This window comes from Pongo abelii, chromosome Y, assembly GCF_028885655.2.
Source record: "Pongo abelii isolate AG06213 chromosome Y, NHGRI_mPonAbe1-v2.0_pri, whole genome shotgun sequence".
NCBI lineage: Eukaryota > Metazoa > Chordata > Mammalia > Primates > Hominidae > Pongo > Pongo abelii.
The window spans coordinates 11,454,331-11,526,419 of NC_072009.2; the positions used below are offsets into that span (position 1 = coordinate 11,454,331).

The window sequence follows — 72,089 nt, forward strand, 5'->3', positions numbered from 1 at the left end:
CATAATTATCTTAAAAGCCAGCATAATTTTAATTTCATTGTAGTCATCAGTTTCAGACATTGTTTATTTTGGAGAAGTGATTACAGAAACTAGAAAAATCAAGGCCTGATGAGAATATTTAAATTAACCACACTCCAGAAGCCCAAAGCTGAAAAGCTGAGGTGTTTCTGATATAATAGCCCAAATTCTGCATCTCCTCTCTCTATTGGGCAGTGTAATATTGCACATATGAAAAAAAATGCAGTGTTAAATAAAAAGTAATGGAATTAAGAGGAGTCATTGCTTAGCGAATTAAAACAACACACAAATTGAGAAGAAAAGACAATGATAGAAAATATATTGTCTATTGATTTAATTCAGAATAATTTTCATTTTTGTCTATTAGCATTAAATAGTACCATTAACATGATATCATTTTGTATGTTATCTTCTAACATGTAAGTGGTTTTTATTTTTTATATTTGGAAACCTGATCAAAGATTCTTTATATGTTTTATTTTTTCCCAAAATTGCTACCTAATAGCTACCTACTGCTAGTTGCCTGAATACTTCTCACTAAGTAATTTGTCTTTTCCTATTACTTTTAATATGAACTTGGTGTGTATTTTGTTGGCATCTTTACTAAATCTACAGGTGTTGAAGTTGTTCAGATCTCAGTCATGGATTCTCTTGGGTTTTCTAAAGGCTAAAACACCCTTTCTATGCTGACCATTAAGAAATTCCCAACTTCAGGCCAGATCTTTGTTCTGACGTTCAGACTTGGCATATCCAACTGCATACCTTATATCTACACATACCAAAACCAGACCTTCATTTCATCCCCAAAACATGTTTCCTCCTAAGTATTCCACTATTTCAGAAATTCCAGCACCAAATACCCTGTATTTCAAGCTAGAAATGCAGAGGACGATCCTTGAGGCAGCCTTTTCTCAATGACTCTTCATCATTTACATCCAACTCTTCACAGCTTGTGTGTCCCCTCCGAGAATTACATAGTCTTAGTAAATAAAGAGTGGCCCCTAAGTAACCTTCAATCGTCCAGTTTTTTTTTTTTTTTTTTTTTTTTTTTTTTCAATTCACACCGGTTTCTCTACAGAATAGCTGGAGCTCCGCAATGTCAATGTTGGAGTAAGTACTATTCTCTGCCAGTATTACCAATTTATTTATGATGAGATAAATGTTTCTTAAAAATGCCCACACGAATCTACACTAAGTAACACAATTAAATGATGTCTTTGTTTTACAGAAAAGTACAAGGCAAATAGAATCAATTGTTATTATATGATCTTTATAACTACACACACAGGTACTAGATATTTTAGACCCCACTTCATGCATCTGAAATTTGGCTCTCAAAATCATTAACCTCTCTTAAAGTCTAATTTCAGATTGCAAAGCTACCTCTTCCCACAATATTGTGCTATCTCCCTTTAAGAACCAGCTGGGGAATCATTAAGAATAAAAAATGTAATTTTCTTCAACATCCCCTAGCTGAGCCAAAATCTAAATTTTCTGTGGAGACGTTGTTATGCGCAATTTTGCCAAAACTTTTACAACTTTAACCACAGCTATGCTTCACTGGCCTACCTGTTCATCCAATACCTGCACACCTGCTTTAACATAGAAAAATTTGAAAGTTAATACGAATATTAACTCTTATCATTATAGACAGTGACATCTGAAGATGCTTTCCAATCTTCCTTGAGTATATGATATTCAAAATGTCAGTACAGTCTCCAAAATGTCAATGTAATCTTAGTAGCAGTGGATCATTTACAGAAGATAATTTTGCCACAGTGGTCAAATATTTTTGTTAAATACTGCTATTTTGTAGCCATACATAGCATTAACTGACCCATGTTGTATAGCTAGACAAATGATCCTAAAGAAAATGTTCAGAAATAGGTTTCATATATTTTGCTAAATTGCAAACTAACAGGTTAATTTCTACTGTGAAGTGCTAGACAGTGGAGTAGTATTTACCAAGAATGAAAAAGGAGATAGGGCCATATGACTTGAGAAGGCTGCAGTTAGGAAAAGATAAGATATTTATTCCTGACTCCTGGCTTGATATTTTTTGTGTGTGGCTCATTTTTTGGGTTTTTTTAATTGTTGTTGTTGTTCTGTTTTTGGTTTTTGTTGTTGTTTTACTTTCTCTTATGTATCAGATCAGAGTTTCACAAACATCCTCAAATAATTATGTGGGTCATAAATAAAATATATACCCAGAAACTTCTAGCTATTTTCCTTCAAAATCCTGGTTCAATCACCTGGAATGAGAAGTGGAGAACCAGTAATTCTCACAAGTATGCTAAGTGATTATTACCAAAATGACAATTGTGAAATATTTAGAAAACCACCCAGGAGCCAGGTAATCAACATTTAATCATTGGTTCTTACTGTAAGGGTAAAAGATTTTGTTGAAATGACTATTTAAATGCAAGTTTTATTAAAAAGATAGAAGTGAGCACTTCAGTGCTTTCTAATTAGTATCTTTAAAGTATGTTTTGCTAAAGTGGCAGAATAATTTTTTCATGTGCAGTTAGCATTATGGCCACAAATGACTTCTGAGTTAGCTTTTTGAAAATGTTTAGAATCTTCAGATTCTAAAAACTGTCTTCGGTGTTTATGAAACTCCGGAACATCACTAAGAAAAATATAAATAAAAATACAAGCATCCAAAATAATCAAAATAACTCATACAAATGTACAGGAAAAAATATATACATTCTAGCCTAGTAGAAGAAAGCAGTACAGGTAAATAATTAGATCCTTTTTAGAAAAGATGAAAGTCAAATGACCAACGAAAAATGGCTAGATGAGATGCTTGAGCTCATTAGTAATCCGGGTATATAAATCAAAACCACATTAGGTTCCAACTTTCATTCATTAGCTTGTCAACGATTAAAACAATAAGTACTGAGTGTAGTCAAGAATTTAAGGAATGATAATTTTTCCCATCAATCCACAGGACTATCTAATGATATTTCATAAAATTAGGGTGACTAAAACCTTTATTGTTCCAATGGAAACTTTTTTAGGATAAAAGAGTACTAACATATACAAAATCATTTATTATTTAATATATTATTTCCTTATAGGCAAATTGTTTTTTCTATATGGATGGATCTACAAAATAGTTATCTTCCAACTATTTTTGAAAATCAAATCCCTTCAAAAATTTAAAACCACAATTGTATGTCTTGAAGCAAAAGAGAAAAATAAGTTCTTTAAATTTATTATTTAAATATTAGAAATAGTAGGCAGAATAACGATTCTGGAACATATTTATATGAATTAATCTGTTTCTTAACAATAATTATACATAGTTTTTTTTGTGGAAAACGCATTTCTTTTAATTTTATATTGATTTTTTAAATAAAGTTCCTTGCAAGCTTTTCCAAAGTTGCTTCTTGTTGTCACCAATAAAAGTTATCACCGATGTTCAGCTTTTTAACTGAACATTAAAAATGATTTATCACACATTCTTCAATGTTTTATTTCTGGCACAATAGAATTTCAACAGCTTTATTTTGTTTCCAATGAGTGATTAAAAATTCAAACTGTTTTTTATTTAATTTTCTGTTTGAAACATCTAAATGGCATTATTCAATTCTTTTGGAATTTCTTCTGTAGCTAATGGAGCTAACATACTAACAATTACTGATGCATATTTCTTAAGTGCAGAAAAATTAACATGAAAAATGTACACAATTGATTTTTAAAAATAGTAATATGATATAAATAAAAAGCCGGGCATCTCAGAATTATATGCTTAATTTTTCCAAATTCACACACTAAACCTGTGAAAATGTCAGTTTTCTTAATGTAACTAAGTATTACCTTGTGAAATAGCAGCTGCTTTTCCCCTCAGCCCTCTGTATTCTGGATTTCAGGATATCACTTACAGCCTGTGGTCCCAACATGGACTACAAGGCTTCCTGATTACACCATGTGTTTATTGGCACTCTTTAACCCATAATTTGATTGAAAGCGAAACTGAGTAGTTTTTCATTAAACACCTACTTGCATTTTTAGGCCATTGCTGCTGAAACAGATTTTTTTAAAATAGTCATTACAAACAGCCAATAAATAGGTAGTTGTAAGTATATAAGAGATGACAAAACCACTGTGGCCAGAGTCAACTACTCTCTGTGTGCTAAGCTTCTATTTCCAGCACATAATTTACATATGTCTAGCCTATTATTTCCTTCATTTTCCCCAGACCTACCATATGATGACCTGGGAGTGTCATGTAAGTGGACCACATAGGAAAAAATAAATAAAATAAAATAAAATAAAAAATTCTGTCAGATACTTCATCCATCACAAGGCAAGATTTGGAAGAAACTACTGATCCCCAGCCACTGCTGACTCAGTGCATATCTATTTATTATCACTCAATCTGCAGCATGCTGCCCTTGAAAAAGTAGCAGTATCTGTGTTTTGTGTGAACTGTGTCAGGAAAATAAAATTGATTTTCAGATTTATCTCCCTACTAAAGTCATCATTCTGTTAACATTTTATTTTTCTCACATACTGATAGAGGCCTGACAATAGCTGTAATTATTACACAAAATGAACATTTAACACACACATGCTGGTTCTAATCAATGTAACTTATAATACTACTTCATTAAAAATGAAAAATCTAAGAAAAATCTAAGACATATGCTAAGCCGATTAGCATGGATCAACAATAGTTATAAAGTGGTAGACCGGGGAGCTAATGAGAATGTTTCATCCCCTCAAAGTTAAAAACTGTACACACTGCAGTCCAGCCATTCTTCTAGTATATTCATTAGAAACTCTCACACATGTGTACCCGGAGGCATAGGGAAGGTTTTTCATTGTAGCATTTCAATAAACACATCATGGAATATGAGAATTCAGTAGACTGATAACTATGCCATCAATAATGGCGACTCTCAACAAGAATGTTAACAGAAAAAAAATGCAAAATAATGCGTTATTCACATAAACGTTAAAAAGTTATAAAATACCGGTGTTATTTAGAAATAAATATTTTAATAAATTTAAAAAATATGAAGGTAATACCAAGTTCATGACAATGGTGCCTCAGGAAATGGAAGAAAGGAAACAAACCTGAGAGCATATATTCCAATTACAACCAGAGGTAATGTAAATAGAACATGGAATATCTTAATAGCTGTTATTTTTAAGTGTGTTAAATTGGTATTTGTTATATTATTTTGTATTTGTATATTTTTTAAAATTTTACTCAAAAACAAAATAGCTTTATCATGAACAATATACTATTTACATTGGAATCACCTTGTTAAGTAATTGCTTTAAAATTTCCCTGTCCCCATTGCCACTTCCAAGGAATTAAACAAATTAAAAATCAGAACATGTGGTATTTTTCAAAGAAAAACATTTTACAAGTATGAAATAAAATATATTACCAGCACATCACATTTTTTGACTCATTATCCAGGTAAAATCATGTAGTAGGAGGAGAAGGACATAGGCAGAATTTCACATATCAGTAGAGGACATAATTGTATGTTTATATAAAATATATTTTTAAGACATAGTAGTGGCCAAGAAACATAAGAAAAGTGCTCAACATCACTGATCATCAGATAAATCCAAATCAAAATCACAACAAGATACTATCACATACCCAGTCAGAATGACTGTTATTATTAAAAAGCCAAAATAATAAAAAGAAGAAGAATGTGGGCAAGATGCCAGGGCAAAAGAAACTCTTATACACTGGTGGTTAGGATGTTCACTCCCTGTAGAAAGCAGTTTGGGAGTTTCTCAAAGAACTAACAGTAGAACTACCATTCCACCCAGCAATCCTATTACTCGGTGTATGCTCAAAGGAAAATAAATCATTAAAGCTACCAAAAGACACATGAATTCTCATATTCATCACCATAGCGAAGACATGGAATCAACGTAGGAGCCCATCCATGGTGGATGGGACAAAGAAAATGTGGTACATAGGAACTCTGGAATAGTCCACAGCCATAAAAAGAACAAAATCATGTCCTTTGCAACAACATGGTTGCAGCTGGAGGTCATTAACCTAAGCAAATTAACGAGGAAACAGAAAATCAAATATTGAATATTTGCACTTATGAATAGGAGCTAAAACTTGGGTGCACACAGAGATAAAGATAGGAACATTAGACACTGGAGACTTCAAAGGGGGACAGAGGGAGAGGGGCAGGGGATGAAAATCTTCCTATTGGGTACAAGGTTCACTATCTAGGTGATGGGATCAATAGAAGACTAAATGTTAGCATCACGCAATATACCTTTGTACCAAGCCTGCACATGTACTCTGAATCTATAATAAAAATGGAAATAAAAATAAAAAACATTATTAATGAAATGATATATTACGTTATAGAATTGACATTATTGCAGTGCTACATAATTGAAACATGCTAATAAATTCTATATAAGCTTTATGGAAACAGTGAGAAGTCTCCTGAGTGTCTTTAAAAGTATAAAAATGGGATGGCTACCTTTATGCACATTAACTAGACTTTAGTTGCACTAATTAAAAGAGCAACAGCTGAGTCAATGAAACGATAATAGACAAGTTACAATTGATGGCAAAATTCTACATTATATTACCTTTGAAATCATATCCCTAAGTTTTCTTCTATTTTGAGAAACATCACTCTATGTATATATAGAACAAAGATTGTTTTGGCAGATTAGCACAATTTTCGTAGAGCAAATTTCATCTTCAAATCTGATAAGCACTTTCCAACACTGTTGGTAAAAACTGTCCATCAGGCTAGACACACATTTCAAAGAGCCTGTGAGGTTGCAAATCACTTATGCCTCACTCTCGTTTTACCATGATAATGCATAGCACTTACATAGTGTTTTTTAGCTTGAAAGAGCCTAGGAACTTTAATTAATCCTTAAACTACCCCGTGAGAGAGACATAAAAAGCCCCTTGAAGATATCATTTAACTATGTAATTCACATTTGCTTAAATGTAATTCAGCATATGTGCCATGTTGTGTTTTCCTAGCTTTCTATTTAAATCTTCAGAGAAATAATATTTATCTGTGACTATATGATGCATAGGCATCCACTATGAATGAAATTATGTAGACTGCAGTCTGTCTGCCACTAAAAGCTAACAGACACAGTGACATCCAACACATGAAAAACATCTGCTACATTCTGCTGCTATTTTCTTTTCTTATTCATTTGATATTTCATTTTCATATATTCCAGAGTGGACTTCTTAGGTTTAAATAGGTTAAAAATTTTAAATGAGGAATATACAATTCTCTTTTTAAGTTTTATAATAAATTTAGTTTTTTGGAAAGTGTTAAAACTAAACGTTTATAATTATGCTGAATACAAAAGAATATCATATATGAAGACTTCACCCAAATAAGAGAATACTTAAGTATTCTATTTAGAATTATCTCTAGTAGGATTTCCTTCTCTGCAGGTGGCTGGCTACAGGGGTCTACCAAAATAAATGTATTTCTGCAGTAAATACCAACACTGGCTTACTCAGGAAAGAACTCTTTCAGTCTGCAAAGCACAATACTTCTTTTCCCTGAAAAGGATAAATTCTTATACTGTTTTACTCTTTAACTAAAATTTCAATGAATCATTTTCTTTTTTATTACAAAGAAAATCTGGTTACTTTCTAATTACTTTCAGGAAATCAATTCTCTATAACTATATAAAATTACGTAGACATACACACATGCATACAAAAGAAACGGTACAACTGGAAGACCAACAAATGTGTACATGTCTCCTGTTTTAAAAAACTTTCTACTGTATTATTTGCATTAAGGTTATAGTTGTAATTCAATCAATGACTTATTTTAAATGAGTGCCTAGGATATGACTGGAGAAAGTCTGTACAATGCAAGAAACATTTCCCTATGCATACATTTTATTTGTAAATACATTTATACTGTATAGGTAAGTAGCTAACTTTGTTGTCAAAGACTGATACTGGCTAAAGTTTTGTTTTCTAATATATTCTTCTTTAATTTTTTCCAGAATGTTTTGAAATATTGTTCATATATTTACTCTAATTTCATCTGGAAAATGGAGAAAACAATTTTCTTCCTACAATTTTGTCATCTCCTGAGTGTCAAACTTGTCATGAAAGGAGAGTTACATCTGCTACTCTTAGTTTAGGACCAGACTTTCCACCAATAGATTATAAACATGAAAATATCTGCCTACCTAAAGCCACTGTTCTGCAGAAAACACTACAACAGTCTGAGATTGAACCCTCAGAACTGGCCTTGGGAACTTTGAGACTTTGGCCAACTAATTTCTAAGCTAATTTCTAAGGTGTTCACTGTTGCAAGAGTTATTGACTCTTTAGTCAACCATTCTATCATGGAAAATCTAACCTTGTGGGCCATTTGGTTATGAGGTGGTAAAAAATAATAAAAATATTCCTGGAACACAGATAGACAGAACTGTGGGTCTTCAAGGAAATGTACTCTCAGTAACAATGTGAAAGTTTGTCTGAATTTCCATTTCCACATTATGATAATTATGCCACAATATGTAGCATTTCTGTAAATTATTTCTGGTTTTGAAAAATCTTTACTTTTGAATGTGGATTTATCTTAAAAATTAATAATGTTTTGTGGGACCATTTGCATGTATTAATTATGCAACATATTATGGGAGCTCATACATGGACATCTCATACAAAGCAAGTGATGAGACATGTTTGAGATGCATTAGGGTGGATAAAGAGGAAGCACTGTTTACTCTCTGGGTCTCTAATTTCCGATAAGACAAACTATAAAATAAAATAAGAGTTTAAAAAAGAATGACTCAATCTCCTGTGTCCGATTGTGGTTTTGTATCCTATAAACCCTTTATGCTATATCTAAGACTTAAAATGTTTTAAACATTAGATGTTGGTCTTCAGGACACCAAGTGGAAGTGGGGCGACACATGCAGTTGCTGCCAGGGGGATCTTATACAATGAAAGAAGTCAATAACAGGCAGCTGAATGGGCAGTGGTCTAGTGCCAGGTGTTTAGCTGAGACTTGTTTAAGTCTCTCAGAAATTCTCAGAAGTAATTGAGGGAAATGAAACTGGTTGAGCAATGCTCTTAAAAAAAAAAAAAATCAGCTAAAGAACATCCTATAGTGTCCTGAGAAGGAAAGTGAGCAAGGCACGTCATTTCAGACAGGAAAAATACTAGGTGACTGCAGGACCATAGAAAATCTCAGGCAGCTGTTTCACATGACTAACAAAAATAAATTATTAAAATAGCTGCATAAACTAGGACTTGATAATACTGTGGAAAACCAGGGTGTGGGCAAAGCTGGCTAGGAACAACTGGAGCCAGCATGGTGTTGAATTTCAACTAGATTTCACCTTAGAGAAAATAGCAAAAAAAATTCACTGCTACTACCATGCAGCTCTGCTACTACCATGCAGCAGAGCAACTGATCAAAGGCAGCAACTGCCTAACTATGGCTGGTTCACATGTGAAAAATAGAAATCCCTGTTGGTTTAATTCATGTTTACTTTTTCTGTTGTATGAAGTAAAACACATTCCTTACTGACACAACGTTTCATTTTTTTCCTTATTCTCCGCCATTTATTTTCTTCTCACATTACTTATAGTTTGTAACTTATTTTGTCAAATATATGAAATAAGGTAACACTGCAGGATTATAGAAAGCACACTGCATTGGAAACAGACTCATATTGAAACGAGAAAATGTCCCTTATCCCCTCCCCAACTGGGCGTGCAATGAGGACAGGTTGTGGGGCTCTGATCCCAGGCAGCATCTAGGGATAAATGTTCACAGCTCCAGAATCCCCAGAGGTCATGTGTTACACAGTGTTGTTTTAGTTTATCCATCTGTAGGTGGCTTGTTAGTCAGCTCCATCAGACACCCTGTCTTACTGCAAAGACAGAGAGCTATCTAAATTCAGGGGTTTCTTGCCTTGGTGAGCCTGAAGAATTGGCTCACACAGTGAGCTTAGAGAATAAGTGCAAGGTTTCATTGAGTGGAAGTTCTCAGCAGATAGATGGGGACCCAGAAGGCAGATGGAGCAGGAAAGTGATTTTCCCTTGGAATGGAGCAGCTTAGGACTCTCCTCCCACAGCCCTGCAGAACTCCGTGTTCTTCTGGGGTGGATTGCCTGCTGCCTCTGTCCTTGTGCTCTCCTTCCTCCAGTGTCTTCTCGAGGTCCAGTTGCTGTGGCTTTTTCTGCTGGTGGTTCCTCTCAACGCCCAGCTGTTGTGTCAATGCCTGCTAGTGTCTCGGGGTTTCTTATATCACAGGATGGAGGTGTGGCAGGCCAGGGTGCTCTTCGGAAATGCAACATTTGGGCAAGAAAACAGAAGTGCGCGTCCTCACCTAGGTCAGTGAGCACAGGCCTGAGGGTGGAGCCCTAACTAAGGACCACGCCCTCCTCTACCCAGCACTTCCCTGCCAGCCTTCCATATAAATAGTTTTAATTTAAATCTCCAATAGTAATACCCAAATTCTTTAGAGAACACAATTGAAGGAAATGGCATTAGAAGACACTAGGGTTAGGGTATAAAAAATGGAAACACAGAGAACGTGTCCTGCAGGCCATGGAATCACTGTGGAAACATATCCCCTGCTGAGAAGGAGAGGGACACACACTGGCTTCTCTCCTCTTCTTGTTCTCTAATCTCTGCAGTGTCACCCCTCGACTGAACTGAAACAGGAAGCAATTTTTATGGGAGCCTAGAAACCATGCCTTGTAGGGGCCAGGCCTCTCTATTACAGAACAGTGCCAGGAGAGTGATTGATGTATCTATGGGCATGTAAACCCAGGACCACACACAATGGAATCTCAGAGACAAATATAATAACAAAGGATCAAGAGAGGAATAGTATGAGGAACGATTCATGCATGATATTTGTGAAGACCGAAAAAGTAAAACAGAGCTTATGAGGTAGTAAACACAACAAGAACGCAAAGAAAAAAAGGGCAAAATTGTAAAGTCAAGGGTATTTACCTTTCCTTTCAGGATTTTTAAAATCCCTTCCAGAACCCTTTTCCCAATATCTTTCATTCATTGATTCATTCAAGAAATATTTATTGAGCTAGTATGGTCTAATATTTGGGCAGACGGCACAGTATGGTCTGTTAGTACTTCTGTCATTGACAGAAAAATATTTATTTTCTCCCACAATGTTTTCTCCCAAACATTCTTCTTGCAAATTTGTATTCTTACAGATCCAGCAGATTGTTCCTACCCTACAAAGGTTCCCAAAACCCCTCTAAACCCAGTTAAGAACTTTCTTCCTCTCCTACTAAGTTACTAAATAGGTTGTAACACTTGTCTCTGTACATTGCAATTATTGTTCTTCTCTTCATTCTCCAATTAAGCTAAGGACGTTTTGAAGGAAAAGACTATAAAGACAATGGCTTGACATTTGTCAGTATTTATTTTACAAAGGATTATTAGATATTTATACATAATATTCTAACATATTTATCGTGATTTTTGGAAAACAATATAAACAATTTTCTCTGCCCGTTCCCCATGAACTGCTCAACTTTAAACAATGTCTATGCTTTTGGAGCAATTATACAAACTTCCAAAAAACACCTGAAAGTGTTTTTATTTTGTTTTGTTTTGTTTTATTTTATCATTTTTTAGAGACAAGTTCTTGTCCTGTGGCCCAGGCTGAAGTGCAGTGTGCCATCAGTGCCCACTGCAACCTTGAGCTCCTGAGTAACTAGAACAACAGATGTGTGTCATGATGCCCTAATTAATTAATTAATTAATTAATTACTTTTGTAGAGTTAGGTCTGGCTGGGTTGCCTAGGCTTGTCTCCAACTCTGGGCTTGAAACAGTCCTCCCTTCTCACCCACCCAAAAAGCTGGGATTCCAGGCATGAAGCACTGGATCTCAAAGAGGAAATTTTAGATTTTAGAATGTTGCAATATGTGAGACTTAATTTTTTTTCAAGTTTGCAGTTGCAGTGGCACTTGAGAATAATTATTTCTTATGGTAAAAGTGTGATTTCTTGTATCTAGTCATCTACTTTTGAAATCTTTATTGTGTTTACTTAAACCCTAATAACTGGTAGTCAGCTCAGCTGAAAACTGATTCCATGGGTGTTTTGTGTTGAGGTTATGAAGACAAATGTAGAGAGATAAGGACAAAAGACATTTATTTTATATATAAAACACCTGTATTTGTATTATGGCCATATATTTGAAGAATTATGATAGGCATTTGATATGAGAAGAATTATGTATTGCTTAGTACATCCCAGGTGTTATCTAGGCAAATCTATATTTCTTGAGTCATATTATCTCATAGTATAGTATTATGAGCAAAGTACAGTTACATTCTCACTTTACAGATAAAGTTACTAAGCATTCACAGTTCATAGGAAGATTAAAACAAGTCAATAGAAATACCAATTATACAAAAGAGTAAGAACACTCATTTTTTCTTGCAAATAGTGAAACATTTGTTTGTTTTAAATAAAAGAGGTACTGGGGTGGATGAAGATGGTATTATTATACATCATTTAAGTTGCCTCCTTAGATGCACTTGATCACATGATGGGGACACCATGTTACCAGTATTGTTTAGATTTTTTTGCTTTGAAACATTTATGCTAAAGCTTTATCCTTGCAGGTGAGGCATCCTATATGGCATGGGTAGTTTCTTAAAATACCCTGAAATATATACTTTAGTAACCAATTTCCCAACTTTGTTTTAATCAGGAGTTAATGATGTATGGCACTCCTAGTGTCATACATCAAGCAAATGAATGTTTGAATTGTTGTGAGTTGTTTTAGTTAACCATTGCTCAGTTAACCATTTAAGTTATCAAAGTTCTTTACTTGTGCAATGTCATATAAATGTAAGACATTAAAAATTAATAACAGGATTTATGTAACTAAAAGCTGCCATCTAATGTAATATGTTTCACTAAGATGACAGCAGTAATTATGCTGAGAAATAGTCATTCCCATAGTTTGAGCTATTAGAGCAATTTCCACCCAGGGATTTCACAGTCAGATTCCAGTTCTGGGCAACAGTGATTAACATAAATGGTTATTAATGAGAAGAGATTTTGAGATGTCCAGCTGTGTTTAAATGTCAGTGCCTTGAAGGGATGGGTTTGGCATATTAATAAGAAACAGTGCATTGGACTGGATACTAAGAAACCTATTGAATTGTTTTTCTTGTCCTCTATAACGTGAAAGGTCAATTAGAGATATAGAAACAATGGAACATTTCACAGCATGGCTTGACATTTCACTGAACTTTTATCCTTTTAACCATGTACAAAGTTTATTAAATATGCAATGGTAGGACTGTTATAGGAAAAAAGAGGAGGAGTCAGAAATCACAATGCACAGCAAGGTGACAGTCTCTTGTGGATCTCACCCTGAGAGGTAATTAGAGTGAGAATCAACCTTCAGATTGCCAGCAGCTGACAAGGAGAATGAAGCTATCAGCAGTTAACATTATTGGATTAATTAAAATGACTGTTCACAGAGATTGTGTTGGCTTTCCATCAAATTGAGTATAGCTAAGGTAACCGCTTATCAAATTTCAAACATACAAAATTGTGAATTAAAAGATTACACAAGCCATATATTATGTGTATCTCATACAAATTTATATGTACCTGTGCAAACTCGCCGTGTGCAAATATGTGTCTATATCTAAATATATACAAATCCATTAACCAACAGTTAGAAATTATTCTCCCATTTTACCATTCTCTCCTAGAATTTTGTCACAAATGTAATTTTTCCAACTGTTTGAAGCCTACTCTCTGGAGGCATGTAATGTATGGATACATTAAAGCCATGAGATATCACAGTGTTTGTATCAGGGCAAACAAAAACACTGGTGTTATAAAAGATTAATTGTGAGGAGAAAGTTATACTTCACATTACTACAAATACAGAAGTATGATTTCATCAAAAGCTGAAATCAGTCAATATAATTTGTTTTTAATGTTTTATTTAAAATACTTAATTTCAAAAGGATACCTCAAGTACAAAAACGGTACTGGTAATCAATAATGTTGAAGAATACCCTTTAATTTGCTGCTTATTTACAATGTAGTTTCATGAAGTATTCTTTATGGTTTCCATAAAATTAATAGTCTCAATTGAATATTTTGAGACAGAAATTTCTATGTATCATTGTATTGTACTTTCACTTCATTACTTGCTTGCATGTCGTAACTGATGGAAATAAAAATATTTATACTTAGACATACACAAAACATGGATTTATATTTACATTATTTATATTTATATTTATATTTAGACATATAAAAATCATGGCCCTGAGGCCTGCTACCACCTGAGGCTCAGTTTGGACTCAACCAGGGTGCTCTCACCCTCCACACAGATGCCCACCTGAGGCCTGTCTAGGTCTACATGCTCCCAGAATGGCTCTCCCAGGTCTGTCAAGTTCTGTTTTGATGACACCAGGCTCCACTGACATGCTTTTTCCCCTCTGCCGTACTCATTCACTCAGCCCCTGCCCACCCCCAGAAAAGACAGGCCATCGCACGGGTGATCTAGAGGACCACACAGGGTTCACAGGGGAGGAAACATGAAGAGATGGCAAAATGGAAGGGGACCTTCTGTGTGTGTCCAGGAAGGCAATCTGGATGGACATTGAGGCCTATCTCACTATTGGTGAAGACACCCAGTGTCTCTTGGCTCTGAGTGTGTGCACACAAACACACGTTGTCTAAATGTGATTGACATCATCACTACCTAAGTGATCTACAGATTCTATACAACTCCTGTGAAAATATCAATGACCCATTCTTTATAGAAAAACAATCTGAGAATCCTCCATTTGCTATGAAATGTCGGAAGATCCTGAAGACACAGAGCAATCCAGTAAAAAGTACAAATCTTGAGGCATCACACTACCTAACTTCACAATATATAACTAAGTTTTATGTACCAAAATAGAACAACCCTGGCAGAAAAGGAGGGACATGAGCTTATTAAAAACAATTAGGGCCCAGAACTAAGGCACTGCATTTGCAGCTCACGACGTTTTCCCAAAGAAGCAAGAACACCCAGTGGAAAATCAAATATCTTCTATAAACTAGGTTGGGGAAAACCTGAATATCCACATAAAGGATTTTAAAAGTAGATTATTTCTCACCAAACTCCAATGTCAGATCTAAAATGATAAAAATACCAGAATAAAACACAAGGAAGCAGCTCCATAACATCCGTATGGGCAACGATGGTCTCAAAGTGACTGCAAAAGCAAAGTAAACACTATCAAAAATAGAGAATAGGGTTATATCAAACTAAAGTGCTTCGACACACCACAGGAAACTAAACAGAGGGAAGGGACACCTTACAGGATGGGAGAAATTATTGGATCACCATACATCTGTTAACGGGTGAATATTTACAGTACATAAGGAACTCCAACAACTCAATAGCATGAAAACAAATGGACTAAGGATGTGAATAGTCATTTGTGAAACTAAGACATACAGTGGCCCAGAAGACACAGTAAACAGTGATCATCATCCCTAATCCACCAGGAAAATGCAAATAAAAACCACAGTGATATTTTATCTCACTTCAGTCAGAATGCCTATTATCCAAAAAACAAAAAACAAAAACAAAAACAAAAAAACACCCACCTCATTTCTGGTGAGGATGCAGAGAAAAGGAAATCCTTGCACACTTTTGGTGAGAATGTAAATTAGTGCAGGCATTACAAGAAACTTTATAGCTTTTATTTAAGTATAAAAAGTCTTCAGAAGTCTACAAGTAGAACCACTAACCATATGATGCCGCAAATCAGAATACTGGGGCACACCCACAAGTACGCAAATCAGCATGTTGAAGTGGTGCGTGCACCCATGTAATTATTGCTGCACTCTACATTTTCGCTATAGCCAAAATACGGAGGCAACCTGAGTGTCCCTCAGTTGATGAGTGGATTAAAAAAATGGGGCACATATGCACAATGAAAAAATGTGCTGCAATAACAACGAAGGAATTCCTGCCAGTTGTGACAGTACGTCTGAATCTGCTGAATGTGTGCATGCCATTTTGTTAAGTCACATAAGCCATGTATCAGAAAGGCAAGTAACACATGACCTCATTCTTACTTGAAATCTAAAAAGCAGACCTCACAGCGGTAGTGACTCCACTGGTTGGGGTGGTGTTTAGTGAAGAGGATGCACTGAGATGTTGGATCAATAATACATATTTCTGGTTAGAAAGGAGGAATAGGTTAAAAACCTTTTCTACAGCAGGCTGACTGTAACTAGCGATAACACATACTTTCTCTACAAAATTCTAAGATAGTGCATGTCGAGTTTTATCACCACAAAAATGACAAGTGGGTGAGGTCATGCATGTGTTGATTAGCTGGATGTATCTAATGCATAATGTATATGACTTTTGAATGTCACCTGGTAAATTATAAATATGTATCATTTCATATGACAATTTAAAAAATAAACATAAAATTGTAAATGGCTTAAGAGAATAAATGTCAATAAAGTATTTTATTATAAAGAAGTGCTATTCCTTTCTACCTGTGTCAATGTATTTTTCATGACACATGAAAGAATGCAATGTCGTTTGGTAAGATAAAACATATACATAAAAATAAAAATAAATCCCAATGTAGATGATCAATTGAAAGATAGAAATTACAGGCTTGGAGACTATAGTCTATGAATTGAAACCTTCACTGCGTGTTTCAAAAGAAGACATGAGGAGGCAGAAGAAAAAAGCATAAAACTCAAAAAGCCATGCCAGGGCCTTGGGTCACACCTGTAATCCCAGCACTTTGAGAGGTGAGGTGGCAGGACTGCCTGCACTCAGGAGTTCCAGACCAACCTTGGGCAACATGGGAACATGGCTAAAAAGTAGTTAGTTAGTTAATTAATACGTAGCTGGGAGGGGTGGTATGCACCTGTAGTGCCAACTATGTGAGAGTCTGAGTTGAGAGGATCACATGGGTGTGGGGTGTCCAGGCTGCAGTGGGCTGAGATCGTGGTGCTGCTCTCCAACCTAGGAGACAGAGTAAGACCCGTTCTCAGAAAACAAACCAACAAAAAAGAGTCAAATTAGGTAAATTAAAACTATGTAGTGTGAGGAGAATAAAAATAAATGAAACAGCATTAGAGCCTATGAGATCTGATGAAAGAAACCAGCTTTTGCATAGTAACAGCCCCAGATGAAGAAAACAATGAGAAAGGGCAGAGAGAACACTGTAAATAATTAACCAAACTCCCCAAATGAGTTAAAAGACATGAATGTACAAAGAGTACTTCCTTTGGTGTCAAAGCCCATAATAACAAGGATCTTTTTCTGAATCCTTGACATGCATTCAGCTCACCTGAACCTCTTAGTGAGGTTCTCAGACCATGATCTGCCCTTTCTGTACGTTCTCATTTTGTTATTTCACATCACCTATCTGTAGCAGGTCATAATGAAACATGATTCCTTGACATTGTTTGACACAATGAATAACTCAGATATGAGTTCATTAAACAATAGTTTATGACATGTCACGAAGAAATTCTATATACGTGATGTTTGTTAAAATGATAATGCAAAAGAAAAACATAGGGAGAAGTACATTTTCTTTGTTTCATCATTGCACTTGTGTTTACACAACACATACCTATGAAATATAGCTGCCTCCTGGAGAATAATCTGACACAATCTCTTGAAAGTTCTCACTCTGCTTTGGAGACCACAGGCATAACCTGCTTTTCCACTTTTCCACCTTTTGGACATACTGAGTGGGATGAGTGGGATCCATGTGACTTTTGGCTTTGCTGTAATGCCCAGTTATTTTTTTTAACACTGTCATTTCTAGATAGGCCTGAAATAAATGGTTCATTATGTCTCACAAAAAGAACTCATCTCCTTCAGCTGAGATTCTTTATAAGAGGAATTTCACTCAGATATGAAAACAATAATATGATGCCACTGCCAACAGATTCAGAATTACAAACTAAATTCAGATAAAGGATAGGAAGATAGATGATGCAGATGGACAGAGGGGTGAGGGAAAGGAAGGGAAGGAAGAAAGGAGGGGTGTAATGGAAGGAAAGAAACAAAAGAAGGGAGAGACAGTGACAGATGTTCAAAGACAGAGGTACAAAGTCTAGCACAGTTGTAGAGATAGGTGTGTACAAATTAAAACAGGCAGTGTGGAAACATAGGGACAGACAGAAACATAGGTGGTCAGAGAAAAGTACAAAACCACATAGAGAAATAAATATACACAAATACAGACACACACTTGGCAGTTTAAACATGAGAAAACACCAAGACCCTGACACTAGAAATAACAGAGGTGTTTCAGAGTTGCTGAGGCCGAATGCAAATTTGTCAGTGACCTTAGAGTCTGTGGCTCATGTGTATGGATAGTCAGTGGAAGAAGCATTAGACAGACTGTATAATTCGGCACGATCTCTGATAATACCTAAACAATGGAGCTCATGTGAAATCACTAGACTGAACTGCATTCAGGATTCGAGGAAGAAGCCCAGTCAGCCATGTTCACTCGTTGGGGTGGCCAATATGGCGGAGTCACCAGCCCACAGCATGCCCATCCATTGTAGACAATTCCTGATTTGCTGCCTGCCTTGGGAAAAGCTCTTCCCCTACTACCACTTTAAAACAGTCTAGCTCCAAAACTAGCCCTGGCATCTACTTACCATATTTTCCTTATCTATTTACCTCCTAGAAAAATCATTGCAAGATCCTTTCCTCAACTTTTTCTTATGCATTAAATTTGCAGCAAGACCTTTTCAGAAGACCTTATTAAAGGCAAGTCCCCAAGCATTTCCCAATCTGAGTTGCCCTGAGTGCACACACCAATCTGCTGCCCCATTCCCACTCTTTAAACTCTTAACCTTATGCAAAGTATGCTGAAAAGGCCACAGAAAATAAAAGGGCCCTGGGCTCCAGAAACAATCTGTAGTGCCAATCACTGGGGAGAATAGAGCCTCACTAGGATTTGCATGAGCTCCAAATGCGCTGGTAATGCTGTTAGCTGCACACATTATTGGCTCCTCACCTAATAAGAATCTTGGAGAAAAGCTTAGCCCAACTAAAGATGTAAACATCAATAACAGTGTCCATATTCTGGGTCATCAAGTGACGGAATGTCCATGCGTGGATCCTCTGGCAATCTTATATTCCACAAATCCACCCTCTTTCCTCTGACTTCTGCATGTTTGTGTTTTCCTTTAGTCAACTATGCCAGAAAAAAAAAAAGGCAGCTGGGTGCAGTGGCTCATGCCTGTAATCCCAGCACTTTGGGAGGCCGAGGTAGGCAGAGCACAGGGTCAGGAGATCCAGACAATACTGGCTAACAGGGTGAAATCCTGTCTCTGCCAAAAATATTAAAAAATAGCCAGGCGTGGTGGTGGGTGCCTGTAGTTCCAGCTACTCAGGAGGCTGAGGCAGGAGAACGGCGTGAACCCCGGAGGTGGTGCTTGCAGTGAGCTGAAATTTGCATCCAGCCAGGGTGACAGAGTGAGACTCTGTCTCAAAAAAAAAAAAAGAAAAAAAAAGGTATCCTGAATGCCATCCCACATACCTCTGTAACCTTTCCCACAGTCCCTCCATACACCTTACAAGCCCGTTTCTTCTCATGGTCATGGGACCCCTTGTCCTGAGACTCTGATTGTCCCAGAAAAGGATTATGCATTCCCCTTTAAAAGGAGAACATGTGAATTCAACACAAAAGTGAACTTTCAGATTTCCATCATCTTGTGCTATCTTAATGTGTCTGATGATACCCAAAATGAAGGATTTTAGAGGTGTCTTATCCAAGCAAACTGGCCCCTGGATATCTTAGTGCCCATTAACCCCTTTTGTTGAACTATCTCTGTTTCCATAGGATGAAGTGAGCCTCCAACTAAACTTTCTTTCTTTTGCCTCCCCAACTCTGTCCTGCAGGAAGAATCCCCAAACATTCCACACCCATTCACTCTACAACTTTGGAGGCCTAGCTCTGACACAGACTGGTCATTTCCATGAAGAGAATACACCACATGGATTGATCAATTCATTATGACAACTGAATCCAAGGGATAAACATACCCACACACACAGACACACAGACACACACACACACACACAAAGAATCACACATTCTTAATAGTATTTATTTTTCATTCCATACAATCCAATTTTATCCCCTCTTCTTGTCCACGTTTTTTGTGACTGGATCTTTTATCCTTTAGTTCGTGTGCATAAGACCATGCTGAGTACTGACATCCTGCATACTGTAGTAACTTTTTAGCAGTTCTGCTGTTTTAGGTGAAGTCTGATGCTCCATCATATTGAGCTCAAAATCTGGGAGTCCCCTAGAGAAACACAAATGCATATCAAAATGCATTTCCTCAGGGCCATACTTTAAAATGTTTTAATTTTAAGGCCTGCTGAGAAAAGACTACCCCTTCCCCATTTGTGATCTCTTAAACCTCTTCCTACCATGTGTTACAAACTGTTATTGCAATACCTGCCCTATTCCCAGTATTCTCTGTGATCGGAGTCAGCTAACAATATGCATTGCATACTAAAAGCACACAGAAATCTGATGGCACAATAGCTTAAGCAAATCCATCAATGTAAACTGTCTTTTGTGGTCTGTGGCAAAGGTGACAAGGAGGCACTTTCAGGAAGCCCAATCTTAAGGGGTTGGTAGGATGACTGCCTACCTCATGGGGTTGACGGCCATGGAATCAAGCATGACAAATTGAAGTTAATGATTCAGCTTCACTTCTCTGTGAGTTTGGACACACACTATGCTTCCCTGGGCTTAAGACTCCACAGCTATAACCTGCTTTGCAGTGCGGTCTCTAATGTGCCCTTTTCACCCAATGCCCTGAATCTCCCAGATTCTGTCACTCTATGTCTCCTTCTCAAGGAATTTCTACATGTATGAAATGATCATCCAGGCTGCCTGAATAGGGAGGTGTGTCAAACCCCTCATAGTGGGCGTCAAACAGCTCCACTTCTAACTGAGCAGCTCACCTGAAATCTCTGTTCGCTCTTGAGGTGGCTTCAACCTCACGTAGTATTGCAGGGGACTGCACCACAGGCCCTTACATAGGATCTATCAGAGGAATCAATCAGGAAAGGCCTCATCAGGGTTCAGACTGGTGACCCATGCAGCTGAGAACATACCAGGGTCATTCCTGATGTTTCCCAGTGAGGACCCACCTCAGCAATCCTATTAGATCCTGCGAAGTTGTGGTCAGAAAACCAGTTGAAGAAGTTAAGGCTGCTGTTGTGGTGTCTGCAGTGATAGGCCTCAACATCATAATCCACATACCACTGAATTGGAGTGGAATGAGAAGCCCTGTATTCTACAGAGATAGGATTTTGTGGGAAGCAGGCTGGATCACGTTAGCAATGATCCACCCACCATCTTCCTTCCACTACCCATCCTGGGAGCCACCTGTCACCTGTGAGGTTCATGAGATATTCCTTGGTAATCACTTTATTCTGGAAGTAGGGCTTACTCCGAAAGAACAACATGATCTTGCAGAGATGAACGGAATGCTTGGCTTCTTTCAGCTGTCAGGACAAGGTGGAGAAAACTTAAATACGTTTTCGGGTGAGGTGCCCACTGTTGCTTACAGGAATAAATTATTTCGCTTACCCTCCCCCACTAAACCCTCTAGCCTCAGTCTTCCCGGCCTCACCTCCAAGTTGATCATGTAGCTCAGCATGTCTTCTTCTTGGTCAGTAATCAGGGCTGACATCTGGGGGTGGTTTGCAAACTGATTCAGGTCAAAGAGCCTTTAGATGCAATGGAAGAAAAAGCTAGAAGCAACAGGGAAGAAAGCCTAAGAGCACCCAGAGCCTGGGGTGGGGGATTTCTCAGATCTGCTTCCATATATGACCTCCTTTTCTCCTCTCTCTTCCCCCTGAATTAAGGACTCTTGGGTTCACGGATGGTGTATACTTCTGAGGCTGACTGCACTGACACGGGGAGGGACGATTTGCAGAGAGTTGCTTGTGTCTGAGGAGTGGCAGAATCTGCTTATACCCGAAGACTCCCAGTCCCAGATCGGACTGGCAAGGGGGAGCAATCACACTCCCTTAGCAGTAGCTTGATTCACAGAAAAACCTGTTCTGGTGAGAACTCGCTTCTGCTCTTCAAAAAGATGCCCCAAACGTCTGTTGCTTGGCCTCACGAAGGGTTTCTCTGTCGCATGCAGGAAAATAGTACCCGCGTCTTCTCGGGCTTTCTACAGCCACACTTGTCCGTGGCAACTCACCGTTTTTCCCCAAATAGTCGCATCGATGCCGAGCTGCCCGTAAGTTACTTACACTTCCCCAAGAGCACCTCTCAACTAGAAAGGCAGAGGAAACGCTGAAAAGGTTACAACACTGGCCAAGAAGCCAGGGATGCTCTGAATGAATGAGCCTCTGCGGTCCAGGTGGGGCTTGCGCCTCCGCTCTGTCTTTCCCCTCTGCTGAGAAAAGGCCTGTATGACTCGGGCATCAACCGGCTCTAGCTCCACCTGAATGGCCAGCAGTTCCTCCAGTGTCGACTCTGGAGTCATGGGCCCAGGGCCAGGCTGTGCCCGCTGGTCTTCCTCCAGCCGCTTCACGTCGGCCTCCTCCTGGGCCACCACCTGCACCTCCGCGATTATGTCATCCAACACCAGCACCGCCTCCTCCGCCAAGGCTGCGTCCTCGCTCTGCGCCACGGGAGCCCCCTCCTGTACAGCCTCCATCCTGAAGACAGTGTCCTTCTTCAGACTCCCACAGACCACCACCTATGCTGTCCGACCCACGCCACAGGGACCCTGCCGCTGCCCTTACTAGAGCTTGTGGGTCGGCGGTCCTTCAGGGCGCCAGCCCCGGGCTTCCAGGCGCCTCCTAATGGACTGCACTCAAAGGGCGCCGGGAGCCGCGCCAAGACCGCAGGCGTCCATACACGGCCAATCAGTGCAAGGATGTGAGCATCTCCCTGGGCTGCACCAACCCAGGTTGGCCTGCAGTCCCAGCCTCCTGGGGTAAGCCTCCTCTGAGAAGCCCTCAGAGCTTGTGCCAGGTAGCTCTGCGTCCAGGCACAGGCAGGCTGCGTGGCCTTTGGAATTATGGGCGTGGAAACCCTGTGCCCTGACATCCTGAGTGTGGCAAGCCATTGACCCACAGGGAACACATGAAACATCTCACTTCATTAGGCAGGCCGGGTAGATGGTACGGAATATTGCAGATCCAGGGGAGAACTCACTCTGGCTGCTGGGGTGAGGGCGGCGGGGGCTGACCTGGGGAAAGGGGGTCGGGCGGGGCGTGGGAGGAAAGTCACCTGATTATGCTGAGGTGGAATTCGTCTGCTCCAGAGGCCAGAACCCCGGCTCGCACTCTCGCAGGCCTAAGCAAATACAGGCTCCGCGTAACATGCTTCCTCCCTGAGGAAGCTGTATTCCAAGGAGCATTCCAAAGGGCCTCTTGTCCGATGCCCTGGGCACACCGGAGGCCAGCCTCCAGGGCTGGCCATCGACGGCCTGCGTGCATGCTGTTGTGCACTGACTTGCCGACCCAGAGGCTCCCACACGCACAGCTGCGGCTCCGGTGCCTGCTGGTGGGGCTCTGCAAGCCCAGGCACCAACCCAGGTTGGCTCGCCCTCTGGCTCCCGAGCTCCTGTGTGTAGTTGACCCTACAGGGGACTTGAGCCCCACGGCGAGTGCGGCAATCTGTGGGCCCATTGGGGCTCCTCAGGAAACCTGGGTCCACGTAGGTGTGGGACTAGGTTCTCAGCAGGTCACCGCCCATGGGCCTTTTGGGGAACAGGCCACCTGAGGAGCGGCCCCCAGAGCCTAGGGGTGACAAGGATGGGCTGGACTACATAGGCCCGGGTCTGTGGGAGCACCACAAGGGCACAGTGTTCAGGCTGGAGACTCTGCTGGAGAGGACGGGCAGGGCACAGAGCAAAGTTAAAGGGTACGTTTCCTTGGGAAATGCTCTGGAGGAAGGGGAATCTGCACGCCCGTGCCAACCATTGAACCATCCCCGCTCTTAGTGCCTGTTTCCAACAGTTTCACCCCAGAAACACAAGGTGTTGAAGACTCGGGTTCGCGGTGCATGGGGCTGCTGACCTCCACAAGGCAGGCACCAGCTCCCCAGATACGCTATCTTCCCCCTGACAGCGCTGCACCCAAAGCAGTGTAGGCCCTGAGCATATGTAACATCCTTTGCAACCACGCGAGCCCCATGGGGAACACGAGGCACAACTCTGCAGCCCCTTCTACCTACATGGCTTCCCTCAAGTGGACAAGCCCACCTCTCAGGAAGACCAGGATAAGAGGACACCACACACCCGGACATCAGCAGAGCATGTCCAGCACCCAGCATACCAGGGCCTCCTGCAGCTCATGAACCCTGAGGAAGAAGCCGCCTCACACCACCCCGCCTCCCTGACCATAAGCGCAACCACCTGCCCACTTATTCTGTCTCCTGTCCGGGGTCAGCGCAGGCTGTCTTGGCCTGGCTCCACCCACCCCAAAAACCACCATAGTTGTGAGGTGGTTTCCTCGCCAGACAGAGGCAGAGGATTAACAAGGGAGGGTGACAGGCCAAATGTCTGGGAGATAGCCCTGCTCCATCTTCTCTGTGCTCTTGCAAATTGCAGGGTTTCATGAGGCTTGCCCACCCAATCATCTAGAGGCTCCTTGACCAGAGGTAGATTGTTTGGCACACCCAGATGTCCGCCTGGGTCAGAAACCATGATGAAGTCCTGCTGTGCTGCATGATGGTCAGGCTGGGGAGCTGGGGGCTGTGGGAGGAGTCCAGTGTCTGAGTCAGTTTGAGGCCCCCCTGGGGCCTGGCGGTGTCTCAGTGACAGAGCTGGGAAGGGGAAACTCATGCTTCACTCCAGCTAGCAGGCCATCTCAGCCCAGCTAGATGAAATGGTCCCTCTTTCTCCTTCTTGGTCAGGCAGTTGGAGGAACTCAGCCATCCAGGTTACTGGCCGCAGGAAGATTTACTTTCATCACAACCTTTACTTCCACAATGAAGTGATCCTCAAGAAGTATTGTGTTGGCATCCTCGGTAAGGAATGCCTACCAGCATGGTAGGGGAGCTGGTGTGTGAGAGGGTCAGCCTGGCTTGAACCTTCCTGACTCCTCTCTCTCCAGGGTACAGGGTGTCTCATTCCACTGCAGTCCACTGGTTCTGGGATCATGAAGGTCAAGCCTCCAGCTGCAGGCAGAACACCTCCTACCTGAGCTTGTTCAGTTGGTTGGCTGAACATGACTGCCTGGGTTTTGGCAGGATTGCTGAGGTGGGGTCCGCCGTGGGGCATCATGGGAAAGGAACTCGCTGGTCATTCCTTGGCCTTTGGGGAATTGGCTTTGAACCCTGACCTGACCTGTAGTGGACCCCCTTCTACTTTCCCCCAGATCATCAGCCAGGGCCTATGGCTCAATCCCTTGCAGTTCTACCTCAGGGAGGGGAGGGACAGCATTAGAGAGGGAACAGAGAGGAGGCCAGGCAAGGAGCCTAGGCCTTTGAGTCCTGGATCTCTGCCCTACATGGAGAACCCAGGGATCATGGAGGAGACTGCAGTGAGCAATCCCAGGCCATCCATGGGTTGGGGCAGAACGGCCCATAAGGGAACTGTAACACCCACATTTAAGGATTGGGGAACCCTAAACTACCTACGATGCATATGTGGCTAAAGTCAGTGGGTGAGAAACAAGGCTTAAGGGATAGCTGTCTCATCATCACTCACCATCTCCCTCCCCTGCCTTGAGGCCTGCTACCATCTGGGGCTCAGTTTGAGCTCAACCAGGTCCCCCTCCCTCTCTGTGCAGATGTCCACCTCAGGCCCTTCTAGGTCTACATCCTTTCTGAATGGTTCTCCCAGGCCCATCATGTTGTGTTTCAAGGAGCCCATGCTCCCCTGACATGCATTCTCCCCTCTGTCATTCTGACTCCCACTGCCCTTCCTTCCCAGATAAGACAGGCCACTGCACAGGGAATCTGGAGGACCACCCATGGCTCCAGTGTGAGGAAATGTTCTACTTTCTCCATGTACTTGTATTTTAGAGTTTCCTCCAGGGGAGTAAATGTGAAGAGATTAAAAATGGATGGGGGCCTTCAGTTTGTGTCCAGGAAGGGAACCTGGCTGGGAATTAAGACCCACCTGAGTAATGGTATGGACATCCAGTGTCAGTTATCTTGATAAAGACCTGCTTTGTTAACATCACCTACTGTTAATATAAAAGTTAATTTCTTAGAATATTGAAAAAACAAATTTAAGTATGAAGAAATATAATTTGTTCATAATTGTGTGAAAAAACTTCAGACTGATTCATTTTCCATTACAATTTTTATGTGAGACTTGAAGTGTTTATCAAGTTTTAAGATACATTTTTATTGTTCTACTCCTGGAAATTTTTATGATCATTTTTGCAATACAGAGACATGGACACTAGGAAGTTTTTGAGGGATTTTCTGCTTCTTTTAGAGAACTTGGTTGTAAATTTGATTTTTTTCCCCTGTGGTTCTTTTCAGTTTACTATTTGTACTTTATATACGAGATGTTAAATTTGTTTTCTTATTTGCCCCTTCTGGAACTTTTGTTTTAAAGGAATTTTGTTTTCTGTTAGATATGTGAGTTTCCTGTGAGCACTTTTTCTAGTACAGGTTTTTTTTATTCATTAGTTTTTCAGGTGTTTGTTTATTTGTTTGTTTCTTTTGAGGTGGAGTCTCGCTATGTCACCCAGGCTGGAGTGAAGTGGCACGATCTTGGCTCACTGCAACCTCTGCCTCCCAGCTTCAAGCGATTCCCCTACCTCAGCCTTCTGAGGAGCTGGGATTACAGGTGCATGCCACCATGTCCAGCTAATTTTTGTATTTTTAGTCAAGACTGGGTTTCACCATATTTGCTGGCTGGTCTCCAACTCCTGACCTCAAGTGATCTGACCACACTGGCCTCCCAAAATGCTGGGTTTCCAGGTGTGGGACACCATGCCTGGCCTCATTTGTTTGTTTATGTATTTTAATCCTTGTTCTATTTTCTTCATGTACACGTATTTTAGAGTTATTGAAATCATATATTGTATTTACTTAATACTTTAGTATGATTTTAAAAATAATGTTTTCAATTCAGTAAATACAATATTGTGAATAGATTAAACCTTGTATAATATTGTCATTCTGTCTTTTATAAATTATTAAGAACTCTAATACTATTTTTCTCCCACCCAAAGAGAACATGCAGATAGTTATAAAAAATTGTGTGAGTGGGTAAATGTTAAAATATAATTTGAAAGAATAGTAAAGTTAACAAATACAATTTCACATTTGTATTTTGCATCATTTTGAAAATTTTATTTGCTGACACATGAAATTCTGTATTCACCTTCATGTTAAATATTCAATTTTGAATCAATGTCAAGACTGAAAACAATCCAAGGCTAAGCATTAGTTCAGGAAATAGAAAGCAATTGTTATGTAGCAAAAACATATATATTGAAGGTATACTTACAGAGATTTTAGAAGGCTTAAGTCAATATTTTGTTTTTGTTGCTCTGGTGTTTTACCATACTGTGACCAGACTGTAGAATCACTAATTATAGTCACTAGGCTACCAAAGTCTCAGAGCTGCAGTAATTATTATTGAAGAAAGTGGCAGTGTGCTTGGCTGTTTAAGGAGACTAGAGGACATAGGAGTTTTCACCCAAAGCACAAGGGCCTGGTTTAGTGGGTGGCCTTCTTTTGCTGAAGTAGATGAGATCCAGGAGAAGTGTCAACTCCTTGTAGTAGCTAGGGCTTTGAGACTGGTGAAGCCTATTTGTCTCCAACTGCCATTGCCAGATATTGGTCTGCACATAATGATACTTCCTGGACTCACTGACTCCTGTAAATTCAAATGTAGAATTTAGATTTAAATCTCTGTTCCAACTTCTTAAACTCAGATCTAATAAGTGGATAATAAAAGATGTATTCAGAAGAAAGTGAGACATCAGATATGTACATAAGTAAATTGTTGTAATCAAATACATTCAAAAATATTACTACAAAAATCACTAAAGTTTAAACCTTAAAAAAGTTATTTTAATTGGGGAAATAGAAAAAGATTGGACTTGTTTTAAACTCTGAGATTAAAGCTACTATTATTAGAATATGGGAATTATAAAAAATGTCTAATTTGTTTCAAGAGCAGCATACTAGCTATTTAGTAAGGCTAGAGATTAATAACCTGTGTAAGAAAACTCAGAGATTAACAACAAAATTTTTTCAGGGCTTTTTTTTTCTACAATTAAAGATGTAAAGCACTCCTCAGGAAATGTAAAAGAACAGAAATTATAACAAACTGTCTCTCAGACCACAGTGCAATCAAACTAGAACTCAGGATTAAGAAACTCACTCAAAACTGCTCAACTACATGGAAACTGAACAACCTGCTCCTGAATGACTACTGGGTACATAAAGAAATGAAGGCAGAAATAAAGATGTTCTTTGAAACCAACGAGAACAAAGACACAACATACAAGAATCTCTGGGACACATTCAAAGCAACGTGTAGAGGGAAACTTATAGCACTAAATGCCCACAAGAGAAAGCAAGAGAGATATAAAATTGACACCCTAACATCACAATTAAAAGAACTAGAGAAGCAAGAGCAAACACATTCAAAAGCTAGCAGAAGGCAAGAGATAACTAAGATCAGAGCAGAGCTGAAGGAAATAAGACACAAAAAACCATTCAAAAATCAATGAATCCAGGAGCTGGTTTTGAAAAGATCAACAAAATTGATAGACTGCTAGCAAGTCTAATAAAGAAGAAAAGAGAGAAGAATCAAATAGACGCAATAAAAAATGATAAAGGGGATAGCACCACTGATCCCACAGAAATACAAACTACCATCGGATAATACTATAAACACCCCTATGCAAATAAACTAGAAAATCTAGAAGAAATGGATAAATTCCTCAACATGTACACCCTCCCAAGACTAAACCAGGAAGAAGTTGAATCTTTGAATAGACCAATAACAGGCTCCAAAATTGAGGCAATAATTAATAACTTACCAACCAAAAAAAGTCCAGGACCAGATGGATTCACAGCCGAATTCTACCAGAAGTACAAGGAGGAGTTGGTACCATTTCTTCTGAAACTATTCCAATCAATAGAAAAAGAGGGAATCCTCCGTAACTCATTTTATGAGGCCAGCAACATCCTGATACCAAAGCCTGGCAGAAACACAACGAAAAAAGATAATTTTAGACCAATATCCTTGATGAACATTGATGCAAAAATCCTCAATAAAATACTGGCAAACAGAATCCAGCAGCACATCAAAAAGCTTATCCACCATGATCAAGTGGGCTTCATCCCTGGGATGCAAGGCTGGTTCAACATATGAAAATCAATAAATGTAATCCAACATATAAACAGAACCAAAGGCAAAAACCACATGATTATCTCAATAGATGCAGAAAAGGCCTTTGACAAAATTCAACAACGCTTCATGCTAAAAACTGTCAATAAATTAGGTATTGATGGGATATATCTCAAAATAATAAGAGCTATCTATGACAAACCCACAACCAATATCATACTGGATGGAAAAAAACTGGAAGCATTCCTTTTGAAAACTGCCACAAGACAGGGATGCCCTCTCTCACCACTCCTATTCAATGTAGTGTTGGAAGTTCTGGCCAGGGCAATCAGGTGGGAGAAGGAAATAAAGGGTATTCAATTAAGAAAAGAAGAAGTCAAATTGTCCCTGTTTGCAGATGGCATGATTGTGTAGCTAGAAAACCCCATCTTCTCAGCCCAAAATCTCCTTAAGCTGATAAGCGACTTCAGCAATCTCTCAGGGTACAAAATCAATGTGAAAAAATCACAAGCATTCTTATACACCAATAACAGACAAACAGAAAGCCAAATCATGAGTGAACTCCCATTCACAATTGCTTCAAAGAGAATAAAATACCTAGGAATCCAACTTACAAGGGATGTGAAGGACCACTTCAGGGAGAACTACAAACCACTACTCAATGAAATAAAAGAGGATACAAACCAATGGAAGAACATTCCATGTTCATGAATAGGAAGAATCAATATCGTGAAAATGGCCATACTGCCCATGGTAATTTATAGATTCAATGCCATCCCCATCAAGCTACCAATGACTTTCTTCACAGAATTGGAAAAAACTACTTTAAAATTCATGTGGAATGAAAAAAGAGCCCACATTGCCAAGTCAATCCTAAGCCAAAAGAACAAAGCTGGAGGCATCATGCTACCTGATTTCAAACTATTCTACAAGGCTACAGTAACCAAAACGCATGGTACTGGTACCAGAACAGAGATATAGACCAATGGAACAGAACAGAGCCATCAGAAATAATGCCTCATATCTACAACTATCTGATATTTGACAAACCTGACAAAAACAAGAAATGGGGAAAGGATTCCCTATATAATAAATGGTGCTGGGAAACTGGCTAGCTATCTGTAGAAAGCTGAAACTGGATCTCTTCCTTACACCTTATACAAAAATTAATTTAAGATGGATTAAAGACTTACATGTTAGACCTAAAACCATAAAAACCCTAGAAGAAAACCTAGGCAATACCATTTGGGACATAGGCATGTGCAAGGACTTCATGTCTAAAACACCAAAAGCAATGGCAACAAAGCCAAAATTGACAAGTGGGATCTGATTAAACTAAAGAGCTTCTGCACAGCAAAAGAAACTACCATCAGAGTGAACAGGCAACGTACCGAATGGGAGAAAATTTTTGCAATCTATTCATCTGACAAAGGGCTAATATCCAGAATCTACAATGAACTCAAACAAATTTATAAGAAATAAAACAACCCGATCAAAAAGTGGGCAAAAGATACGAACAGACACGTCTCGAAACAAGACATTTATGCAGCTAACAGACATATGAAAAAATGCTCATCATCACTGGCCATCAGAGAAATGCAAAATCAAAACCACAATGAGATACCATCTCACACCAGTTAGAATGGCAATCATTGAAAAGTCAGGAAACAACAGGTGCTGGAGAGGATGTGGAGAAATAGGAACACTTTTACACTGTTGGTGGGACTGTAAACTAGTTCAACCATTGTGGAAGTCAGTCTGGTGATTCCTCAGGGATCTAGAACTAGAAATACCATTTGACTCAGCCTTCCCATTACTGGGTATATACCCAAAGGATTATAAATCATGCTGCTATAAAGACACATGCACATGTATGTTTATTGCGGCACTATTCACAATATCAAAGACTTGGAACCAACCCAAATGTCCAACAATGATAGACCGGATTAAGAAAATGTGGCACACATACAGCATGGAATACTATGCATCCATAAAAAATGATGAGTTCATGCCCTTTGTATGGACATGGATGAAGCTGGAATCCATCATTCTCAGCAAACTACCACTGCATGTTCTCACTCACAGGTGGGAAGTGAACAATGAGAACACATGGACACAGGAAGGGGAACATCACACATGGGGTGGGGGTAGGGGGTAGGGATAGCATTGGGAGATATACCTAATGCTAAATGACGAGTTAATGGGTGCAGCACACCAACATGGCACATGTATACATATGTAACAAACCTGCACATTGTGCACATGTAACCTAAAACTTGAAGTATAATAATAATAAAATGAAATAAAAAATAAAATAAAATAATAAAATAAAATGTTTTCCTACCTATCAGTGATCCACTTAAACTTATCATTTATCATTTATCATTTAAATTTATCATTTAATTTATCATTAAATTTATCATATGCTGTATACCCTTTTATATAGGGATAAAGTTATAGTCTCTAATGTGTACGTAGAAAAAAATATGACTGTGTACCACATTTGCATTAGAGTCTTTGGCCTAAGTAATGAAGCAAACAATGGAATTGCCTATGCCAGGGTACAGGTGGGCATAGCTGGAAGCTTCCATCAATTGCATCTTTAACATTTCTGCATTCTCATCAGTCTCTCCTAGAAAGAAAAATGGATTATAACTATCCTAAAGAACATATGCTACATTTAAACACTAAGTATTGAGATAAAACCATGATTTGTCTTATCACAGTCTTGCTATTACTTTAAACTTGGATGTATAACTTATAAAAAGTTTATTATAAATGGTTTATTTTATCACCATTAACACCTTACATCTCACTTTTATCTATTTCAGTCTCTTTCTAGTGACTTTTTTGTTTGTTTGTTTTGAGATGGAGTTTCACTCTGTCACTCAGTCTGGAATGTAGTGGGCTGATCTCAGCTCACTGCAACCTCTGCCTCTTGGGTTCAAGCAAATCTCCTGCCTCAGCCTCCTGAGTAGCTGGGACTACAGGCACACAACACCACTCCTGGCTGATTTTGTATTTTTAGTAGAGGTGGGTTTACCCATGTTGGTCAGACAGGTCTCAAACTCCTGACTTCAGGTGATTCACCGGTCTCAGCCTCCCAAAGTGCTGGGATTACAGTCATGAGCCACCACACCAGCCCCCCCTTTTTGAGATAAGTTCTTGCTTGGTCCCCAGGCTGGAGTGCATTGTCACCATCTTCACATACTGCAGCCTCAACCTCCTGGGCTCAAGCTATCTTCCTGTCTCAGCCTCCAACACAGCTGGGACTACATGTGTGCAACACCACACCAGGCTATTTGCTGTTGTTGTTTAGTGATGAAGTATTGTTATATTGCCCAAGTGGGTATCAAACGCCTTGGCCCAAAGAGTTCTCCTAGATCAAGCTCCCAAAGTGTGGGAATTACAGGAGTGAGCCACTGTGGACAGCATCATGACTCTTTAATCACTTTTTAAGTGCCACTCTTCAAAAATAACAAAGTTTTACTTATGAAATTCCAAATTCCTAGTCAAATTCAGCTTAATTTTCATAGACAGGTAAAAACAAAACAAAACAAAACAAAAAACTTCTTCTCCTTTGTTTTGAAGTTAGCAAATAGTTGGAAAGCAAATCATTTCTACTTTAGTTTACAAAATTGACTGTACAGAGAAAGATCCTCATATAATTGTTTTCAGATCTAAAATCCTATGAAGTTATAATCAGAACCATCATGTTATAAAGCAAAAACAAATCTCCCAGTGGGTCTCTTATGTGGATTAAATATAATTAGCAATGTATACAATTGTGATTATACTTATTCCTTGAACCATAATATTAAAAATATGAACCTCATATTTTAGAACTGCTACCCTAATAGGAAATCTAACCACTGACCTGGTATAATAATCTGTGGCCCAGAAAGTGAGCATTCTGAACTATTCAGGTTCTTCATATATCCCAAGGGTGCAAAGAGCCAAATGGGAGTCTAGACATCTTGGAGGAGTAGCAATGCCAGGCCATTTCTTGTTGCCCCACTCACCAACCAGAACCTCTCATGCAATAGAATGGTAGACACCTTCACAACCCTCAGTGGTGCCCCAGGGTGCCTCAGGCCTAGAATCACAGCAGTGTCTTCAGGATTCCTGTGTACATAGGCAAAGATTTATTACAGAACATGCATTAGAAAACCTGAACTTTGAACCTACATCAGGCTTTCCAGCATATTTCTTTAGTCATGATACACAAGGTCCCTAGCTCATCTTCAGAGAAATTAGCAATCTATGAACAAAGACTCCACAGACAATGGGATTGCAGAGGAATTAACTAACAGAGGTACTAATAAGCCAAACACAGTAAGACAATTTCTTTTTAGTCTAAAACAAAAATATTGTCTGTATAAGTGAGATGGTCATGCATTATAGAAGTGAAGTTTTACAGAGAAACCTTCAGCAATGTAATTATGGGATAATGAATTACAGAGTATGGGAAGAGGCCGGCAAAATCTTACATGTTCCTGACACAGTGGGCAGCTGTGACAACCCAAGAGCTGCTAACTGTGGAGCCACTGCAGACCTGACTGCCTCAGCTGATGATCCCAGCCTGTCAAGGCATGGCATATCGCAGAGAAATCTGATCTGCTGAAGCTGAGGAGAAAAATAAGCTAATTGTGCTAATTTGAATAGAATTGCCATCTATAGACCATTTTTTTAAGTTTTGAATCCCTCCTATTTGTGCTAGCCAAGTCAGCATTGTTAAGTATGACTAGCAAAGACAAACTTCTACCTCTTTTGTGTTTATGTGTTTTTCTTGAAAAGAAGTGTTCCTCTTTTATCTTTCTGTTCATAGTTTCTATATGTCCTAGATTAAGTTTCTTTAATCAAAATACTGGGAGTGATTCCAGCTTTCTCCCCCATTGCAACATTTATATATCTATGATTTTAGCTACTTATAAGTCATTGAAGTACATAGGGAACAAAAAATGCAATGATTTGAAAATAAATAATGAAAAATTTGGAGATAAAGCACCTTTCTCTAAATTGGAGGGGGCTTATCTTCATAGACTTATAATCTTAGAGAGATACCAAACCAATAGCTTAAATAGAAAATTCAAGTTTGAGGTTCAGGAAAGAGCTTATATTTTTAAAATTGTTTTAGAGTTCCTCAGAAAACTGAGTTGAAGGAATGCTTATTAATATATAAATAGAGAGGGATAAAAATGGTGAAGATAACCTGTCTATAGAAGGGGTAAGGAAGTATAGATGAGATTAGAAGCATAACTAAGATCTTATGTGTTGTTGTCTTTGAATTAGACTTTAGAGGATGTCAGCAAATAATTATGTCCCCCTTTATGTTTTACGTGTGTTATTCACACTAGCTATGGCAATAGGTGGTAGCTATAAAATAGCTGTGGTTAAGTGCACATTTAATTCATGAGACCAAAAGGGATCCCTTAATTTTCAAGGAAATAAATAGATGTACAGTAATGTGAAATAACTATTGCTAATATTGTGATAGGTTTGTTGATAGCCAAGGGAAGGGAGAAACTGCTAATCGCAATGTAATACAGTCCAGTACACCAGCACCTACAACCCATTACTCACCAACTACTATGCTGTTCCCAAATATCATAATATCTTTAACTTAAAATACACTTAATTTAAAATAACGCTATTACAAATGTGAGTTACTGTGTGGCAGAAAAGAAATGTCTTTGAGTTAGGGGTATGTCTTAATGTTAGTCCAATTCATCTTTTGCCATGAGATTTTGATCAATCTGTTGTACATATCTAGTATTAGAATATGCATTTAAGATAACTATAATAATCATGTTATATGATCTATATCATAGAATAATCTATAGGGATACTATGGAAATTGAATCATGTATCAAATATGTAATGCCTTTGTAGGTCAAAAGGAAAATAATTTCTATGATTTGGTAGATAAAAAACTCATGCATTTCTCAGGAAGAACTTTCTCTCCCCTCTCCTTCCCTCTATTCTTTTCTATTTCCATTCTCTTCTTCCTTTACTTCTCCTATCAAGTTTTTGAGCCTTACTCTGAGGCTGTGGTAGAGAGATGAAGTGTGGCCAAATAGAAGTGGGAGTGGAGGTAAAAAGGAGGCTGTGTGTTTCTGCAGGAAGCCCCACCTTGGAGAGAGCAACCCCAGGGAACAGAGTTGGGCTCTACCTAAAAATATCAGGGGGGCAAGTTTCCTAAAGACTCACCCCTAAAACATCTAGGCAGGTCTAAGGAATCCTGCAGATGATTTTGGATCCATAGGGATTTTGCAGTTTATTCCTGGGGCTCTGCTTGACATTTCTCCAGGCTCACTCACATTTTCCATCTCCTAGGATCATGGGATTATTCCATGGATCCCACAGAGAAGATAGGTGAGAGTCCACCAGCGCACCTCCACAAAGGTCTCTTTCTCCACAAGCTGCAAGGATTTGTCTCTTGGCAACAGTGACATTCATTGTGACACTTGCCAGAACTCAAAATCAGCCATGGTGCCCTGAGTCTAGCTCATGCGCATTTGTGAAGCAGGTTCTGGCACCCCGCTATCAGAGCTGTCGGCCTGACTAAGCAGAGGAAAATGCTACGGGCAGAGCCGGCCTTGTATCAGGAAAAAGGATGCCTAGGAAAACCCACTGTGAGACCCTAAAAGTCTCAAATTCAGGGTCTCTTTGTGATGTCTCCATGGTCAGGTCCCACTGGAGGAGGAGGTGTTTCAAGACTGTGAGGTGGCCACTGGAAACTCTTCTGACTCCATTACTGAAAGAGGTTGTGTGCAAGAATCAGGTCTCATGGAGATTGGAATATATTTTTTTGTGTTGTTGAGGGTTCTTCGGGTGACAGAATTATACCTGAAAGCCCAGAGGCAGGCATCAGTGAAAGATTTCTGAGCTTGATCTCAAGGCCTCCCTTCATCCTGGGCCTCTCAGAGGCTCTCTGGAAAAGGCAGGAGCCACGAAAGAAGCAAGTCTAAGGTGGAGCAGTTCTCTCACACCTTGGGCTGGCCTCTCATTGGTGCAGATGAGGTTGAGACAGTGTCTCAGAGGCTGTCTGTGGTGATAGCAAGCCTGAAAATTGTGCCTAGCAATGCTGTTAAGGGGCACTGTGGATTTTCCATGAAGGCAAAGTAAAAACAAGACTCACCTGAGAGAACGAGCTGCCTTATGCTGGAGTCCAAGCAATGTTCAATGATTCCTGTCGGAAGACTCAGCCACCAAAATGAGATCATGGACCAAAACATGGAGCACAGTGAGCCTACTCAAAGTCCCTTTTGCTCTCTGAAACCCCAAGGAGCTATACAATCTGTGGCAAGAGGCAGTCCCATCCAGCAACAGCTCAATGAATGAGCCCCTCCACAATGAGACAGCCATGCAGATTTAATGAAACAGAGCCTAGATTACCAGCAAAAACCCACACATGGCTGCCTGCTTCTCCTTCTACAGGAATCATGCAGGCCTCCGACAGAAGTGGAGAACAAGAGTTCCCTTGTTGGTGGCTGTAATGGGAATTTATGGTTTTAAAGGTATCAAAACTGCCTAGTCATTAAAATGTGACATTATTTAGAAGAAAACACTCACGCAATGGATTCCACTAAGGATCATTCTCTGTGAACCAGGAAATGTTTAGTGTGGAAATCATTGAGCCAGACCCAGGAAACCCTATGCCAACAAAGAACATGGAAGTCTGGAAAAGAAGAGGCAAATGTGGAGGCCACATCCGACGCAGCATCAATCCATTCCACACCCATTTGGCTCCAGGTATGAAAGCCATCAAATCAGGAGTTTGCCAGGATATTCTCAATTTGCATTCCAAATGTTCCTTGCACATCAGAGTACTCCCACCTGAATGCTGGGCCATGGTGTGTACTGCTTGTGCAATTAAGGAAAGTTGGGCATAAAGTTGGAAGCACCTTCTGTGTCATCTGTCTTTATCTTTTTGCAGGTGAAGTTGCAGGACCCCTTCCACTTCTCACCAGATTGTATCCTCACCTGTATCTGACCTTATTTCTGCTGACACTCTATGTCCAAGGATGAAATCCCAAGATGAGGGAGGAGTGCCCTCTCACAACATGAAGCACCTACTCAGCTGGGAACACAATTGAGGTAAATATAGAGGCCCTGTGGGCCAGACTGCTGGTGTCTCTCCCTGTGTTGGCCACAGCAAAATGAAACATTTGGAAATGTCTGTTTTTTTGATATGGTGTTCTCCTCTTCTTTCTAGAAGAGTAGTTTCTATTGCAAGGGGAGGTACCTTGGTCACTGGCAGGTCTTGGCCCACCTCCGAATTCACTTCAGATTCATGATTCACAGAAAAATAAAGAACACAGAGCCATATAGACAGGCCACCAAAATGTTAGTAAACTCAAAAAAAAAAAGAGAAGTGCTGAAGTACATTAGCCACATTCCTTTAAGCAGAGTCCCCTTACCGGCACACACATACACCCACACACACACAAATGATACCACACACACAGGTAGACATCCAACATTTGCAACACTCCCACAAAAACACACACCCTGGCCACTCCTGAGGCTGTAGGGTTATGTAGGAAGCCCTATCTGAGAGACAGCAACCCCAAGGAAAAGAGATGGGCTGTACCTAAAATCACAGTAAGGCAAATTTCAAAAAGACTCACCCTTCCAACATCTACACATCATGCAGTTGCTTTTTGATCCTTAGGGATTTGGCAGTTTATTCAGGGGGCTCTGCTTGACGTTTCTTCATGTTGGTTCACATCTGCCCTCTCCTAGGATTATGGGCCTATCCTGTGGATCCCAAAGAGAAGACAGGTGAGAAACCACAGCCATGGAGGTCTCCTCCTTGTCCTTCTCTGTCAAGCCACAGGGACTTGTCACTAGGCAACAATGACATTGATTGTGACTCGAGACAGAGTTCACACACAGGCCTGGTGCCTCAAGACTAGCTCATGCAGATTTCTGAGGCAGGCTTGGGTGCTTTGCTGTAAGAGCGTTCAGCCTGCCTAAGCAGAGGAAAATGGTACAGTTGGATCTGGCCTCGTATCGAGAAAAAGGCTGCCTGTGAAAACCCATGGTGGGACCATAAAAATCTTGACCTTAGGTCCCATTTGGGCTATCTCCATGGTCTCATCCTGATGGAGGAGGGTCACTGTGAGATGGTCACTGGAAACTGCTCTTTGAACTCCATTTCCAAAACAGAATGGGTGTGTGCAAGAATCAGGTACCATGGTGACTGGAATATAGTCTGGTGTTTTGTTAAGGGTTCTTTGGGTGACAGCATCATACCTGAGACCCCAGAAGCATTTTTCAGCAAAGATGGCCAGACTCTTGACCTCACTTCCTCCCTTCATTCTGGGCCTTTCAGGGGCTCTCAGGGAAAGGCAGAAACCATGACAAAGGCAAGTCAAAGGCTGAACCATGTTCTCACACCTTGGACTGACCTTTTACGGCTGAAGATGAGGTTCAAACTGTGTCTCAGAGGTCATCTTTGATGATGGCAAGCCTGAAACGGATGCCCAGTAGAGCTGTTGAAGAACACTGTAGGTGGCCCATAAAGCAAAGAAAGATCAAGGCTCACCTGAGAGAATAAGCTGCATTGAGCTAGAGTCTAAGCAATGTTCAAAGCTTCCTGTCAGAGGACCCAAAATCCCTCTGTAAATTGCAAACAACCTCATACCCCAAATTGAGAAAATGACCCAAAACCTGAAGTGCAACCAGACTCCTAAAAGTCTGTTTTGCTCTTTGAAACCCCTGGCAGCAAAATAATTTTGGTGAGAGGCAGACCCATCCAGCCACAGCCCAATGAAAGAACCCCTCCACAATGAGAAGACCGTGAAGATGAAAAAAATCAGTGGCTAGATTACCAGGAAAAAGCCAGACAGGGCTGCCTGCTTCTCATCCTATAGGAATAATGCAGAATCCCAATAGAAGTGAAAGAACAGTTTCCTTATTGGCTGTTGTAAGGGAATTTATGGTTTTAAAAGTATCAAAGCTGCTCAGTCATTAAATTGTGAGTGTTCAGAAGGAAACACTCATGCAATGGATTCACATTAGGTTGTTCTCAATGAACTGCGAAATGTTTATTGCAAAAGTCATTGAGCCAGACACAGGAAACTCTATGCTGATGGAAAACATGGAAGTCAAGGAAACAAGGGGCAAGTATGGAGGCCACATCCCACCCAGCATCAAGCCATTTAATTCCCATTTGGCTCCAGGTATGAAAGCCCTCAAATTGGGAGTTTGCCATGTTGGCACTATTTGCACTCCAAATGTTTCTTGCACATTGGAGTACATTCACCTGAACACCAGGCCATGGGTGGACTGCTTGTGAAATTAAGGGAATGTCAGATTGGAGTTGGAAGCACCTTCTGTGTCACCTGTATTTCTTTTCTTTTTTCTTTTTTTTTTTGGCTAGTGAAGATGTGGGATCCCATCCACTTCTCACAAGATTGAATCCTCACCCCTACCTGACCTTATTGTGGCTCACACTCTATGTCCCAAAATGAAAACCCAAGATGATGGAGTAGTACCTCCTCACAACATGAATCTCCTGCTTGGCTGGGACCTGAATTTGAGGAAAATTCAAGGGCCCTATGGACAAGATGCTAGTGTCTCTCCCAGCATTGGCCAGAGGACAATGAAACACTCAAGGATGTCTTTTTTTTTTCGCATGGTGTGCTCCCTTTTTTCTAAAAGAGTGGCTTTTTTTTTTTTTTGGATGGGGATGTGATTCTCACACTGGTAGGTCTGTGCCTGCCTCCCAATTCACAGCAAATTTATGATCCACAGAAAACTAAAGAACATGGAGCCCCGCAGCCCAAGCAGTGCTGCACACACAGGCCAGCAAAAGGTAGGGAGACTCAGAAAAAGAAGTGCTGAAATGTGTTAGCCAAATTCTTTAAGAATACTCTGTTGCAGGAAGCTGGGGACCCTGAACGGAGGGACTGGCTGAATCTGTGGCAGAAGAACATAAATTGTGAAGATTTCATGGACATTTGTTTGTTCCCCAAATTAATACTTTTATATTTTCTTATAGCTGTCTTTACTGCAAACTCTGAACATAAATTGTGAAGATTTCATGGACATTTATCGCTTCTCCAATCAATACTCTTATAATTTCCTATGCCTATCTTTACTTGAATCTCTTAATCCTGTCATCTTCATAAACTGACGATGTATGTCACCTCATGATCCCATGACAATTGCATTATCTGCAAAAATTGTTTGTAAAGCATGTGTGTTTGAACAATATGAAATGTGGGCATCCAAAAGGAAGAGGATGGCTGTGATTTTCAGGGAACAAGGAAGATAAACATCGGGCCTGACTGCCCATGTGGTTGGATAGAACAGAGTCATATTTTTCTTCTTACAAAAGCAAATAGGAGAAATATTGCTGAATTCTTTTTCCACAGCAAGGAACAGCCCTGAGAAAGAGAATGCATTCCCAGTTGAAGGTCTCTGAAATGGCTGATCTGGGAATGTCTGTCTTATATTGTTGCAGATAAGGGATGAAACAAGCCTCGGTTTCTGTAGTGCCCCCAGGCTTATTAGGATTAGGAAATTCCTGCCTCTTAAATTTTAATCAGATCAGTTGTCTGTTCTCAAACCCTGCCTCCTGATAAGGTGTTATCAATGATAATGTGTGCCCAGTCATACAGGAAACTTAATCAGCAATTCTACTTTTGCCTCATCCTATGATCTCGCTCTGCCCCTGTTTGCCTTATAATATTTTATTGCCCTTGAAGCATGTGATCTCTGTGACCCACACCCTATTCAAACATCCCTCCCCTTTTGAAATTCATAATAAAGACTTGCTTGTTTTTTGGCTAGGGGTCATCACGGAACCTGCCAACATGTAATGTCTCCCACGGACACCCAGCTTTAAAATTTCTCTCTTTTGTACTCTTTCCGTTTCTTTCTCAGACTGGCTGACACTTGGGGAAAATAGAAAAGAACTTACCTTGAAATACTGGGGGCATGTTCCCCCAATATCGGGTGCCCACGTGATCTTTCTTTTTCCCCAAGTGCATGTGGGAACCAGATTCCCTTTGGTAGGTGTGGAGAAACATCATTAGTTCAGTCCACAGAAATGTTTGTTCGATTCCATGACAACTGGTGAGTAGTCTGTGCATGGTCCGTGTTAACTATGGGTCACATGGAGTCTACACATCATGCTTATCTCTGCTATATTAAACTTCTGTTTAAATAGGGTGCTGTCTGAGTAACCATGGAAAATATGGTCACTCTATTCAGGGCAGTGGAAGAACACTGTCCTTGGTTTCCTGAAAAAGAAACTTTAGATGTACAACTATGGGATCATGTTGGTACAACCTTCCAGGAACCGGTCTCCACTGGAAATTCTGTTCCCCTCACTGTTTTGGGTGATTGGGCCTTGATACGTGCCCTCCTAATGACATACTAATCCCGTGACCCCCTACAGTTACCACAGTTTTCTGAATCTGACAACCCTCTACCTCTTCCTCAACCTTCCTCTCCCACAGGGCCTTTGTTAAACTGATCAGCCTGTCCCTTCGGCTACTCCTCCCCCACCTGACAATGTTGAGAATTCAAAGTCTAACTCCAGAATTCCACGACTTCCTGATAGAAAACACAGAAGAAATGTTTGTGTTTGTTTGTTTTCAAACTTAGCCTAGATTAGAGAGAGAGATATAGTGAAGATAAAGAGAAATTTTTTACTATTCAAGAGAGGATACTATTCTCTTTCCAAACATGCTTCTCTTTCATCCCGTTGTCTTCTTCATTACTGAACCCTCATATGGGACCAACTAGGTAGCCAACGATCATATAGTTGCATAAATTTCTCCTGTCCCAGACTTTCCTCTGGGTATATAGGAAAGACCAAGGGTTGAAAATGTACTGGCTGCTTCAGGAAGATCAACCCAGGTCCCAGACATCCCTTGGGACCTAGGTAGAGTATGGCACATTCAATGCTGACAGTCTGAGCTTGGGCAGAATCCAGAAGATGACTAAGCCTCACTTGGACCAGGGCCAGGGCTCCTGAGCTTTTTCTGGGGAAAAAAAATCAAGAAAAAGTCTTATTATTTCCACATTTAAATTTGAATAAAGCCCTGGAGTTCACATTAATCAGATGAAGTCCAGGTAAGCATTAAGTACAAATATTACCTTAGAAAGTATTTTCAAGTATCATTTGAGACCAGGTGGGCAACATGATAAGACTTTATTTCTGCCTCAAAAAACAATAGTCAGATGCAGTGGTCCGTGCCTGTGGTTCCATATACTCAGGAATCAGAGGTAGCAGAATCCCTTAGTCTTGGGAGTTTGAAGCTACTCTGAATCCTGCCACTGCACACAACTTGGGCAACAGAGAAAGACCCTGTCTCTACCACTTTCTCTCTGTCTCTCTCTCTCTCTCACACACACACACATACACACAGATAAAGGGAAAGATACTCATTAACAATCTCAGTGTTGTAATTGCTTTATAATGATATCTTAATCTTGAGATGAATTGCTTAGACTTACATAAAATTGGCACATCTGGCTGTGGTAAGGATCCACTGTTCATTTAGTATGGAGCCAGCCCAGAGTGGGAGAAAGACAGTCGCACAGAAACTATACAAGGGAATTCACCAATTTATGCCTCCCAGCAGTTGGGACAGAGGGTGACATGGCCAGGGCATAATCCACACTCTGCAGAAGGAATACACCTGTGGAATAGAGGGAGATTAGTGTTACTACCCTCCCAATTCTAAAATCTAATTTTAGATTCTTAGGAATATGCTTGGAAATTCAGTATCTTCAATTCTGAGAAAATACTTGGAAATATACATTATTCATCCTATAATTTTGATATAATACAGAGGTTATCTGCATAGTTTCCCTTCAAATAATAATGTAAAGAATATATATATGTATATATCTTATTATTTATATCCAAGTTATTATACTATTATCCAATAGCATGTGTATATATTCATATACCTCAGGTGGAATAATAAACCATTTCTAAGAAGCAAGACTATCTTTAACATACTGTTTTCTGAGTAAAATTGTGTTTATAAAACATAGCCCATAAATCCTGTTTGGCAAAAATAAGATATTCTCTCAATATTTAGATGTCTCTGCTGATTCATAAAATAACCTAAATTTTGGTTTTGCAAAGGTCTGAGGGCGTAGAAAAATCCTCTGGTTTTAGAGTTCAACAAGAGTCTTTGTACCAAGTATATTAACTCAAACATATGGCTAGACTAAAGGTGCCTGTGGTTTCCTGAGAAATATCACCTGTCTTGAAGAGCCAGAAAGCCTGGAAACTTTCTTTCCACATTACAGCTAGTTGACACTCAACCAGGGAAACATTGAGTTCTGAATGCCTAAGAGGTTGTTGTCTAGGCTTGGGTCCAGATTGAGATCCAGGCATCAGGAGAGGTTGTTTTGTTAAAATTGTGGCTGGAGCAGCATGTAAGGATGAAAAAGAATGAGAAAGAATGGACTCTTTAGTAAATGTTGAGGAAGATATTTCCTGGAGCATTAGCAGAAGAGGCTATGGATAGGAGAATAGGAGAGGAGCCCAGAGGAGAAATAACTGAACAAGATGGGAACATGCAGAATGAAGGGAATGTACAAGAAGAAAAGACTGAACAAGAAAGGCACAGTGTACATGGAGATGGAAGAGAATAAGAAAGAAGGAAAACAGAGGAAGAAAGAGAGATAAGAGAGGTACCTAGGACATCAGGGCTTTCTTTTATCTGGATAATTTTTAATTTCCTGCCGTAGTGCTTGTAAACAAGTCTTCCAGGAAGCCAAGTGCTTGTAAGCTCGCTCAGTTGGAGAGAATTGATTTTATCTTGGTTTTCTATGTCAGTTATCTCAGTTAACAAAGAGATGAAATACTGGTCTGGGAAAGAAACAATTTTTACTGGCAAAAACAGTACACATTTAGACAAGGAGCCAAAATGACTGATTAATAGTGTTTCTCCATTAGGCTCAATTTCAGGAGGAGAAAATGATGCAATTATATCAGCCTTATAATGGCTTCTGGGTTATTGTATTTCTGTTTCAGGCTGATCAATGTTCTTACTTTTACAGCTTTAAAAACAGCAAAGGATTCAATAATATCAGCTTCAGACTGGATTCAGTGTGTGTCTGCTTGTGTTACAGGCAGTATTCAAGATATGAGTGTTCTTCCTATAAGCAAGGTCCATGTTTTGACTACTGGAGATAGAACCTTGGGCCAGAATCTTAGTAGCAAGGTTTCAGACTGGATAAAAGGGTGAATTATATCAACTTCTAGCTGGATCCAGGGACTATTTGAGATTTTGAATAAGCCCATGATCTGCCTTTATTCATTTGAATGTAAAATGAACATCTGACTATATCAGTTTTCTGCTTGATACAGGGTCTCACTGCTTGGGTTTCAGGGTGGGTCCAGGCTTGACATGTAGCAGCTCTTGGCTGAGTCCAGGGCCAAAATGTACCAACTTCAGTCAGTGGCCAGGGAGAGAGCAACTGACTTTCAGGATGAATCCAGGGTCTAACTATATCACATTGAGTCTGTAAGCAAGATGTGACTGTATCAATTTCAGTCATGTTTCAGGGCCTTATTCCTTGGCTTACAGTCCAAATCTGGAATACTTCAGTTTCAGGTTGGTTCCAGGATCTTCTTGAATTCATTTGAGTCTGGAACCAGTACCTTATCACTATCTTGGCTTCAAGGTGGGTCCAGGGATGAATTTCAGAAGTCCATGATCTGATTGTAGCAGGTACATGCTGAGTCCAAGAGTAATTTATGCTGTCTTGCTTCTGGGTCCAGCAGTGTGTCATTTGAGATTCAAGTTGGGTTCAGGGCCAAACTTCAGCACTTTGAGTTGGGGACAAATGTGTGACCATACCTGCCTCATGCCACGTCCTAATTGCTTGAGATTCAGGTTCAGTGCATTGTTCTATTTTATCAGGTTCAGAATGTGTCTAGTGTCTGACTGTATTGGTTTCAACATAGATCCAAGGTTGGATAGCATCACCTTCAGACTGGGTCCAGGGTCTGAATGCATTCTTTTCAGGTTGGTTTAATGGGTGGATCATTTGCCATTCTGGCTTCATCCAGGTAGTAACTCTTTGAGAATAAAGTTGAGTACCATTTCTTCTTACATTGTTTTGGGTCTGAAACCAAGCACTCAGAGTATTAATGTCAGGCATGGTCAAGCATTTTGCTGCCTGCACTTCTACCTGATATAATAGTGTATCAGACAAGGATTGTATTAGTTTTAGCTTGAGTCCAGGGGTGGATTGTGCCTGCTTCAGACTGGATCCATGGTTTTACTGTATCAGCTTCAGAAATGGTCTGGGATCTCATTGTACCTACTTCATATTGGGTACACAGGAAGAAGACATCAGTTTCATATTGGATCCATGCTATAAATGTTGTAGTTCTATGTCTGGCACAGGATTCTATTTTACAGGGTCCAAAGTGAATAAATGTGCTCAGTGTTTGAAATTCTGGCTGGGCCCAAGGTTCTATTTTAGATATTTCCTGCTTTCCCTTGTGTGCATTTAGTGCTATAAATTTCCCTCTACACACTGCTTTAAATGCGTCCCAGAGATTCTGGTATGTTGTGTCTTTGTTCTCATTGGTTTCAAAGAACATCTTTATTTCTGCCTTCATTTCGTTATGTACCCAGTAGTCATTCAGGAGCAGGTTGTTCAGTTTCCATGTAGTTGAGTGGTTTTGAGTGAGTTTCTTAATCCTGAGTTCTAGTTTGATTGCACTGTGGTCTGAGAGACAGTTTTTTGTAATTTATGTTCTTTTACATTTGCTGAGGAATGCTTTACTTCCAACTATGTGGTAAATTTTGGAATACATGTGGTGTGGTGCTGAGAAGAATGTATATTCTGTTGATTTGGGTTGGAAATTTCTGTAGATGTCTGTTAGGTCTGCTTGGTGCAGAGCTGAATTCAATTCCTGGATATCCTTGTTAACTTTCTGTCTTGTTGATCTGTCTAATGTTGACAGTGGGGTGTTAAAGTCTCTCATTATTATTGTGTGGGAGTCTAAGTCTATGGAGGTATTCTTAGACTCAACATTCAGTTCCATTGGTCTATATGTTTGTCCTTATGCTAGTATTATGGTCTTTTGATTACTGTTCCTTTGTAGTAATATTTGAAATTGAGAAATGTAAGCCTCCAAGTTGGTTTTTGTTTTCAAGAATATTTTGGCTACTCAGAATCCTTTGAAATGTATAGGAATGTTGTGATTGGCTTGCCTATTTCTGCCAAAAGGATTTTGATACTTCATAGGAATCACAGTGAATTTGTAGATTGCTTTGTGTGTTATTGCCATCATACAAAATATCATCTTTTAATCCAGAAACATGAAGTGTCTTTACATCTATTTAGTATTTCTGGAATTTTTTTCAGTAATATTTTATAATTTTTCATGTCTAAGTCTTGCACCGTGGTTAAATTTATTCTTAGAAACATTATTACTGCAGATTTTGTTGTTGTTTGAAGAAGGGTCTCATTCTCTGGCCCAGGTGGGAGTGTGGTGGTACAATCATAGCTCACCACAGCTTCAAACTCTTTGGCTCAAGCAATCCTTACACCTTTCCCTCCCAAAGAACTGGAGTTAACAGGCATAAGCCACCACAGCACACCTAGCCTGTTTTTTTTTTTTTCTATTTTGAAATTTACGAAGGATGTTTTGTTTCACAGTCAATAAAAATACAGTACTTTGAGGTGGCCAAAAGGCATAATGCACAGAACTCTAATCAATATAGTTGACTCGTTGACCCTCTGGGTTTGGTTCAGTTACTTTCTCAAAAATCATACCTTGTAACCTCCCAAAATTGTTTCTTAAAAAAGGTTCTTAAATTGTAGCATTAAACAAAATGACAATACTAGACATTTTTATTTTATATCATTATTATTATTATTATTATTATTAAGAGGATGTCTTGCTCTGTCACTCAGGCTGGAGTGTAGTGGCACTATCTCAACTCACCACACCCTCTGTCTCCCAACCTCCCAAGTAGCTGGGATTACAGGTGCCTGCCTCCCCACCCAGCTAATTTTTGTATTTTTAGTAGAGACAGGGTTTTGCCATGTTAGCCAGGCTGGTCTCAAACTCCTGAACTCAGGTGATCCATCCACCTCAGCCTTACAAAATGCTGGGATTACAGGCCTGAGCCACTGCTCCCAGCTGACACTTTAAAGCAATACTGATGTTTATCAAAGAACATACGAAATTTCAACTTTTATTGCCTTTTTTTTTTTTTTTTTGAGACAGTGTCTTACTGTTGCCCAGGCTAAAGTGCAGAGGTGCCATCATGGCTCACTGCAACCTGTAACTCCCAGGCTCAATTGATCCTTCTACCTTAGCCTCAGCCACCATAACTTGCATTTTTTTGCATTTTTTGTAGAGGTAATGGTTTGCCACGTTACCTGGGCACAACTCAAACTCCTGTACTCAAGTGATCTGATTGCCTTGGCCTCCCAAAGTGCTGGGATTATTGGCATTGTTAAAACATTTAATATGTTAGGGTTAGATAAAAATCTTTTGGCTAAGATTGATTTTTTTTGTAATGCACTTATTTATTTATTCCTAATTATCAGCATTTTCTGTGTTATAATTGATCATTTTAAAAGCCATATCCAAAGAATAAGGCAAAGCCACCTGTAAGTTGGTGTATTTGTTTATTCCTCAGTTTGTGAAAATGTCCTTAGTTTGTTCACATTGAAAACAAATTTCAACTCTGTTATGCAAATAAAAGAAGACAATCTTCTTCAAAATTAATTTTATAGTTATATTGCATACAGCAAATGCACTGCGAGAATAACAGTATCTCAACTACAGGTCTTTAAATACTGAAAAGAGTTAACAGCTTATTATAATTTATTTTATTATATCAATTCATTGTATTTATATACAATCAATTGTATTTACATACAATCTAGAAAGTTCACAGCCATCAGCAGTTCTATTGCAGTTTCAGGTAAAATGGGAATTTAGGAATCTCTATGGAACTGTACGTTTAGTGAAACATTCAGGTAAAATATGTGCATGCTTTTGGCTGCACTTGTAAAGGGATGTCTCTCAAATTGACCTCAATTATTTACTTCTCAGGAAAATGGCCTGGACCACTCAACATAGGTTTCATTGTTGCTGATGTTTGTGCATGTTCTCCTTTTACAACAAATTTATGACTCAGAAGATATCCGTTTGATATCGTGGCATTAGGGCTTTCACAACCACTTTAGATTTTCTCCTCTTCATCCATTATGTTTTTAAGTAATTCTACTTGAATCCCCAGGAACTTGAGTAGTTTTTGTTAGCCGCACTGCCCCTGCAGCCCAGGTTTCAATGTAGCAGTACAGCCTCTGTTCCAAGGCCGCCTTCCATGCCCATCTTCCTGCCCCTGTGGGCTTTAGGGCAGTTGGAGTAATTCCAGTCTTGTAAGTTTTAATTTGTTTACAAGATTTCATAATTTATTGTTAGTTCCTTATGATTTCTGTATATGAATTTATAAGATCTATGAGTAGATAGTTTTACTTTTTTCTTTCACATAAGAATGAATTGGTATACATTTTTCTTTTCTAATTGTTCTGGATTGAACTTCCAGTACAGTGTTGAAAACAGTGATGAAAGTGAGCATCAGGGCTGTGTTCCTAATCTTAAAGCTTTGGTTCTCAACAATTCAGATGATTGTTATGTGTTTTTCATAAAGATATTTTATTATGTGAAAGAAATTCAAACCCCAGTTTATTGGATGTTTTTATTATAAATATGTTGACTATATTTAAGTACTTTCTTTAATACTTGAGATAAACATGTAGTGTTTTTCCTTTATTTAATTTACATGGTATATTGGAAAAAGATGGCTTTAGAATGTTGAAAAATCCTTGATTTCCTGAAAAACAAGGTTAATAATTCTGGTGTACAGTGTCATTTCAATGTACCTAATTCCATATACCATTATTTGTTTAAACATTATGATGTCTATAATTATGAGCTTTATTAAGATTTACCTTTTTGTCCCAGTGATATCTTTTATTTTCTTTTATTATAATTATTATTATTATTATTGTTATTATACTTTAGGTTTTATGGTACATGTCCCCAATGTGCAGGCAAGTTACATATGTATACATGTGCCATGCTGGTGCGCTGCACCCACCAACTCGTCTTCTAGCATTAGGTATATCTCCCAATGCTATCCCTCCCCCCTCCCCCCACCCCACAACAGTCCCCAAAGTGTGATGTTCCCCTTCCTGTGACCATGTGTTCTCATTGTTCAATTCCCACCTATGAGTGAGAATATGCGGTGTTTGGTTTTTTGTTCTTGTGATAGTTTACTGAGAATGATGATTTCCAATTTCATCCATGTCCCTACAAAGGACATGAACTCATCATTTTTTATGGCTGCATAGTATTCCATGGTGTATATGTGCCACATTTTCTTAATCCAGTCTATCATTGTTGGACATTTGGGTTGGTTCCAAGTCTTTGCTATTGTGAATAATGCCGCAATAAACATACGTGTGCATGTGTCTTTATAGCAGCATGATTTATAGTCCTTTGGGTATATACCCAGTAATGGGATGGCTGGGTCGAATGGAATTTCTAGTTCTAGATCCCTGAGGAATGGCCACACTGACTTCCACAAGGGTTGAACTAGTTTCCAGTCCCACCAACAGTGTCAAAGTGTTCCTATTTCTCCACATCCTCTCCAGCACCTGTTGTTTCCTGACTTTTTAATGATTGCCATTCTAACTGGTGTGAGATGGTATCTCATTGTGGTTTTGATTTGCATTTCTCTGATGGCCAGTGATGGTGAGCATTTTTTCATGTGTTTTTTGGCTGCATAAATGTCTTCTTTTGAGAAGTGTCTGTTCATGTTCTTCACCCACTTTTTGATGGGGTTGTTTGTTTTTTTCTTGTAAATTTGTTGGAGTTCATTGTAGATTCTGGATATTAGCCCTTTGTCAGATGAGTAGGTTGCGAAAATTTTCTCCCATTTTGTAGGTTGCCTGTTCACTCTGATGGTACTTTCATTTGCTGTGCAGAAGCTCTTTAGTTTAATTAGATCCCATTTGTCAATTTTGGCTTTTGTTGCTATTGCTTTTGGTGTTTTAGACATGAAGTCCTTGCCCATGCCTATGTCCTGAATGGTAATGCCTGGGTTTTCTTCTAGGGTTTTTATGGTTTTAGGTCTAACATTTAAGTCTTTAATCCATCTTGAATTGATTTTTGTATAAGGTGTAAGGAAGGGATCCAGTTTCAGCTTTCTACATATGGCTAGCCAGTTTTCCCAGCACCACTTATTAAATAGGGAATCCTTTCCCCATTTCTTGTTTTTCTCAGGTTTGTCAAAGATCAGATAGTTGTAGATATGTGGCATTATTTCTGATGGCTCTGTTCTGTTCCATTGATCTATATCTCTGTTTTGGTACCAGTACCATGCTGTTTTGGTTACTGTAGCCTTGTAGTATAGTTTGAAGTCAGGTAGTGTGATGCCTCCAGCTTTGTTCTTTTGGCTTAGGATTGACTTGGTGATGCGGGCTCTTTTTTGGTTCCATATGAACTTTAAAGTAGTTTTTTCCAATTCTGTGAAGAAAGTCATTGGTAACTTGATGGGGATGGCATTGAATCTGTAAATTACCTTAGGAAGGATGGCCATTTTCATGATATTGATTCTTCCTACCCATGAGCATGGAATGTTCTTCCATTGGTTTGTATCCTCTTTTATTTCCTTGAGCAGTGGTTTGTAGTTCTCCTTGAAGAGGTCTTTCACATCCCTTGTAAGTTGGATTCCTAGGTATTTTATTCTCTTTGAAGCAATTGTGAATGGGAGTTCACTCATGATTTGGCTCTCTGTTTGTCTGTTATTGATGTATAAGAATGCTTGTGATTTTTGCACATTGATTTTGTATCCTGAGACTTTGCTGAAGTTGCTTATCAGCTTAAGGAGATTTTGGGCTGAGACAATGGGGTTTTCTAGATATACTATCATGTCATCTGCAAACAGGGACAATTTGACTTCCTCTTTTCCTAATTGAATACCCTTGATTTCCTTCTCCTGCCTGATTGTCCTGGCCAGAACTTCCAACACTATGTTGAATAGAAGTGGCGAGAGAGGGCATCCCTGTCTTGTGCCAGTGATATCTTATATTTAATTGAATAATCAATTGGAATTACAAACAGGTATTGCTTGGTGTACTATTATGGTTAATAGGGATGAGAGGTTAGAGTCATAGAGGATGCACTTTATTTTTTTTGAAGGAAGATGGGGTAACATTGAGGATAAGATAGAAGTTAGGGATTAGGGATAGTGGTTTACAATTGTAGAACAAATGTTAGTGTTAGATTGAGGGTTAGGGCTGGGGTTGGGTTAGGGGCTAGTGTTGTAGAATTAGGGTTAGGGTTTGAATTAGGAGTAGGGTCAGGGTCAAGGTTAGTATTAAGTTTAGGGCTAGAGTTAGAATCAAGGTTACAGTTTAATTAGGTTAGTTTAGGTTTGGGGTCAGGTTATACTTAGGTTTAGGGTAAAAAATAGGCTTACACTTAGAGGTTAGGAGCTAAGATAGGTAGGATTAGGTTCTGGGTTAGGGTCATGGCCAGGGTTATGGTTGTTGTTAAGAGTTAGAATTAAGGCAAGGGTGAGGGTGAGGGTAAGAGGGTTAGTGTGTTACTGTTAGGGTTAGGACTTAGGGTTAGGGTTAGGCTTGGGATAAGGATAAATATAAGAATTTGGTTTAGGTTTTAGGGTTTGGGTTCTGGTTAGGGATTGGGTTAGTGTTAGAGTTAGTGTTTAGGGTTTAGGGTTAGATTTAGGGTTATTGTATAGCATTTAGGGTTAGGGTTGCTTTAGGGTTAGGATAAGGGTTAGGGTTAGGCTCAGTATTAGGGTTGGGTTAGGTTTAGGGTTAGAGTTTAGGATTATGGTTAAGGTTCAGTTTAGTGTTTTGGTTTATGCTTATGGTTAGGGTTTATACTTACAATTAGGGTTAAGTTCATTTCAAATTAGGGGTTAGGGTTTATGGTTAATCTTAGATTCAGGATTTAGTGTTAGGTTTACTTTTTGAGTTGAAGGTTTGGATTAGGGCTAGTGTTAGGTGTTGCATTTAGGTTTAGCCTTAGGTTTGTGATTTAGTGTTAGCTGTGTTCTATGATTAGGGTTAATTGTTATGTTTAAGGTAGGATTTAGCATTTAGGATTAAGCTTATGTTTAGGTTTAAAGTATTAGAAGGTTATCATTAGGTTTAGTGTTAATTGTTAGGATTACATTTAGGGTTTTGGGTGTATGGTTAGAATTGATGTTAGGATTTAGGGTTTTGTGTTAGCAAAGGGCTTGCTTTTAGTTTTAGCATGATGTTTACGATTATGTTTTGATTATAGTTAGATTTATGTTTAGGTCTTCTATTTGGGGTTTTGGTTTTGGTTACAGTTTGTGTTAGGTTTGCGGTTGGGGTAGAGATAGGGTTATGATTAATGTGAGTGTCACGTGTTAGGATTATCGTTAACTGTCAGGGTTACTGTTTGAAGTTTAGGGTTTAGGGCATAGTGTTCATAGTTAGGGTTAAGGTTCAGCTGTAGCTTTTGAGTTTGGGGTTAGGGTTAGGTCTAGTATTCACCTTTGGTTATCTTTAGGATCAGGGCCTGGGTTCGGCGTTAATGATTAAAATTTAGATCTAGGGTGTATTCTTTGGGCTAGTTGTTACAGACTTTAATAGGGTTAGTGTTTTATGGTTAGTGTTGATGGTCTTGTTTGTGCTTGGTTTTGGGGTTACAGTTAGAGTCTGGGTCAGGGTTAGAGCTGAGGGTTCAGTTTAGTGTTATGGTTTTGTTAAGTGTTCAGGTTTAGTTTTAGGGATTAGTGGTCAGAGTTTGGGTTGTGTTGGTGATAGGGTTTGGTTTCAGCATCTATAGTTACGGTTGGCATTGCATTTAGGTAGGAATGGGGTTTTAGGGTTAAAGTTAGAGTTAGTGTTTTAACATTAGGGTTATAATTAAGGGGGAGGTTTGTTGTTGGGGTTGTTTTAGGATTGGGATAGGTTTACAGTTAGGGTTATTGTTTATGGCTAGAGTTCTGATTAGAGTTTATGTGTTTGGGTTATGTTTAGTGTTAGGGTTAGTGTTATGGGTTTAGGGTTTGGATTATAATGTTAGTGTTAGAGTTAGGATTTGGGTTAGGGTTAGTGGTATAGTTAGGGTTAGTGTTTAGCATTAGTGTTAGGGTTTTAGTGTTAGCTTAGGGTTTATATTTGGGTTTGGGTTAAGATTGGCTTAGGGTCATGTTCAGTGTCAGTGTCATACTCAGTTTCAGGATTATGGGTTAGAGTTAGTTTTAGGGTTACAATGTAGGGACTGGATTGGTTTTGGGGTTGTGGTTTGGTTGGGGATATGGTTAGGGTTGCAACTGAGGTTGTTTGAGTTATGGTTACTGTTATTGGTAGCATTTTAATGTCGGAGTAGCATACGGTTAGGATTAGGGTTGGGGTAGAAGTTGGAGTTAGGGTTTTGTTTAAGGTGTTAGTATTACAATTTTAGAGTTATGGTTTTAGTTTTAGGTTTAGGGTTAGGATTGGGTTTAGTTTAGGGTTAGGGTTTGGGTTAAAATTTGGGTTTTGGGTTGGTTTAGGGTTGGGGTAGTTTTCGGGTTAGGGATAAGTGTAGGGGTACATTTATGTTTAAGGATATGGTTAGTTTATTGTTTGGGTTGGGGTTAAGGTTAGGATTAGAGTTAGGGTTTTAGGGTTATTTTAGGGTTTTATCATTAGTGTTAGTGATTAGGGTTTGAATTAGATGTCTTTCCGTGTCACTCATGTTCACCAATGGACCAATCATCACACTCTTTCTGTCCTCTGAAGCCTATATGGACTCCAGACTTATTCAGATTTTGAAATAACTTGTCTTCTTGGTGGAGCTACCCACTGTGGGCCTCCTCTTCACTGAGACTTATACACTTATTGGGATTGCATGCCTGCAGATAGATATGTCTCCTCCCAACTAAGGGCTGTAGAGACATCTCAACAACCTTCCTGCAGATAGAAGCTACCCATTGTTAACTTCCTCTCCACTGAGGGCTTCAGAGATGTTTTCACAACCTGTGTGTCTACTGAGACTGGTCACTCTGGGTCTCCTATTTACTGAGTGTTGCAGAGATGCAGGTATGTCCTCTTTGTAAAATGGAGTTACCCACTTTGTGTCTCCTGAGAGCTGTATCTTCACTCAGTAAAGCATCTATTTACCTTCCTTATTTTCCAGTTGCCCACATATGTTATTCTTTCTGGACATGGGACAAGAACTCAGGACCCACTTAATGGCACAACTAAAAGTATAGTCACAGAAATGGGGCTGAATCACTGAAACCCACACTTGCCACATTATTAGTTACCAAAATTAAATAATAATAATAATAATAATAATAAAGGAATAGAAGGACTTCAACCCTTGGAGGAGGCTAGAACTAAACATGTTACAAGTCAGAGCTCTGACACCATCACTAGGGCTCTGCAGTTTCTAGCATTTCTAAGCTTTTGGATGCCAATGCATTCCCCAGTTCCTGTGGAGAAAACAGCTTGTGGTATGGCTGATTCAGGCAAAGACTTGCAGGGATTTGGCCCCTGTCCTAGCACTTGTACCAGCTCACCTTATCACAGCCAATTTGACCAACTGTGTGCAGTGGCTGGACTCAACAGTCACTCAGGCATCTCTGTCTACTCTGTGCCTGATTCACCCATAGCAGGAATGGAATCTGAGCCCATAGTTTGAGCTGAGTTCAACCTGCCAATCTGAGTGGGTAAAATTAGCTCTGCAGCTCCAGGAGAAACTTGGGCAATGCGGCCACCATCCACAGAGATTTTTGACTGGTAAAGCAACAGCCTAGAGAGATCCTGTGACAAAAGTAAATTGTTCACCAGTGGCCAGTATATTATTTAATAATGCCTATGTAATGGAGCCTCCATAAAAATCCAAGAGGACAGGCTTCAGAGAGCTACTGGATAGTTAAACTTGTAGAGTTTTCTAGAACATTGTAAGCACATAAAATCAGACACCAATAATTTTAAATGTCAAAGATAATGTAGGTGTTTTTCCTTTATTTTGAAAGAAGTTTCAGTATTTGACTATGTGTTCAGAATTTTAATTTATTGACTAGAACACACTCTAACTTAACCCAAAAACTACACATTATAGACATAAAAACTTAAATATTTCCACCTAAATGTTTCTATGATTCACTAATACTAGACAACTTTTGTTTAGAGAGATAGCAGTTACTTCATGTTAACTGAGTTAAAACTACACACTTATGAAAGAAAACAAAAATCAACTGATACCTCAACATGAATAATCATATGTTCAGTTTAGAATTTTGTGTCTCTGAGCTATTTGTGCTTTTGTACAGTCAAAGCCACCATCTCAGATGTTTCTGTGTCTCTATTTGCGGGAGGGGAGCAGAAAATGCCTCATACCCCATTAGACTCTGCATTCTACGATATAAACATCAGAAAAACAAACATTCTTACAGGCTATTCTGTCATCGAAATCTAATATAATACAATTCTGTTCTTTTATATAGTAGTAGCCATAAATAAAAACTAAAGCTTGAAAGAACACTCTAGTGCTAACCAGTCAGCTTTTATATTACGGCTTATGTGAGCATAAAATAATGACACTTGGGCAAAGAAGCTGTTTTATTCTTTATTTTAAAGCTACAGTGCTTAAAATGCCTCGATACTATTAAATAAATAGCTTGTACATTTTCTGTTCTCATTTCAAGCCTTCGCTATAGGTAATATTGTTTTGGGCTATGAAGATGGATTAGGGCATCTTGCAGCTAATGATGTATTCTGCTCATTTCATTTCTTGTGTCCTGAGCAGACAGACTGGCAGACACTTTAGCATGGATTCTATCCCTTGTGCTGAGCCCCAGATTTTCTCCGGCAATTCACACACTTTCACATGGGCCTGTTTCATCTCCATCTTAGTGCTACAGTAAACAAGGGTGTTACATTCCTTTAGCAAAATTGGATTACATGAGGCAAGCTCCTTAATTGGAATCTCAACCTCTTGGGTGCAAGTTGCAGCCCAAAACACCCGAGACACCAGGCCTTTGGCCCATGCCTGTCATGCTATCAGCTTTCACCAACCAATCAACATTTCATTGGAAGATGCTCCACCCATCATCTCGGGAAATGTAATGGTAGAAAAGCCACCTGGACTCTGTCTAAAGGACATATAAGTGGTTTGAAACCCAGCCTTTTCATTACCTCAAACCAAATCACAAAAAGTAATACAGCTTCACCTAGTCCAGTGGCTGGGCCACTGGCTAGTACAAGCAATAGGCTTCTTAAATAGAGTGAAAGTATTCACAAAGTTCTTGATGGTGTCTACCATTTCAATGCTTGCTCTGTTTCTGTCATTTCTTAAATGCACACAAAATCAAGACCACAGAAAAAGGCACTGCCAGCTACAGTGAGCAGCACAAGCTTGCTATCATCTGCAGTGGCCCTATTCAGAGGATTCACAGTTTCTTTCATTTCTTCTTTATTTAGTGAGTTATTCTCTGTCTATCTAGTTGATACCAATATCTGGGTAAAGTCATTCTCTTTCCTCACCACAATGTCTCTAAATCTGCTGGCATTTTCTGTTAGCCTTAAGGTCAAATACATCTTTTTGATAAAAGGCTGGTTGTTTTCATCAGCAATAATCTTTCTTTGCCGACCTCTCACTCTTGGAAAAAATGTATGCATGTTTTTTGTTCCATTGGCTGTTAATGGATCCATTAATACCAATGTAACTTCCTTATTACCTGAGCCTATGGCCATGGAGGTAGTAATTGAGCCAGACATCTGAGACATTATTGGATGTATTTGGGGCCTCTTCTCTCTTCCAGCCTTTTTTGCACCAGGATCTGATAAAGCTGTGATGGGCTTATCTGATGCCACCTTGAGTACCAATGTGTCCTGCTGATCTGGTGCAACAGGGTCCAGTTTCTCAGGTTCCTGAAAGCCACTCACTGTGTTCCTGCTGTTAACAGTCTTGGAGTTGTGAATGTCTAGATAGTTGAATTTACTAGCTCTATATTTTTGGGGTGGAGATAGGTGAAGCTGCATTTTCTTAAAGTTCTGGCTGGCAGCAAACAACTGGCTGTTTTTGGATTTATGGTGCTTGCCTGTCACTAGCGTTTTAGGAGAGTTCTTAGAAAAGTTGATGTAGGTAGACATGGAAGTCCCTTTTCTGGCATTGTTTGAAAAAGTTCTACCTGTTCTGGCTAGTGTGCTTTTTTTCTGTTTTACAGTCTCTCACCTCTTATACTCATAAATACATTTTTCGCAGTTCACGAGTGCTGTTGTGGTTCCCACGTGTCAGCCTTTTCATCCAACCAAATACTCTGTCTTCTCTTTCATGTTTTGTCTTTTGTCAGTAATAGTTTAAACCTCAAACTCCTGGGTAGCCATGAAGAAAGAGACAGGATTGAGGCAGTTGCTGTGGCAACTTTATTTCAGTTCAGTCTCCACAAGTCACTGCTTTTGCCTCCAGCTCTTCACCAGGCCCTGGGTATGGATGAGCCTCTTCCATTTCATGGACATTGGCATAGTAAAAGTTGTGTGAGGAAGCAGCTATGCTATGTGCCTTAGGCTCTCCACAGGTATTACACTGTGGGACAGCTCAGGTTTCTGTTCAGGGTGCCAAGATGGCTGGCTAGATAGCGTCTGGGAAGAGCAGCTAAATCCACAGCTCCTACTCTGATGTAGTGCAGAAAATTTTCTACCTGCCTGTTATTCTTTCCTCTGTGGTTGCTCTGATGATTATATTGAACATACTAAAGTTATAACACATTCAAAGTCACGTTAGTTTACTTTCAATAACACACGAAACCCCTACTCATTTATAGAACAGCCCCCATTATTTCACTTGTTGAGTTCTCAAAATTATACCTTTATGCATTTTATGTCAAAAACACAAGCCAGGCCAGGTGCCGTGGCTCACGCCTGTAAAACCAGGAGTTTGAGAGGCTGAGGCAGGCGGATCACCTGAGGCGGGAAGTTTGAGTCCAGCCTGACCAACATGGAGAAACCCCGTCTCTACTAAAAATACAAAATTAGCCAGGTGTGGTGGTGCATGCCTGTAATCCCAACTACTTGGGAAGGTTTTCAGGCAGGAGAATTGCTTGAACTCAGAAGCCAGAGGTTCTGATGAGCCGAGATTGCATCATTGCACTCCAGCCTCGGCAACAAGAGCAAAATTCCAGTCTCCACAAAAAAAAAAAAAAAAAAAGCCTACTGCGGTGGTTCACTCTTGTAATCCCAGCACTTCGGGAGGCTGAGGTGGGTGGATGTAGAGGTCAGGAGATTCAGACCATCCTGGCTAACATGGTGAAACCCCATCTGTAATGAAAATACAAAAAATTAGTCAGACGTGTTCGCTAAGCTATTGGCGGTGGCTAAGCTGGTAGCCCAGCTACTTGGGAGGCTGAGGCAGGAGAACGATGTGAACCTGGGAGGCAGACCTTGCAGTGAGCTGAGTTCGCGCCACTGTACTCTAGCCTGGGCAACCAAGAGAGACTCTGTCTCAAAAAAAAAAAAAAAAAAAAAAAAAAAAAAAAAAAAAAAAAAAAAAAAAAAGGTGGGGTGGGGCGCCCTGGCTCATGCCTGTAATCCCAGCACTTTGGGAGGCCTAGGAGGGCAGATCAGGAGGTCAGGAGATTGACACCATCCTGGCTAACACAGTGAAACCCCAACTCTACTAAAAATACAAAAAATTAGCTGGGCGTGGTGGTAGACGCCTGTAGTCCCAGCTGCTCTGGAGGCTGAGGCAAGAGAATTGTGTGAACCCAGGAGGCAGAGTTTCAGTGAGCTGATATGGCGCCACTGCTCTTAAGCCTGGGTGACAGAGTGAGACTCTGTCTCCAAAAAAAAAAAAATAAAAAGTGAAGTTTTTATTTTTATTTATTTATTTACTTATTTATTTATTTTAATAAAATAGTGTTTTAGATTATGTGGAGAACAAATTATGGAGATGCACCTTGTTATTTTCTCTTTTATAATTGTTGATATATTTACCTTTACCTTAATCTTTCTTTATACTGCTGTTTATGTCCTTTCATTTTACCCTGAAATACTCCATAAAGCATTTCTTAAAGGGTTGTCTAAAAAGACCCCAGCTTATATCTAGGAATGTCATAATTTCTCCCTCACGTTTGGCGGACTTTATTTGGACATAAGATTTCTGTTCGAAAATCTTTTCTTACATCACTTGGAATGTATTAGTCTACTGCTTTCTGGCCTCTGAGTTTTTAGATAAGAAAACTGCTGATTATTTTTGATGGTCATTTGTACATGACTAGTCACTTCTCTTGCTGCTTTCAAGATTCTCTTTGTCTTTATTTTAGACAGTTTAATTATCATGTGAGTTTGAGTGTGTTTCTTTGAGTTTATCTTACTTAGAGTTGGTTGAGCTTCCTGGGTGTTTATTTATTTCCTCAAATTTGTTACATTCTTGACCACTATATTTTTAGTCTCCTGTTTCTTTGTGTCTCTCTTTGAACTTTCAAAATGCATAAGTAGGTCTTCCTGATGGTGTCCCACTGGATCTAGGCTGTGTTCACATTTCTTTATTTCTTTTTTTCTTTCTGACAATAATTTCAGCTGTCCTTTTTCTAGGTTTGCCAACATTTTGTTCTTTTAACTGCCCAAATCTCCTTTTAAATGTATGTAGAAAATGTCTTTGTCATTTGTTTTCCTTTTCAGGTCCAGAATTTTTTCTTAGTTTTAAAAATAAGTTTACTCTCGCTATATTAATATTTTTTGTTCATGAATTTCTTTGCTTTGGAAGGTTGAGGCAGGAGAATCCTTTTGTTTATTCTAGTAGCTTCCTAAGGACACTAATTTTTAAAATTATTTTTTAGTATACCTGACATTTGGGCTTTCTAGGAGAAGCTTCTGTTACTGATTTTTTTTTTTTTCTTAGGATGATCCATACTTTCTTATTTCAGTTTTTACGTCATGATTTTTATGGTGTTGAAAGAGGCATTCAAATTTTAAAATGTTGAAACTTTGAAAATCAGATTTTCTCCCTCTGTGGTTTGCTAGGGTTTTGTTTATTCATCATATTGGTTATTTCTGTCCTGGCAGTCAGTCTTACTCAACTTATTCTGGGGTCTTTCTTGAGCCTGCACCGTTTTGCGCACATGTGGTTAAAAACAAATTTTATTCTAAATTTTCTTTTACATACGTTTTCTTTTTAATGTTTTTGACCATAATTGTCTGGCCTCTTAAGAGAAAAAAAAATTAGAAAAAAAATGTTCTGGCCCTTTAAATGTTTTAAATGTTCTGAAAATTACTTGAGGAGGAGGAGGAAAAGCCTGTAAAAGGTTTGGGGAAGAAAATCATCTCTTCCCCTCTGTTGGGAATGCCATAATCAGAAGCAGCAATTGGTGCCCAAATCCTCCTGAGATTTGGAGGACTGGGTTCTTTTTGTTTATCCTGGCTCTTGCTAGCTGCTCCAGAAGTATTTGCAAGGTATCACACCACTGCAGTAGCTGATAAAAAATAAATAGCTGCTGGTGATCTACACTAAAAAATGATCAAATTTAATTGTTTTTTACTATACAAAACTTCTTTTGGAAACTGTATACCTTCAGATAGACTCTGGAGTTGCAAACTAATTGCATCATATCTATTCTGCCACTTGAAGAGGCAGATATATAGGGTTCTATAGTCCATTCTTATGCTTTTCCCAGAACTTGTATCATTTTACTTTAAATCTCTGTGTCTTTCCACCTAAAATAAGACTTGAGTAGAAATCATATAAGTAAATACTTCTTTAAAGGTGCATTTTCACCATTATTTGCCTTTGTTATGCAAGAGCTCATATTTAAAGTTATTACAAGTAAAAAAATACTTACTCTAACATTTACTTACTTGTTTTCCATATGTTCTCTATTTTATTTGATCCTCAGTTCCTCCATGATCATTTTAAAAATTTGGTTATTTTCTTAATTTATTCTTTTCAGTATTTTTATAATTAGTTATATTTGGGACTTCTTGTAATATTCTACACATTAAATCACCTACTTTGAAGAATATTAACTCAAATGAATTATCTAAAATTTAATTTTAATAATAAAATATGCTGCTCTTGGGCTTTTCTATCCTTTTCAATTTATATTATCATCTCAGGTTGTATCTGTATGCATTGAGTGTCCATTAAAATAGATTTGTATTTTTTTATGTAATAGCTGCATACCAGAAGTATTATAGTAATAGCTAACTTTGCCAGTGTTGTAATAGTAATACTATTTTCCTTAGAGAAGGATTAGTCACACATTCCTTTAGCTTTTATCTACGCATTTTTTGCTTGAGTATTATTTTACCAGTTATATATTTTCTCCATATCTCCAAGGTGTTTTCTTAGTTATTGAAAGCTTAGCATGCATTTCATTAGCAATTTGAATAACAGCAATATGAAAACTATCATTAAAAAATCTGAATCTGTATTAATTGATTGTCTATTGTATGAAATAACTGTATTCTTTTCTCTCAACAACATAAAGATTTGTGACCAATTCTTGGCATTTTCAACCAAGAGTGGGTTCTTAGTTAGGCAAAACAGAAATAAATGTGTTTTATCAATTCTTCATTTATCTCCTAGGAAAACTAGAACAAACACAATAAATTAGCACATAAAGACTTCTTTACTCGTCCCTGAATCAGGAATTTGGGCCTCAAATTAAAAATAAAAATTTCAGATTTGAAGTCTTTATATGTGCCTAGGAGGCAGTATGGCAATCCAAAAAAACATTTATAATTTTAAAATTGTCTCCCTTGATTGTGTGCTTTGTTCATAGAAACTGTTGATTTCCAGGTTCCAGACACGTTTTTATTGGTTTGATGTTTCTTTGAATGGTTTGAAGCTATCTTCCCTATAGTTTTGCTTTCATTTTTATTTATAAAGCACTGATTGTTTTCTAATCTCAGCATTCATTTTTATTTAGGAGATCTATATTTTTGTCCCATAAAAATGTTACTTAAAACACTTACATTGAATATTACACTTATAATTTGGGATCCTGGAAGTTATGTTTTTGTTTTAGTGGTTATGGTATATATAAAGTTTTTTGTTTGTATTTGATTAATTGAGGTTATCAATTCCATATAAAATGCATGAAGCAAGATTCTCTATTATAAAGTACATTTTGGTTTTATGTAAAACAAGTATACAGTAATTTGTCTCCAAAGTGACTTGCAAGTTCATATCTAGATAAAATAAGAGAATAATTATGTAAGTATGCAGCAAGATTAACAGGCATGATGATTTCAGGCAGAGTTCTGCTTAGATTGTTTGCAAAACAGCCAGGTCACTGTGGTTGTAGCTGACTGTGGAAGGGGAAGGATTATAGATGGTAAGCCAATAGAGGTACCAGACAGTCCATGTGATTGTCTAGGGTTTCTATAGGTCAGTAGGTTTAAAATAGTTTTACTTTATGCCTGTTGGTGACTGGAAGTGGAATTGGTAAGGTTGTTACTAGCATCTAGTGCTGAAAGGCTGGAAATGCTGCTAATATCTTAAAATCTAGAGTCTTAGGCAACTTTGAGATATTAACAGTGTTGAAACATCTTTACAGAAATTATTTTTAAAAGCACAATTTCAGAACACTTTGATTTTATATTGAAGATTTCTTAACTCAACCTTTGCTTTCTGTAAATCAGAAGAATTTTAGGAAGCTTTTGTAAAGTTCAGTTGATTCAAGTTAGGGTAAGTGTTAGAAAAGTGAGGTCACTTCAGTTAATCAATGGGTAGAAACTAAAGCATATATTTCCTTTTCTCCCTTTTTCTTTCCCATTACTTTTAAAATATTTCCATAAAATGCTAATATAGCAAAATAAAACCCTAGGCCACCTCTATTTTGGAGTACCAAGGGAGAAAACTCAATCAGTGGCTTTTAGGATAGAACTAATCTTGACTGCAGCTGGAAGACATACATAATGCACATGCACACATGTGCATTGGCACACTCCATTATGCACACACATTGTGCATGTTTGTCATATGACAAATATTAAATGTGTCTTGTGACATGAAAGTTGCTAAGATATTACAATAAGCAAGCCAAATGAAAATTAAGATTTCAAAGATTATTGCCAGTGTTAGAGAAATTGTGCTTTTGCTAAAGTTGTTGAAGAGATTTAATACTCAATTACCTTCTTCTGTTTAAAAAATTATTTGATAGAAGATTGTATAGTGGGCATCTTTGTTTTTGTTTTTGTTTTTTTTTTTGTTTTTAGAGAGGGAGTCTCGCTCTTTCTCCCAGGCCGGACTGCAGTGGCGCTATCTCGGCTCACTGCAAGCTCCGCCTCCCGGGTTCATGCCATTCTCCTGCCTCAGCCTCCCGAGTAGCTGGGATTACAGGTGCCCACCACCACGCCCGGCTAATTAGTGGGCATCTTTGATCATAATAACTTATGCTCTGCCTTGTTTTAAAATAACCCAAAATAAATACATTCAGAAAAATTTATATTAGAAAATAAGATAAAATAAAAACAAATGAATGAGGAAATTATTGTAATATAAAAATATGTGGAATATGAAAAATATATATATTAAGATAAATCCAAAAAGGAGGTTTATTCATACAATGTAAAATCTTTTACGTTTGAATAAAAATTTGTTTCAGGACCTTAGCAGCTTGCAGCAACATGGTAGTTAACCACATTTATAATACTCAATTATACACATTTATAATACTCAATTATAAATACTCATTTATAATACTCGTTTATAATACTCATTTATAATACTCAATTATGCACACTTATAATACTCAATTAGTTTAAATATTGGGCATATAATATAGAAGAGTTTATTAAGTATTAACTCTTACATGAGCACAAAAAGCTGAGGAGTGAGGAGAGCCAGTTTGAGTCCCAAAACTGATGAACTTGGACCTCAATGTAAAAGGGGAGGAAGCGTTCAGCACGGGAGAATGATATGGGCTTGGAGTTAGGCCTCTTTCTCCTTTTCACATTTTTCTGCCTGCTTTATATTCACTATAAGCTGATTATATTGTTCCCAGTAGATTAAGGTAGATCTGCCTTATTCAGCCCACTTACTCAAATGTTAGTTTTTTGGAGGGAAACATCCAATAAACACACCTGGGATTAATACTCTGTATCCCCCAATCCAATGAAGTCGATACTCAGTTTTAACTATCACAACTCCACTTCTTGTCAAGTTGAACCCATACACATCTCCTAAGATCATACATGATCTTCAAATAAAGACAATAATGAGGTCATATTTACACCTAACATAGTACAACTGTCCTTTGTACAACCAGGAGCATCCCAATCCTCAACCCAAATACTATTATGTAAAGTTAAGAATATTTCCATACTAATGTGAGGCCAATGAATATTATGTCAAATGATAAAGAAAATGAAAAATAAAGGTATTTGTACATGTGTATACATGCAGAAACATTTTTTAGCAAAAGGAGGAACTACTTACGCCAATTAAAGTCCTCATTTCTGCAGCTGGTCATGTGGTCATAGCTGGTATTGATGGCCACCTTATTCTACCAACTTTTCTGTGTTTCTTTTGCCTTCAGCAAGCACCTAAGCAGGTGTTATTTGTTCTTTCTCTTTGCTTTTTTTCCTAGTGGAGTGACCCAAACCTTAATTCCTAAAGAGTCTGGACCATTTGTATTCCTGCCATGATTAGGCTGCTGTAGTTATCCACTGACCTTAATCACAGGGCATGTTAATATTAACAGGCACCCTGATGAATTTCCTATATTACATGCTTACTCTTCCTTGCCTCCATTGTGGAGTAGTAGACTGATTTGTGTCTTGATAGTTCAGGTCAATCACCACAGCCAAAACTGTAACTCCTTTCTTAGCATGATAGCTGAAAAGTAGGAGGATCCCAAAATGCTAAGGGGGCAATCTTCACTTCCAGTTTAATGGAATCTTTCAATGGATCCCATTCAGGATGATGGGAAACATGGTAAGACCAGTGAATTCTATAATCAGGAGCCTACTGCCACATTCCTTTAGCCATAAAGAGGGTGCCTTGGTCAGAGCCAATGTTGTGTGGAATAACATGATGGTGGATAAGGCATTTTATGAGTCCACGGATGGTAGTCTTGGCAGAAACGTTGCATGCAGGATAGGCAAACCCATATCCAGAATAAGTGTATATTACTTTGAGGACTAACCTCTTCCCTTTCCATAATGGAAGAGGTCAAATATAATCAACATGCCATCAGGTAGCTGGCTGATTACCCTACAAAAATGGTGCCATACTGGGGGCTCAGTGTTGGTCTCTGCTGCTGGCAAATTGTGAATTCTTCAGTGTCCATACCCAAGTCACCCTTGGTAAGTAAAAGTCCATTTTGCAGAGCCCATGCATAACTTCCATCACTGCCATCATAGACACTTTTTTTATGGGCCCATTGGGTGATGAAAGGGGTGGCTCGAGACAGAGGCTGAGTGGTGTCCACAGAACAAGTCATTTTATCCATTTGATTATTAAATTTCTTCTCTGCTGAGGTAACCTGTTGGTGAGCACTCACATGAAACATAAATATCCTCAGTTTCTGACCACTCAGAGAGGCCCCTGCTCATACCTTTCCCCCAAATTCCTTTGTCACCAATTTTCTAATCATGGTTCTTCCAAGTTCCTGATCATCCAGCCAAACAATTTGCTACAGCCAAGAATCAGTATATAATTGCACATCTGGCCATTTCTGTTTGAGATTCTGCTCACTGGGAAGATTTCCCTTTACTGCTCTCTTTTAGGAATGTCCTAAAAAGGAGCTGTAGTGCTGTAGCTGTCTAATTTTGGGTGGTGGCTGCATATTGTGCAGAACTAACTGGAACTTGGCCATAGACTTCTCTAATTTTGTGAATTGATCACAGGGAACTCCTTACAAGACCATCATTGCAGGTTGAAGGAGAGAAGGCAGGGTGGCAGGAGTGGAGACATGGACTTTTGAGCCACTTCCTCGTATAACTTACTTGTCCCTTCAAGACCTGCTCAAGCATGGTCACATATATGCCACTTCCATTTGGTGATGAAATGCTGCTGTGCACAGTGCACTTTGTGGCTAGATGGTTAAGAAATCAAGCGGTTCATGATAGACAGTTTAGTTCACATGGTGACTTGATGACCCATAGTCAAATGTTCAGTTTCCACCAAAGCCCAGTAACAGGCCAAGAGCTCTCTCTCAAACAGAGAGTAGTTATCTGCAGAAGATGGCAGGGCTTTTCTGCAAAATACTGGAGATCAGTGCTGTGAATTACATGTGGGAGCCTGGCAAGGCCTCCAAGCAGCAACCTTATCTACCAATGATGCCTCAAGCACCATTGGATCTGCTACGTAATATGGCCCAAGTGGCAAAGAAGCTTGCACAACAGCCTGGAACTGCTGCAGAGCTTCCTTCTGTTCTGGACAACACTCAAAACTGGCAGGCTTTCAGGTCACTAAATAAATGGGCCAGAGTAACACACCCAAATGAGAAATGTGTTGCTTCCAATATCCAAATAGGCTCACTAGATATTTCCTCTTTCTTGGTTATAGGAGGTCCCTAATGGAGCAACTTGTTCTTTACCTTAGAAGGAATATCTTGACATGCCCCACACCATTCAACCCCTAGAAATATTACTGAGGTAAAACATCCCTGAATTTCAGTCAGATTTACTTCCCATTTTTTGATACAAAAATGTCTCATAAATAAGTCCAGTGTGTTTGCTACTTCTTGCTCACGGGATCAACTCTGCATAATTTCATCAATGTAAAAGACCAACGTGCTATCTTGCAGAAGCCAAAAGTAATCAAGGGCTCTCTGATAAGACACAAAGAGAGTTGAGATACCCCTGTGGTAGGAAAATAAAAATATACTGATGGCCTTGCCACCTGAAGGCAAATTGCTTCTGGTGAGCCTTATGAACAGGAATGAAGAAAAAGGTATTTTCCAAGTGAGTGGTTGCATACCAGGTACCAGCAGATGTATTAATTTGCCCAAACAATGAAACCACACCTAGTACAGCAGCTACAATTGGAGTCACCATGCAGTTAAGCTTATAATAATCCACTATTATTCTCCAAAATCCATCTGTCTTCTGCATAGGCCAAATGGGAGAATTGTAGGAGGACGTGTTGCTAATTACCTCATTTGTATCTTTCAAGTCCTTGATGGTGCCACTAATCTTCACAATCTCTCCAGGAAATGGATATTGTTTTTGATTTACTATTTTTCTAGGTATACACAGTTCTAATGGCCTCCATTTGACCTTTCCCATTATAGTAGCCCTCACCCTACAAGTGAGGGAGCAAATGTTGGGTTCTGACAGCTGCTAATTATGTCTGTGAATTATGGATTCTGAGACTGAGAAAAGGACCACAGTGTGAGCCTAGGGATCCAGTAGACCCCCTGTAAGTCTGGCTGAAGCTAAATCTTTATTAATTACCCAAACTTCATAAGGTCCTAATTTAACTGAAGGACCACAGTGATATTTTGTGTCCCCTGGAATCAACATCAGCTCATAGACAATGTCCAGTAGTCCCTGAAAAGTCTGATCATTTCCCTTTCTTCAATACACAGCTGACAAGCAGCTATGCCCAGCTTTCCTTTAATAGTAGAGTGCTGCCACTTGGCCCCTGCCACATCAGGATTAAATTATTCCCATTGTATTTAAATTTTGTAGTTTAGTTACTGACATGCAGAGAAGAGAAATTTCAGGACTCTTGAAAGATGCAGGTGCTGATCTCACAAATCTATTTCACAAGGCACTGATCAACGGTGTATCTTCTGAACCCTCCCAACTGGGATAAGTATGTCTAAAGTGACAAATCCACTCCACCATCCCAGTCTCCCTAAACCTTTGGATCTCTTCCTTTACATTAAACCAATAAAGAGCAGAAATTTACAGCCCACTCACAGTTGGCCATCTTTTTATTTATATTTCAGCTAATGAAGAAACTATTAGAACTTTTTAAAACTCCCTGGGCTGCAACTTTGAATGCAGACAGCCTACTTAGTGAGCCCTGTTCAATAAATTCAGCCTGATACAATTCTCTGTTTCTTCCCTTATTTTCTCATACCTGTGCTATCCTTTCCCATGCCTGTTCTCCAGACTGCTTTTTATATACATTAGAGAACTCAAACAGTTCTTTTTGTGTGTACCACACCTCCTTAGCAGTCACAGTCTCAATCTTACCTCTAGGAGCCCACAAGAATTTTGTAGGAGTTCAGTCAGGATGGTGGGGAAAATCATAAGTCACAAACCTTCTTGCAAAGCCTGAAGGTTTTTGTAAAAGTCTCAGGATAAGGCTATGGCTGAAGGCAACCTAATCCTTACCTTGAGTAAACACCTTAAAGTAGGTACAAAGGAAGGTAGAGTAGTTCATCTAACTAGCTTCTTTACTCATGTGGTCCAAAGACTAACCTTTGATCTAGTGCAGGTACTTAATTGCTTTCTACTTGGGAAGTCCGCAATGTCAATTACCCTCTAGTAGTTATTACTCAGGCCTTTGTCAATTAATCCTTACTGTACAAATGCAAGTCTTGCTGGCTGGTCAGGGCCACAGTCACAACAGTCTAAAGCATTCTGAGTGGAGTCTCTCAGTGGCCCAGACGCTTAGTCAAAGTCGCAAAGCAGAATATCTCTGTGTCAGTGTACTTTATTCACCCATCATTGAGTTAGAGTCTGCAGGACAGACCCTCACAGCCAGTGCCCCCATGTGAAGAATGCTGCAAAATAGGTGAGATGGACCCCCTGAAAACAAATGTTGAAGAAGACTGTGTGGTCAAGTCAGTAAAACAGGAAGGCATTGGTGCCCACTTGGGATTTCCAAGTTCAGGGGGGATTGGTCAGGCTGAGGTTTCATCATGGGACAACAGTTACCAGCTCAACAGAAACAGTACGTAAAAGTGTTGTAACAATTGCTTAATGCAAGGGAGCACCAACTTCCTGTGCTCAGTTAAGGGAACTAATGCCAACTGATGTCTCACATAATCCATGGTTCCCAGAAGAAAGAATGCCAGAGGTAGAACTCTGGGAACAAGTGGGGAGAAATCTTAAACAGCATTATGCACAAGGGTAACAGGTCCCAGTATCATCTTTAACACTATGGGCCCTAGTAGGGATGGCTTTAGTCCCATTATACACAGAAGAGTCTAAAAAGGGGAAGAAGGAGAAAATGTCACCTACCTTATTGCCTCCTCTTCATCAAACCTGATATCACTGGGCCAAAATAACAAAGAGGAAACAGAGGTTTTATATGATCCCCTTCCTCCAATAAGTAGGAAAAAAGATGAGAAACATGCTCCAGCTATGGGACATTGTCTTAGCAAAGTGACGTTAGAAAGGAGCTCTTAGCCTACCTGGTAATGCAAGACGAACCTGGCAATCAGGTACATGAACCCATTTCTTTTAAATGGGTTAGAAAGAGCTGAGAAAAGGTATGAAAAAAATGGAGCCACTATCCCATTTATGAAGGAATGATTGAGGCCTTTGCAGACTACTTTTGTATGACCCCATGGGACTGGTTAATGCTAGCTAAAGCAACTCTGCAGCCTAGCCAATACATCCCCTGGAAGTCAGAATCTGATGAGATGTGTGAACAACAAGCCAATCAGATTCAGGTGGCCGGGCAAAATATAACAGCTGATATGCTCCAGGGGAGGGGTCCTCATGCCAATGTACAACAACTAAATTTTGATCCCCAGGCCTATGCTGATATCTCTGTCTGCTCTTAGGGCTTGGGACCACCCAGACCACTGATATCTTATCATTGAAATTGGTTTTTGAAAGTGCTAACATGGATTCCCAGCAGGCAATGCAGGCAATCAGATGAAAGGCAACCACCACTGGGGAGCTAATATGAGCATGCCAGCGCTAAGAACTGAGATACACAAAGCCAAAATACTGGCTATGGCATTAAGACCTCCTAAAGTGAAAAGGTAGAGACCAAAATTGTGTTCTATGAGGGAGCCAGGTCATATGAATAGGGAACGCCCCATAGTAGAGACCAAGGTAACTCATGGAAATAATCACCTTCTGTATGTCCCTGGTGTAGGAAGAGGAAGCATTGGGCAAATCAATGCAGGTCTAAATTTGATAAAAACAGCAACCCCATAAGAAACCAGTCAGAAACTTTGTGAGGGGCTGGCTCCAGGCCCTGCTCCCAGGTGGGGCAATGCCAGCAGCTTTCCTTGGTCAGATGGGAAACCCATAGTCCTCTCTCTCAGAGCGGCCAGCACTGGGAGCACATGACTGGACTTACTCTGCCCCAGTGAATTAGTGCTAAAAGAAGGAGAAGACCCTAAAAGGGTTGCAACTGGGATCTGTGGCCTTGTGCCTCTGGGAACAGTGGGATTACTCCTAGGGCAGTCTAGCCTACCCAGTAAAGGAATTAATGTGCTCAACAAGGTAAATTATAGTGATTATCAGGATGAGATATTGGTTATGATGGAATGCACAGGTCTGCATATTTTTTACCTGGATCAAAGATAGCTCAGTTACTGATTTTACCATACTGGGTCCCTAATGCCCACAGAAAGAAAAGGGGAAAGGGAAGCTTTGAAAGCACAGGAGCCATCGGAGCATATTGGAATCAATCAGTCACTGATCAGAGACCCATAATTACCTTAAAAATTGGAAATAAGAATTTTACTAGCTTATTGGACACAGGGATGGACATTTCAATCATTAGTAATCAAAACTGGCCAGAAACTTGGCCTTGGGTCAGTCAGAAACAGAAAATTTTGACATCAGCACACACAGCCAAGCAGAGCATGCTTCCCCTAACATGCTAAGATTCTGAAGTAAGAAAGACAGTTATGCAACCTATAGTCATGTCCATCCCTGTTAATCTTTGGGGGCATGACCTATTAGCCCAATTTGTGTGGGGAGGTCGCTCTGCATACTCCTTTCTCACAGTGGCCACTGTTGTTATTCCTCTGCTACCCCTGCCGTAGCTCTCTCAAGATTTGATTTAGGAAGAATAGTGGCTGCTGAAGGGAGATAAATTACAGACAGCTCATGAATTAGTTGAAAAGCAATTAAAGCCTGGGCACATCAAATTATCTCACAGCCCCTGGAATTTGCCCATTTTTTTCATTCTCAAGAGTCTGGGAAATTGACAATTTTGCATGACTTACAGGGTATTAATGCTTATTTACAGCCTATGGGGTCCCTTCAACTGCTCCGTGGTGATTCCTCAAGATTTGTCTGTAATCGTTATTGACTTAAAAGATTGTTTTTATACAATTCCTTCAGCAGCACAGGACAGAGAAAAATTTGTGTTTACAATATCAGCTATCAATAATGAAAAGCCAGTTTGTTGATTTCATAGGAAAGTGCTTCCTCAAGGAATGCTAAACAGTCCTACCATGTGTCAGTATAAATCAAGCTCTGCCTCCTAGTAGAAAATAGTTTTCTGATTGCAAGATTATTTATTTTATGGATGATATTCTATTTGCAGCCCCAATGGAGTCAATACTTTCAAATTTGTATTCCTCTGTTGTAAAGAATACACAGCTAAGAGATTTAATCATTGCTCCTCAGAAAGTACAGATGTTTTCTACTTGGAAATATCCTGGGTACATACTAACTTCCCAGTCAGTAAGACCTCAAAATGTTAAATTAAATACTAGCAACCCACACACCTTAAATGATTATCAAAAATTTCTGAGCGACATCTCTTTGTTTATTTACTGATAAACTACAAAATCTGTTTTCTATCTTAAAGGGCAATCCAG

General features: G+C 39.4%; 1 protein-coding gene and 1 long non-coding RNA gene across 2 annotated transcripts; both read right to left on the reverse strand.

Annotated features, from left to right (window-relative positions):
• Positions 1-21,070: 21,070 nt before the first annotated feature.
• LOC129053463 (testis-specific Y-encoded protein 8-like) lies at positions 21,071-22,863 on the reverse strand. The gene is made up of 5 exons (XM_054545507.1): positions 22,396-22,863; positions 21,709-21,786; positions 21,469-21,580; positions 21,224-21,369; positions 21,071-21,127 (listed from the first exon to the last, which is right to left on the reverse strand). The coding sequence occupies exons 1-5, from the start codon at positions 22,747-22,749 to the stop codon at positions 21,071-21,073; spliced, it is 747 nt and encodes a 248-aa protein (XP_054401482.1). The 5' UTR covers positions 22,750-22,863.
• A 4,475-nt stretch (positions 22,864-27,338) lies between these two features.
• Positions 27,339-35,778, reverse strand: LOC129053383 (uncharacterized). Its single transcript, XR_008518268.1, has 4 exons — positions 35,581-35,778; positions 33,248-33,495; positions 29,060-29,221; positions 27,339-27,885 (listed from the first exon to the last, which is right to left on the reverse strand). It is a non-coding gene; the product is annotated as an uncharacterized LOC129053383 (long non-coding RNA).
• Positions 35,779-72,089: the final 36,311 nt, after the last annotated feature.

Coding starts and splice junctions, on each gene's coding strand:
- LOC129053463 (XM_054545507.1), bottom strand. CDS start 22,749: ATGGAGGCTGTACAGGAGGGGGCTCCCGTGGCGCAGAGCGAGGACGCA. Junction 21,787..22,395: donor CTGGCTTCTTGGCCAGTGTT/GTAACCTTTTCA, acceptor GACCTGAATCAG/TTTGCAAACCACCCCCAGAT. Junction 21,370..21,468: donor ATATCTCATGAACCTCACAG/GTGACAGGTGGC, acceptor CTATCTCTGTAG/AATACAGGGCTTCTCATTCC.